This window comes from Leuciscus leuciscus (assembly GCF_965113295.1).
Source record: "Leuciscus leuciscus genome assembly, contig: HAP1_SCAFFOLD_197, whole genome shotgun sequence".
Taxonomy (NCBI): Eukaryota; Metazoa; Chordata; class Actinopteri; order Cypriniformes; family Leuciscidae; genus Leuciscus; species Leuciscus leuciscus.
The window spans coordinates 1-63,248 of record NW_028118504.1 but is presented as its reverse complement, the minus strand read 5'-3'; the positions used below and the strand labels follow the sequence as shown (position 1 = coordinate 63,248).

The window sequence follows — 63,248 nt, the reverse complement described above, 5'->3', positions numbered from 1 at the left end:
TAATAGGTGCTAGTAGACATATTGTAATGTTGACCTGACTGACACTTCTGGATGCAGGCTTATCATGGAAGTGTTTGAGAACAGCAAGAGAGCAGATGAGGACAAACAAGCTCTCATTATCATCCATGCAAGAGGCCATCATCCAAATGGCCTTGACTGAATCTGGAACCCTTCCAAAGAAGGGGGTGGAAATAGCAGAAGAAGTCCTACAGTATATAGTTTGTATATGCCTCTTATTCAGTCAAATAGACTATACAACAAGATAGACTGTAATAGTAAGAAACGTCCGCTCTGCATCCACCAGCACTGAGACCTTAGCTGGGGTCAGTTAAACCTTTTGGGAAATCCTGGTAAATATTATTACTTTATTATTTTAATGATTTATAATAAATAAATAAAATAAGAACCGTAGAACTAAAAGGACTATTATGAAGTGGGTGTTTGATATTGTAAACATAAAATGTAATAATTTTATGTCATCTATAATGCCAGTTGTGTTTATGGTTTTAACTGACTGATAAATACATGTTGATTTAAGAAAATGAAATATATTATTGTAAATGAATAAAGAATAATTTAATTGTATTATGTGAAAATGTATTATACTATAGTAACAAACAAATCTGGGGTAGGAAAAGATGATACCTTTTAGATTTAACTAAGGAGACGTTTAGGGTGAGAACTCCTGATAAAATGATTTAATTATTGGCTTAATTTTTGAGGATTTAAAATGTGTGTGGTGCCACCAAATACTGATGTAACAAAGTGTGAACCTTATTATAATGGGGATGTAAAGATAATTTATAGTAAGAACTTACTGAAAATAATGTTGTTGTTTTTGCTTTTGAAATATTCTTAAATCTTTATGAATTAAAGAATTCATTGGCTTCAGTGGACTTTGAATGTATATAATATATTAAGGAAATTAAAATATATGCTATGCTAATTGAAGAAGAAACTCTTGTGACCGTAGGGCATGTTAAAAGATGAACTTGTAAATTTAATTTAAAATATAAGAGGTTTAAAGATGGACATTATTAACTTGAGAGATTGTTTATAAACTTTACAATGGGAACCTTATGTATAACAAGGAACAAATTGATTTATTGACTTATATCATTTATGTTTGAATATATAGTGTTCTCAGATATTAAGGGAAACATTAGAAGAATTACTCTGGATACAAAGGTTTAATTACTGGATTGTTCTGATTATAGTAAATGTATGAAATGTAACCATAATTAACCAGATAAATAATTGTAGGATGTGATATGTTTATGCAACAATTACTAAAAAAGGGTATTGTTATATTTGATGGTACAATTATGATATCTGAGAATCTGTTAATGCTTAAGAAATGATTACTGGATTTAGTGTAAGATATTTGAATGAGAAAATGAGTTGCATGACAATATTTGACCCAGAGGTTTGGAACGGGACGTTTCAAGCAATAATAAAAAAAGAAACCTTGTGCACTGTTTGAACATTGAATACATTTCAAGACTGGTACAAACCAAGGGGGATGTTTAAACTAGTAGTTTGGGCAAGAAAACCCATCATACCCCAGAGATATTAACTTTGTGCCCTAAAGACCCTAGGAGATGTCAGCGGCTCACGTTTCCACGTTTCACCTGGAAGCTGGGCTAGGGGTGGAGCCGCGCCTCTAAGGGGGGACCGGGTGCTTGAAGTACTGGATTTTTGTTGAGATCCAAATTGGCCTAATACATGATAAACAAGCAGAGCACAAAGTTTTATCCCTTAATAAATAAATCATTTTAATACAATTACAAAAGAATTATAATTGATTATTTCTGTTATGGGAACCAGAAAACAAAACTGGGTGAAATACTGCATGAACTGTAACAAACCAATCTATTTAAGAATGATGGACAAATGTCCATGTTATTGGTAAAGTTTGATGAAGTGAACAAAGTCTGTGCTACAATTATAAGAATGAAGGATTAAGAGTCAGGATAATTGCATGAAGGGGGTGTTGTATAATATCAAGAAAATGCAATTACCTGCCTCCTTATTTATTATAGATGCCTTTTTGTTACACATATTTAGCCAATGTATTGGATATAATGCGTTGCATTCAATGTTGTTATTTAATTTGTTTGTAAAAGATGGCTTATATTGTTTTGGCATAGATGTACAGTAAATGGTTATGTGTGAATATGTGACTGTGCTAACCCATGTTAAGAGAAGCAGAAAAGTGCGATTATGTGTGTGCGCTAGAGGACTCCTACAACTTTAAATGAACTCAGCCATTGTAGTTGAGTTTACTGGAGTTCAAGGACATGAAGAGGTGGACCGCTTGCACCTGACTGGAGAAGGATCTGGGAAACTTTGGAGGAGTGTCAACCTAACGCTTGTTGTAAACAAGGAGTATAAAAGACTGATGAACTGACTGCCTCTTGGGATACTGATACGCCAGAGCCCCCGACGCCTAGAAGCCCAGAGCAGAAGAGAAGAAGCCCAGAGCTTACTACACCTTTGTTTCAAAACATGACTATTGTATTTTATACTTAAACGATTAAGTTGTATTCGCCTTTTATATTTTCGTTTATTATAAAAAGAAAAGTAACCAATTAAAAGAAATTTAATTGATTACAAAATCTGCCTACTGAGATTTATGATGCTGGAAGACTTTTAATGAGAACATACCACAGAGGAGTCTTCTGACCAAATTGTAAGTACCTTTTGAATGCTTACGGTTTAGGTCAGATTTGACTTTCTTTACCTTACCTGAGAATAATAAATAAATAGGTAAAAGGTGTTAAGAGTAAAGTACACACCGTAAAACAATAGGTAAAAGGTGTTAAGAGTAAAGTACACACCGTAAAACAATAACAATGTTTGTTACTTCTGAAAATAGTTTTTATAGTTAATGCAATTGTGATAGCTGTGTAAACAATTACAAAAATTGCCTTTCCAGTGATGTGTGAATTATTAGGTTCAGATTGGCCTACTAGTTTGGGGTCAACTGAAATCATGAGCAATTGAGAATATGACAAACTTACAATCTGTTTAGGACAATTAAAGTGTTCAGATCACTTTGTTAATTGTTCTGAGAGCAGTGATCTGAGTTTGTGTCAAATCGATTAAGAAAAACTTTAACACATTTTCCTCAGTGATGAAGTGAGAAGCTCATGTGTAGTTTGTCAGATGTGGGCGTGTCTATTGTATGATGTGGGCGTGTCTATTGTATGGGGTGGGCGTGTCTATTGTACGGGGTGGGCGGGTCTTTCAGTGGCTCCTCCCTCTCAGAGATCTTAAGCTTGTTCGACTTGAACCGGCGCTGCACAGACCGATCGGTTTATGACATCAAAGTACCGCTAGAGCAATTCAAAAACATAAGGAGCCGTCTGCTCTCTATTCGCTCTCGCGGTATTTAGATGTCATTCACCGATCGGTCTGGGCAGCGCCGGTTCAAGTCAAACAAGCCTCTTGACTGTCTTAAAGTTTCTCTCTCTGATCATCTCAGCATTATTCTACAGCACTGCTCATCTTTACACGTCACACGGACCAAATTTCAAGATGATCATGATATTCTGTGCTTTTACTCTTCTGACCTGTACGTTTTCCTCATTTCTGATGTCAGATTGATTCTGTTGTCATTTAGCGCTTAAAAAAATTGCGATTATCTTCGAAACCGTAAGTCCGATCGAGACAAAAACACAGCAGAACATTTGAAAACATAGGTCAATAGCTAAACAATAACGCCCAAATGTCAAAATTATGATAGGAACTGAAAAAAAAAATTAAATAATAATAATTCCAATCATTGTCACCCATGGATAATGTTTATGCTCTCATAAATAGAAGTGTCTAAACTTCAATAAAAAAAATATATATTTACAACAAATTTGACAGACATGTATGGGCACCTTTTGAGGACACCTAATAAAAGTGGTGGAGATCAGGCAAGATGTGGTGCTATAACTGTCAAAAAAAATAAAAAAAATAAAACGTATCTAAGTAAATTGCCTGTATTGGCTGTAAATGGTATTTTCCATCAATGATCTTGGTTTATTAGTTTATTTGGATCCCCATTAGCCCCTACCTAGGCAGTGGATACTCTTCCTGGGGTCCCAACAAGTAAAAAAATACAAAAATACATTTAATCAACAACAATAAAAAGTCAAGTCAATGAAACATACTAACCCAACATTCATTCCAAATATCAAAATCAACAATTTACTATATATTGTTCCATTAAATGTTCCTTTAAATATTTTTTTAACAAATTTTTCTTGTAAAAATGTGTGATATCAATGGTAAATGATTTCATATTTTCATTCCTCTATACACGTTGTTTTCCAGTGGTTTTCGAAACAGGAAATAAAAAAAACATCCCTTTTATTCATGCCTGGTGTAAAAATTATGACTAGTACTACTATACAAAAGTTGAGAGTACAGGACATTAGGAACTTTAGACACAGAGATATTTATTATAAAATAAAGCAGAGAGACAATCGGTCAGACCAGAGCATTCTTAGTATATTAGCTCTTCTTTAACAGTTTAAATCGAGTCGTGTCGCTCTGTTCTGTACAAAATCATTTTTTTCAATTAGTTAATTTTTTTTCTTTACTTGATGCACTCGACTACACCACTGGGCAATAGCACGCAATTCATCCAATCACTGATTGTGCTGTAGTGATTGACACCCCTGAGAGCCAACAGTAGCGGCATATTCATAAGGCCCGCCCACAGGTCGCGCCTGCGCCGCCGTCAGCATGAGCAGAGAGAATCAGATGAGAACAGATCAGATGAGACAGCAGAACGGAGCATTTCTCCAGAAACTCCTTGTACTAAATGATAATCATAATCTATCGGGAACTGTGATTGTGTGCACTTGGAAACTTTGGATGCTTCAGCCTGGAGTGTTGTCGTCAGAGAGAGAAAGGTGAAGTGGAAATCGGAGTAAAGATTTAGTGGATCCCAGAGTGATAATCTTTATTGAATAATATTCTTTAATTGAATATGTGATGCAATCTCGTGTGGGTGAGTGACATTTTTTATCATATGTTATCTTATGACAGATATGTCAATTTCAGAAATGATTTGATATGAGATGAGTTGAGTAGGCCGCACTCACAGCGCGAGCTGAACTAACGTTAGTTAGCCGTGGGCTAAAGCTACTACGTGTAACAATGATCATTGTGTCATGAGCATAGACTGTAAAAAAAATATGGAGGTAGTGTCCGTGACGTCACCCGTAGGTTTGAGGTTTCTGAAGAGCATTTTTGAAGCCTAAAGTGGGCGGAGTCGGCCGTCGCCATCTTGGCCTCGCGTCACCTTGCGTCACTCTCGGATAACAGAAAATGGGCAAAGAGGCGGGGCGTGGGTGAAGCTGGAAGAGCCTGGCTATGATACTAGGCTTGTTTGAGATGAGCAAAACATTTTTTTATTTTTTGAAACTTAATTTTATTAACATTTTGTCAAAGTACAATTTTAACACGTATATGAAATTGAATCAATATACAGCTTCATATATCTGATCTTAACAAGGTGAACAAAATAAGAGACCGGAAAAGATCCGAAATAAAATAGAAATAAAATAACAAAACACATAGATACATAAATGAAAAAACTTAGGGGTCTGCTTATGCATTAAAGTTAAAATAATGAAATAATTTGATTGTTTTGTTTAATTTGTTGTTCTTTTTTTTTTATGCTGTTCCAATATTTTTTAAGGTCTGTAATTTTGAAATTGTAAAGGGAGGGTTTGCTTCTTTGCCAAATCATTTTGTGCAGATAATATTTAGCTAAAATAATAATTAAAGCTGCCGTCGGCAAGTCTGGCAGATTGGGTCGATTAGCCAAAATTTTGAATGTTTACAACTCTCATGCCCCTCCCCACTACCAGCGAGCACCCTCCCATCGAGGTCTTGCTCGTCAGTGCGTCACTGTGCGTGTGTACCTGATTTTCTGTGAACGCGTCCGTCTCTTCAGGATCGATCAACACCATGGACTCGGAGGTAGGCAGCCCTGGCTAATCTATCCATATATAGCAATAACCGAGGAATTGGAAGCTTGTTAGTAGATTTTCTCTCCGCCATCACGCTTCATGCAATCTCCAGGCGAACTTCAGGCGTGGCGTGTGCATGTGATATTAACGTGCGCGAGTGAGGGGGGATCTGTGGCGTGTGCACGACCTGTGATTGACAGTCAGATATCACACCCCCCTGCGCTGATTGGACCTGATGAAGCGGGAGCGCTGGATTTTTGCAAAACAAATAACACGCTCCAGGTGGAGTTAGAAGCTCGGGTTTTTTTCTAAAACCACCTTATTTATGTTGTTCTGTCGGATTATAGTGTCGATTACACTGAATATGATCAAAAAAATGTTGCCGACGGCAGCTTTAAGTTAATTACATATTTTTCATTGGCTGATAAATATGGCTCAGTGACTATAAGAAGTATTTCACATTTGCTTAGAGAAATATTCTTTTTTATCTTTTGGGAAATAAATCTTTGTAAATGGGACCAAAAGGAAGCTACAAGGGGACAATCAACAAAAACATGCTCAATGGTTTCTCCGTCACATCCACAGAATGTACAAATGTTACACACAGTTGGAAAAAAAGTACAGATGTTTGCTTTTGAAGGGTAATACCTGTGAACAATTTTGAATAAAACTTCTTTGATTTTATTTACAATAATATACTGATGAGGTAGCAGGAAGATCATGTTCCATAATTTCTTGTCCAGTAAAGTCCATCGGTGTTTACATATAGGGGTACTGGCAGGATCAAGTATGTTTCTAATAAAAGTATTGTTACATCTCTTATTTGTAAGTGGAATGCCAGAAATAGTAGGAGAACCGACTGTTACAGATAAAGAAGTATCTGTCTGTATGCTCTGCGCTAAAGAAACAAGACTAACAGGAATAGACTCAATCACCATTTCGAATTCTTCTTGAGATGTATCAATACCATATTTTTCCATGAAGTGCTCATAAGAATAAAATTAATTTTTTGTATTTAGCAGATTGTTTACTGTATGCAGATTACTTATAAACCAATTATTCAGAAAGAGTGTTTTGTTTTTGTGTAGTATATATGCATTGTTCCAAAGAATACAGTTGTGAGGGGAGAAATTGTGTTTAAAGATAAGATTCCAACATAACAAGGATTGTTTATGAAAATTGCTTAATTTCACGGGGAGTTTTCCAACCGAAAAAGGACATATCAATAGAAAGTTTAGACCACCAATAGTTTCAAATAAGCTGTTTGGAATAATATTCCACATACTATTTGGACACTTGAGGAATCTTTTAATCCAGTTGATTTTTATAATTTGGTTATATGAAGTAAAAGTCAGTACATTCAGACCACCTTCAGCCAGAGGGTTTGAGAGAACAGACCTTTTAACCTTGTCAGGCTTATTCTTCCATATACATTTGAAGAGAATTTTATCAAATTGGGAACAAGTGGATTTTGGAACATCTAGAGATGAGAAAACATAAGCTGCTCTTGACATCCCTTCTGCCTTACTTAACAGAACTCTGCCATATATGGAAAGATCTCTGGCAGACCAACAATTACATTTGGTTTTGATGGTCTGAGTCACCGGGAGCATATTTAGGTCCAGAGTTTCTCTAGGATTTCTCGATATTTTAATACCAAGATAAGTTATAGTGTTTTTGAGCGGGATATTACATATTTCAGATTGGCTGCTGTCTTTTAGGGGCAGAATTTCACATTTTTTAACGTTTAGTTTTAATCCTGATACTTTTGAGAACTTAGATATTGTAGATAAAGCTAGGGGTACTTGTTCGATATTTTGCAAAAATAAAGTAGTATCGTCTGCAAGTTGTGAGATTTTGATTTCTTTGTCAAGTACTCCAATTCCCTTAAAAGGAGTTTGTAATATCAAGTAATTCAATATTTGGGCAACAAGCAAGAAGATATAAGGAGAGGCTGGGCATCCTTGGCGGACCCCTTTTTCTACATTAAATCTCGAGATGTTCCATACATGAGTTTAACTGAGCTATTGTAAGTGTTTTCATTGCTTTAAGGAAGAAATTGCCAAAATTTAAGAAGGATAGGGTGTCTAATATGAATTTATGACTAATTGTGTCGAATGCCTTCTGAAAATCTAGAAAAAGAATAATTGGGTCTCCAGAGAGCAGGTGACTGTAATTTACCAAGTCCAAAACTAATCTAATATTATTAGAAATGTGACGTCAAGGCATGAAGCCGCTTTGAGATTCGTGTATAATGTCGTTTATTCCATATTTTAATCGTTTGGCTAGTACCGACGCCAAGATTTTGTAATCATTGTTTAACAATGTAATACCACGCCAATTATCAATCAATAGAGTGTCTTTATTAGGTTTTGGGACTAACGTTATTAGGCCTTGCTTCATTGAGTGGGGTAATTCTTCATCACTCAAGGCTTCATTATATACTGCCAAAAGAAATTTGGATGTTTCTTCAAGAAATGCTTGGTAAAATTCACCTGTAAGGCCATCATTTCCTGGGCCCGTATTCATAAAGAATCTTAATGCAAAGAGTAGCTCCTAGTGACAAAATTCTAAGAAAATTCTTAGAAATGTGGGCGTTTACTCTTAAAATTAAAGAAAAAATCCTAGTAAAGAAAAAAGTAATTCAGAAAGCATCTTAACCCTTAAAAGAGGTCTTAAGGTCAAAATTGTTAGGAGCACGGACGAGGACTTTTAAGAGGCTTAAGAGTTTCTTTAGCAGAGGAGAAAATGTCAGAAAGACGAAGAGGGAGAAGAAATGTGTTGCAGACAATGAATAACAGTGAGTTAATAAGACGCTATAGATTAGATCGTGCAGGGATCATGTTTGTGACTGATCTTATTAGAGACACGCTAACATCTCCGAAACAGCACAGAAATGCCATAGCGCCAGAAATGAAAGTAATCACTACATTACGATATTTGGCAACTGGGAAAATTCCATGTTTGATACATTAAAACCAACATTCAAACCACCACTTAAATAGACATGCCAGCAATCAGTGTAATTGGAAAGAGAGGAACAATTATTATCATTCTAAGCCAATCGAATACCTTATTAACAGCATGGTAAAAAAAAAAAAAAAAAGGATTTATATACACATATATAATGTGTGTGTGTGTGTGTGTGTGTGTGTGTGTGTGTGTGTGTGTGTGTGTGTGAACGGTCAAATAGGAAAAATTACGCATGTAATTTCAAAGTGAAGGCTTAGAATAGACCCTATACTTAAAATCACATTTTTTTTTCCTTCTTGGACAACCAACCAATCACAGTCTTCAAAAGATTGTGTCATGCATAGCAACGGGGTCAACCCCGCCTCCTTACTAAGATGAAAGTTTTTGTCTTTTCCTTACTCAGAGTTGCTCTCAGATCGGTCCCGAATCGCTTTTAAGCTAAGACTCCTACGTAAAAGTCTTTAAGCTAAATTAAGAGTTTTCTTAGAGGATTCTTACAATCTTTATGAATACGGGCCCTGGTGATTTGTTGAGTTTAAGATGTTTTATTCCCCATTTTATTTCCTCGATAGATAACAATTCATCACATTCCTCTATGAAGGTTGTGCTTGCTTTCTTGATATCTACAAGTGAATTAAAAATAACAGATGACTCAGCACATATGTCCATCTTGTGAAGATTAGCATAATATACGGACACAGACTTGGATATAGTATTATAATCTTCTGTTATGGAACTTCTTACTTTTAGTTTAGTTAACGAACTTCTTTCCATATTTCTTTTTTCAATGCCAAAAAATATTTGCTGTTTTTCTCTCCTTCTTCAAACCATTTTAGTCTTGATCGTATGAATGCCCCTTTAGCTTTTTCCTTATAAATTTCATCCAATTCTGTTTGAAAGCAGTCTAACTGCAAAGATTGTTCATTATCTGTTGAATTTAAAATGATGTCTGAGATACCTTTGATTAAAAATTCTATTCTTGCTCTTTTTCTTTTAGTTAAGTTTTTGCTGAAACTAATGGCATATTTTCTGATTTCATATTTGAGCAATTCCCATTGTTTCCCGTATTCATCTACAGATACTGCTAGTTCCCAATGTTGTTTTATACGTTTTTTTTATAGATTCTGTAAAGTTTTTGTTATTTAACAAAGCATTGTTAAATTTCCAATAATTGAATTTATTTTATTTTGCTGTGACCAATTTAATTTGAGAAAAATTGTTCTATGATCTGTCATTATAGTAGGACAAATTTTATAGTAGGACATGTTTCTCCATGTCATTAGAGATCAGCCAAAAGTCGATTCGAGAGCAGCGTGATAGATCATTGTTGTTCCATGTATATTGCCTCTCTGTTGGATTGCGGTGTCTCCATATGTCTACTAAGTTTAATCTTGCACAAAATTTGGTAAGACTGTTTTCTCTATCTCTAGCTTTAGAAGGGTGTCTATCCAGGTCCTGAGACCATACCATATTAAAGTCCCCTCCCAAAATAACCTTGGCTGAAGGGTATTTGTAGGTGAGGGAATTAATAATATTTTCAACCTCTTCTAATAATTGATAGTTTATTAAGTCAGTGTTATATCCATAAATGTTCCCTAGTAAAACAAAATTCGTATGTATTTCCAAGACCAAAAATATATAGTGTCCTTTATCATCAATTCTTTTGTCCAAAACCTTTCCATTGAATTTGTCCTTTAGAATAGTGACTCCTGCAGACCTATTAGACCCATGAGAAAACCAACTTTCCTTCCCCCATTGCTTTTTCCAAAATGTTTCATCCTCTGAGCAAGAATGACTCTCTTGAAGAAAGACAAAATCTGCCTTTGCCTCCTTACAAAATAAGAAAAACGCTTTTCTTTTTACAATATTTCGCAGACCCCTAGGGCCCTATTTTAACGATCTGAAACGCAAGTGTCAAAGCGCAAAGCGCAAGTAACTTTGTGGGCGGGTCTCGGCGCTGTTGCTATTTTCCCGGCGGGATAAATGACTCTTGCGCCAGGCGCAAATCTAAAATGGGTTGGTCTGAAGTAGCTTCATTATTCATAGGTGTGGTTTGGGCGTAACGTGAAATAAACCAATCAGAGCGTCATCTCACATTCCCTTTAAGAGCAGATGCGCTTTTTCCATAGCGGATTGCTATTGTAACGGCGGATTTGCCAGGCGCGCGCCAGGAGCGGTTCACAGCCGAGGAGAGCAACGCTCTCGTCACGGCCGTAAAAGAGAGAAGTTACATTGAAATGGAGAAACCCACCCAAATTAACTTCGGTTAAACAGGCGTATGATAATTTGGGTAAATGTGTAAGCTAGATGTATGCTTTTATAATAAATTGTCTATCTATCTATCTATCTATCTATCTATCTATCTATCTATCTATCTATCTATCTATCTATCTATCTATCTATCTATCTATCTATCTATCTATCTATCTATCTATCTATCGTAATAATGTATGATTTGCAAAAATGAAAACTGCTGCTTCTGTGTAGATGAGAGAATCAAAGTGTATGCGCGTTGGTCACACGCTACATTGATTATGGCCAAGCATGCGCCCTTAAAATAGCATATGAATAACATGCGCAACGCGCCACTGACTTTAAACTATTTTTTCCTGGTTAGTGGCGCAATTGTTTTCTAAACCTGCAAAATAGCAAGAAGGAACGTTTGCGCCGGAACACGCCTCCTCTTTGCGCTGAACCGCCCCCGGGAGCGCAAGTGTATTTCCTAACTTACCGACGTGCTTCTGTGGAGGGAAAAGTCCGCTTTGCGCGGGTGCAAAATAGGAATGATACATGCGTCGGTGTACAAAGTCACTTGCGCTGGGTGCAAGATAGGGCCCCTAGTGTTAACAGATACCAAAATTAAATCCAGAAAAAAAACCTTATATATAAAACTATCACAATATTATCTCAAAGACGTCAACCCTATAAAATGACTCCTGTATTGAGTATGTATTTTACATTTGGACATAGCAAAATAATAACAATATAGTATATTGACAGTTTTGGAAAATTGTTCATCACATATTAACCGTATGAACAAAGTGTTAAGTAACATTTAGGACATTCATTACTAGCAAAGTGAACACAGTCTAAAATAACAATTAGAACATTGGTTTAGAACGAATTCTGCCAACTTGCATTTATATAGTTCTTTTATTCCCGAAAATCTCTTGTTAATCAGAGCGAATGAGATATGGGGTAAGAGAGCAAAAACATCATCATAAACGGCAGTTTGGGTTTAACTTTCAGACACATGGCGAATCTCCTTACCATCTATGTATCCTTTAACTCCCACAAAGTACGCCTTGCTCCCGTTCTTGCGTGCTCTTTCAATAATTGGCCACAGCGCAGCTCTCTTCTCCTTGTCTTCTTTAGTCAAGTCTTCCTCAAGACGTAGCTTTTTCTCACGTAGGAAATCGTTGTTTTTGGCGGCTCTCCAGATCTCATCTCTCACTGAGCGAAAAGTGAAGAGGATGATGACACCGCGGGTTTTGCCTTCCGCTCGTCTTCCCAGCCTGTGTGCGATGTCAATTCCCTCAGCTGCTCTGGCCCCCATTTCTGGTGTAATTTTCTGACAGATCTCTGCCACTCTCTGTTTGACGTGCTCATTATCTTACTCAGGTAATCCGTAAAGTCGCAGGCACCATCTTCGCTTGTAGCGTTCGGCATCAGTTACACGCTCTTTCAGTGACAATATCACCATCTGGTGCTTTTCACATTGCTTAAGCACAGCATTTTCTGATTTTATGTCGTTGATTTCTTCGTGTGCAAACTTGACAGAAACTTTGTGCTCTTTGATATCTGCTGCGTTGCTGCTTATCAGACGTGCCAGTTCATCGGCTCTATCGTTTACAGTCTTCAAGATAGTCATCTGTAACTCGTACATTGATGGCTCTGTTTGCCCGCTGTTAAGTTTCTTGGGTGCTGGGCTATTTAGCGGGGTATCAGGAAGAGAGACAAGTTTCACTTCTTCCTCTTCTGCACATCCCTGGTAGTTATGGTCGCCAAGCGATGTGTGGACAACTTTCTTTTCTTTTGGAGAGGACTCTTTTCTCTTTAGTTCAGGCTTTTGTAGTTGGTGACTCATTTTCTCTTTTGCAGGTTTTGTTTGAGGCATTTGCTTGCTTGCAACTCACCGAGCAGTTTTTCTCTGAAGTTCTTTCTTTCGCGGTGAATCAAATTGACACAGTTTTAAAGTATGTCGGGTCTTTAGTTGGTATTTTGCTGAGTTGGTTTAGTGTAGTTCAGGTTCTCTTAAGTGTTTGTTAAGGTTGGAGTCTGATTTTTATTAGGAGACGTCTAGTAAGTTTCCGCCATCACCGCCATCTTCCATTCGGATTCCTGAAATGAGCAAAATCTGCGCAGAACCGATCACCGGTGATCAGCGCGAGATGCATGCCGGTTAGAAATGTATGGCAGGCGGACGGGGACAAAAGTCTTTAAACGAAACGCGTGATTTTCGGCCGCGTCAACACGCACCGTTTGTCCACGTTAACACGACAACACGCACAGCAGCCAATGAAATTGCTGTATTTGAGACTATATTTGCATATGTGACGCGATGGTACGTTGGTATATACGTATACAAACATCAGACATCATGTTTATTCATGAACTATGTCGTAATGGTATACTGGTATGCACGTATGCAAACATCAGACGTTATATTTGTTCATGAGGGATAATACATTGGTACGTTGTGAGTGATGTCAGTCTTATGTCATGATTTGTCATGCCCTTTTAAGTTGTTCGTTTAACGTTCTTTCTCATGGTAGAAACGTCAACAGCTTAAACGATGGCTCTTTTATTTTAGCAAACTGCCAAAAAAAACTTTTCAGACTGTGTGCAGCTGAACTAAGAAAAGCTTAAGATTCCACAGCGCTGATAAGCTTGAATGGCAGAAGAAAAAGACTGCAATTAAAAAACAAAACAAGAGAAAATTATTTTAATGTAGGCAATAAAAAACTGCACACATCAGCTGTGGAATAAAATAATTGAAATGCACGTTTAACTAGATTAAGGCATACCCCTGTCTTAATTTAAACCCTGTCCACCACCCCCAAGTGTTTCACAAAGTTATTTTTGCCACTGTAACTTATGGCTTCCTAAAGACAGGTTTATGGGTAAATAAATGAATAATAATAAAAAAATATATATATATACCAGGGCTCAACATTAAGCCTTTTCATTTGTCCTTCGATCGGTCATTCACTTGTCTGAGTAAAAACATTTGTTTGAACAGGAAAAAAATGAGATTTTTTTTGTGTGTGTTGTAAATATAATTACGTAATATAATATTACGAATCAGTATTCTCATCACTGTTCAGTCAGCTCTAACATATATAAATAGGTACATTTATGATATTTTAATCTTTATAAAGGGCATTTTCCGTAATCGTTTTAAATATAGGCCTATGCTTCATCTTTCATTAGAATAATAAGATGATAAAGGGCTGTACCAATCAAATTAAACTGCATTAAATAATGTAATAAGATTATTTAAAATATTTTTTGAATATACAAATAAGAAATATTATTTGTACATAGAAATGATATTTATAAACCGCCAGTAGGAGGCGGCAGGCGACCGTCTTAATGAGTGAGTCATTTATTCAAACGATTCATTCAAACGGCTGATTCATTCAGGGATGAGGCAGTTGTAAATTAATAGGAATTCATTTAATCTTTGACTCAACTGATTCGTTCAAAACACTGAATCATTCGGTAATGAAACACAGTTAAGTTTTCCTTTGAGATATGCTGTGGAACTATTTTCGCTGCTGAAATAGAACATTTATTGTATCTAACATTCAACTGACTTAATATTAATTACTTGTTTATTGAACTGTAACTGTAGCCTATCATATGTTATAAATATAAAAACACATTTTGAATGTTTCATTTGTTTCCAAATTAGGCTCGCAGAAACTTGTTATCGTCAGAAGCCTATATATTATATTATTATATTATATGATAGTATTCACTACGATGATGTTTAGGCTACTGTAAAACACACAGAGACAGAACAGCACAAACAAACAAACTCATAGTCATAGCAGAACATTTCTCCATTCATATTTTGTTTCCATTTATGTTGATTTATAGAAAAGTGAACAGCACGAGTAAGATAGGATGCGCAATATATCGAGAGACATGGAAAGGTTGATTGAGACATGATTTTGACCACTTCATTAAGTTTTGTTCTGTAGAAAACCTTTCTTTAAAGTGAATTTCGTTTTGTATAAATTGTATATTAATTTTAATCAATTTTTCATCAACCAATTGCCTGGATTTAAAAAATAGGAAGCCAATATAACAGACAATATAATCATGGAGGCGCCCGCGCGGTCACTTGCATTTTACGTTAACTGGAGCGCATCTCATCCTAACTTAACGAAACTCAGTGTATGCCTCACACAGACATGAGAAATACATCAAATACACAAAGCTTGAAATGTCTTTAAACGAAATAATTCAAAACGAACAGAAAAGGGCTACTCTCTGATTATGTAATCCATTATGTGCATTTCTCTCTATAGGCGCGTTCACGAATATGGCGATCAACTTCATCTTTGCAGTCGACACTGTCAGAAAACACTCGTTTATTAATAAAAATCAATACACGCGTCACCGGATTTATGCACATGTTGCTTGTTGCACGCACACATATTATGTTGAAATAACGAGATATTATGTTGAAATAACATTATTATTAATAATACATCTTTTAGAATATTTGCTTGAATGCTGAATGTTGCGCTTGTTCAATTTAATACAATTAAAACTTTAATTGTGATCATTAAAATAATTGAAAATTAAATATTTAGTGGCCAAGTTTCTCATTTATTAATAGTAGGCTATATATATATATGTGATTGCGCAGCTCCCCCCAATGATCTCAGCACATGCGTTAAAAATTCTCTGGCTCAATTTGTGTTTAAAACAGTTACAGTTTATAGACTTTAAAAACGTTTATCACCACTTGTGATTCACAAAGTGGAAATTAATTTTAAGAAGTTTGTATATCCAGTTGGTTATTGGCTTTTACCGATAAAACAGACACTTTAGGCTACTCTTGTTCTGAGGACATAGTTTAACCTGCTGTCTTATTTTATTTTTATTTTTATTTGTTTACACAACAGCTCTGACAAAAATATGATAATAAAAGGTTTTGGGTTGAACACCAAATTACAAAAACATTATTATGTTAAAGTGAATAAAGTTCTCTCTCTCTCTCTCTCTCTCTCTCTCTGTGTGTGTGTTCAGTTATAAATATAGCCTATGCTGTGTAAGTTATATACTTTTGAAAATGATAAGCCAATAACTTAAACATTTAATAACCCATATAAATAAATTATATTGTATAATATGGAATATATAGCATTTACTTAATTTACAATGTAACATGAATTAATTTACTCTAGCAGTTAAGATATCAGTTAAAAAAAAAAGGCCACAATTAACTAAAGGATTAAAATGTGGGTAAATCTAAAAGTAAGTCTGCTTTAAAACATATTACAAGTTCGAACATGGTGCGCATCTATAATGTGCGCATTGAGAAACATGTCCAAATTGGTCATCTTAACATGGTAAAACTGTGCGTCTTTACACGTACTAAAGTAACGCGACCATAACTGACGCCTTAACACGACCAGAATGGGCGTGTCTACACGTACAAAAGAAACGCGTAAAAAATCGCGGACAAACAGTGCGTGTTGACGCGGTCAAAAATCACGCGTTTCGTTTAAAGACTTTTGGCCCCGTTCGCCTTCCATAGAAATGTGTCCGAGTGCGGTCCGCCTTGCTCTGATGTCATGCTGACGTATGTCAAAAATCTCTCGAGAGCGCAAGGCGCGCGTGTCGGATTCTGCAGTCGAGCGCAGTTGCCGACTGCGCTGATCAAAAGCACGATGGGAAACGACTTGCTGACGACACAGCTTAATGCTCATTGGTTTAAACAACTGTGATGTATTGTTCTCTTTTAAAATGTTTGATTTTAAAACTCTAATATCATGTTTTATGTGTATATGTTATGTGTGAATATTCCCAAACTATATGACAGTGCGATCTCTTTGGGTTATGCAATTTAATTTTTATAAAAAAAATAATAACATATGTCTGTATTAAAGAAAAAAAATATTGATAAACATGTATTTGGAATGGAATTAAATAACAAGTACTTTGGGTGTCTTGTTCATTTTATTTATTTGTATATAAAAGCAACAGAACTTGAATTACATCCAGTTTATTAGCAACACTGTGCACAAGCGTGAATCCCGCGGTATCCATTAGAGCCTGACCGATAAAGGATTTTTAAGGCCGATACCGATACAAATATTTGGTGATTTAAAAATCCGATATTCCGATATATCGGCCTATATATATATAAATATATATATATATATTTATATATATATATATATATATATATATTTATATATATATATATATATATATTTTATCCAGAAACGCGTAACAAAACATGAACAGATTTCCCTAACATTAGTTATTTGTCGTTATTTAAGAGTCCTCAGCCTTACTAAAATATGATAATGTAGTTTAAAAATAAACTTGTTTGTTTTATTGTCACAACAGAACAGAATATATTAAAGTTCTGATAAATATAATGTATAAAAATACAAACTTAAGATATGAAACTTAAAGTCCTTTGAACAAAAAAAAGTAAACTATTATTATTAATATAATAATGCTAATAGCACCGGGCCTGCGTTTCCACTGTCGGGCCAGAAGCTCCACAGCGCTTCACTAAAACACGCCCGTAACACGCCTCTCTGGAACAACGTCACACTAACCCATCATTTCACCAACAAATGGAAGTTTTATCAGAAAACTAATCAGAAATCACTGGAAACAGCCTTGAAAACAAACATGATAAAAGCGGCCGTTTGCTGGAATTTTTGTTGTTTACTTGAATATTTAAAACCCAAGCATCGATGTTTTACCACAGGTTTACAATAAAAAGTGATACTTTGATCATAATGAATTAATTTATGTCAAAATTGCACATTAGTCACTCAGAAATAAATTACCGTTAGGTCTAACTTTATTTCACAAAAGAAAGGACACACTTACTACTTCAGTCGCGTCTGTTACTGTTTATCTGGTAGTTACAGGACATATTTACATCACATTTAGAAAGAATGATAATTTCTACAAATATATGCCACCAAAAATACGACCTGAGGAGCTTTAGCAGCACTCTCTCGACTCCCATACAGATATTTTCCGTCAGAGAAACAGAGGAAGCTCCCGAAAAAAAAGATGCTTTATTTTATGATAGTCCGGTATAAAGAGACGAGACGTAGGCTACTGACAGATAAAATAAAAACATAACTGTTATAGCCTTTATGATTGGTCTGATTTCTTCAAGCGTTCACTATGTTTTTACACTATGCGTATCTTCAAGCGTTTACTATGTTTACTATGGTAATGGTTAGCGCGCATAGTCTTTTGCATCACAAACACAAGGCATTCAAACATGAACGCGAGTTAAATTATTTTAAAAGTCTTTAATGCTGACAGAATCATCCCGACTCAGGTGAACTCTGGACTCTGTTCGTAACCACTCCTGTAGCCCGAGCGATCTTCCTTGTATAGTGCCCTCTGGTGGACAAACTATGCAGCGCCAACACTCATAACATGGTTGAAGGGTGTTTCGTCCGCTTTTATTTTATTTTTTAAATATTCATTTATCGGCCATTATAAATGCCGATACCGATAGTTTGAAAAATGCCTAATATCGGCCCGCCGATATATCGGTCGGGCTCTAGTATCCATCTTTGATCTCGCAGGTGTCAGATCCACTACGAGAAGAGAGATCTGTCCGGCTTGCCTGCGCTTTTTTCACTCCTCCTCTCACTGCAGCCGCCTACTCTCGCATACATTTCAGGCGAGGCAAGGCGCATCTCAAACAAGCCTACTGACACGATAGTAAAAGGTCGGAAGACCAGTTTCACGTGGAGCATTTGGAATTTTTTTCTCTTGAATTACCGCGGGGTGTGAATTGTACTAAAGAAACGTTGCCTTATCTTCTCTAAAAAGCGTGCCGCCCATTCAGCTGACATAAACCACAATTTCAGTAAACGAAAAAACCTATTCAGTGATGAAACAAATCTTGTGCGATGTCCTGTCCTAAACTGCCGAGATAATCACACAATGCCTGCCATAGGCTACACGTCTGCTAATGACATGTCCGATATGCATAATGACTCATTTGAACCATTCACTTTAATGAAGGGTTAAAACAACTGATCTGTCCAACACTGAATTGGTGTATAATAAATAAATAAAAATCGGTAACACTTTACAATAATCTTCCATTTATTAAACTCTAGTTATACATTAGTTAACATACTATTAATAAAGAGGAGAGGAAGATCAAGGGAAAAGTAGAGATCTGAGAACTCTAATCATGTGTTTCTATAATGGAAAATTCTTAACTAGCGAGTTAGAGTAAGTGTTTCGTCAGCAGATCTTCACTGTGACTGAGTGTGAAGCTGCTGAAGTCTCACTGGCTTCAATCAAAGCAGCATCTGTCTAACATTTACAATTTAGGAGTTACAAACTTAGTCTATATGGAGATATCACTTATCTCTCCTTATATCTTTTATATCGATTACTCTCAATCATGTAATACTTTGCGCAGTAACTTACTAGCCTGGTAATACCAGACTCTGCTACTTCACTTTGCTTCGTAGACAGAGTCTGGAATGGCATAATAGAGAAGTGTTTTCTCTCTCGCGGGGGGGCGCTTGTCTGAAGTTTAAAATCATTGGTTACCCGTAAGCCAATCACATAATGTTTGGTTATGGCGTGTGTTATGCGCATGCTCAGCCGCATCTAACTTCCACTGTAAACGCATGTATGATGCAAAAACTAAACCATTGAGCGAAATACCGGAGTGAACATGGCTGTGAATGACTTTTGCAGATTATGTGAAGTAAATCTACGCATCCACGGTACAATCAGCGTCTACGTCACGGCTCTCAGCCCGCCCTCTGTTCGTTGATTGGCCCGGCTGTTTTCAGGCCGGTGGAAAACTGAAAGATAGGCTGCTATCTCAGACTGACTACAGGAGCGAAATGAAATTAGCGGAAGTAGGAAGTCTGACGTAGTCAGGCTAGTAACTTACATCATTAGAACTAAAAAATCTGTCACATTCGTGTTCATGAATTAGCCTATATATATATAAACATCAACAGATTCTAGTCTCTTGAGTTTGTATCACAACACTGTTAATTTTTTTTTTTATAGCCTAGGATTTTTCCAGGTTAATAATTGCATTTCTTTCACAGTATTTTCACAGTAAGACTTCTCATGTATCTGCTGCACTCTGCTGTAACATTTCACAATTACACTACATATATATATATTAGAGGTGGGCATAGATTAATTTTTTTTAATCTAGATTAATCTAGATTAATTTTGAAATTAATCTAGATTAATCTAGATTAAAATGGCTCATTTGAATTCTGCCGAAGGCATTCAGAATATGTGTGCTACCCAAATAATGACTATAAAAGTAAGTCTTTGAGAGCGGGTTTCTCAAGCCAGGTGGCGCATTAGACCAGGGGCTCATCTCCTGTTTCCAAAATGCATCACAAACTGCTTGAGAAAGCTGTTCTACTCATAGACTGTAAAAGGTTACTACTGTACTGTTACCGTCCATAGGCAACATTAGGTAAGCCTATGTTATTATCAACTACTATAGGCTATCAATTAGGGATGGGCGATATGGCCTAAAATCTATATTGTGATATACATTGCAGCCTCTTGCAATAACGATATAGTATATTATAATAAAACTATTTCAGAACAGATTACACAGACCCATGCTAAACAACTGCTAAATGTTTTTTTTTTTTTTTAAAAGGGTGTATGTAGTTTTGAGAACATATATTGTGCAAAACTGTAAGTATACAACATAATTTTGCAGATAAATAAAATTTAAGTACACTAGCTGCAGAGACTTAAGTAGGTCTAATGTTTATTATGGCTTGGAGCTTATGAAACCCCAAATTTAAAATTAGAATATTGTCTAACTGATGTCTTTTCAGTTAAAAAGAAACACAACAACGATTCTTAAAATCGAGATTATGTGCTACACACCACTATGATATATTGGAATGGGAATAATACGCGCGCGCTGGTATTCAGTGATATCATGTTTCGTTTTGAATTTGAGGTGGTCGAACGGATTAGTCGTGTGTTAACTTACCGAACTGTTACCCCACACACTCTGTATATAGTTTGCTGCTGCTCGTCTGACGGCTTAAACCCGAACCAAGTCCAAATAATGGATGTTGCACCGATCTTTTTCACCAGCTTTCACTTTCAGCCGTGTTTACTTAAGATGACGACGAATATGCGTTGCAGCCGGGTTTACCTCGCGGCCGCGGGTAGATTGCGTCATCATAGCTTGTGTAGTATAGAGACAGCTCCCAACCCAACTTGGAGAATAGATTAACGGCGATATTTTTTTTATCGCGCGATAAGAGTCTCGCGTTAACGCAGCACGTTAACGCCGATAACGGCCCACCACTAATATATATACACTACATTTAAAAAAATACAGTAAAATCAGTAATAAAGTGAAATATTATTACAATTTGAAATAAGTGTTTTCTTTTTGAATATATTGTAAAATGTAATTTGTTCCTTTGAACAAATGTAAATGATGTGTTTTCAGCATAATTACTCTCTGAAATTCAATAAATTTCTTACGAAAACACGTAAATTTGATCATGTCACACCCATCCTGCGAGCTTTACATTGGCTACCTGTCCAATATAGGATTGATTATAAAATTCTCCTACTCGTGTTCAAATGCCTGCACCATCTTGCTCCAAGTTATCTATCAGAACTTATACACTTATACAGCCCGTCCCGTGTCTTAAGATCTAGTAATCTTAATATACTTGCTGTTCCCTGCACAAGGTTGAAGCGTAGAGGAGATAGAGCCTTTTCAGTAGTGGGACCCAGATTATGGAACAACCTGCCAATACAAATTAGAACAGCTCACTCGCTATCAGTTTTTAAATCCCTACTGAAAACTCATCTATTCTCCTTAGCTTTTAATACCATCTAAGTGTCCTCTCTTCTGTAGCTTATATATTTTAATTTGATGTTGAATATATGTCTATAGTTTAAATTGTTTAATACTATACTGTAACCTCTCAGCTGTTGTGTATTTTAACCGTATGCTATGTTCTATTTAATGATTGTACAGCACTTTGGTCAGTCCTGTGACTGTTGAAATGTGCTTTATAAATAAACAAACTAAACAAACTAAACTACTCTCTTCAGTGAGTCACATGATCATTGACTCCACATGACAGTCTTCAGTGTCACATGATCCTTCAGAAATCATTCTAATATGAACATTTGATGCTCAAGAAACATTTATTATTATTATCAATGTTGGGGGGCACAACGAGGGACACAGTCGAATGCCTTCTCCAAATCCATAAAGCACATGTGGATTGGTTTGGCAAACTCCCATGAACACTCCAGGTACCCTGGAGAGCGTATAGAGCTGGTCCAGTGTTCCACGACCGGGACGAAAACCACACAGTTCCTCCTGAATCCAGGGTTCGACTATCGGCCGAATTCTCCTCTCCAGTACCCTGGAATAGACTTTCACGAGGAGGCTGAGAAGTGTGATCCCCCTGTAGTTGGAACACACCCTTCGGTTCCCTTTCTTGAAAAGAGGGACAACCACCCCGGTCTGCCAGTCCAGAGGTACTGTCCCCGACCGCCATGTGATGCTGCATGCCCACAACATCCAGAGACTTGAGGTACCCAGGGCGGATCTCATCCACCCCCGGTGCCTTGCCAACAAGGAGCTTCTTACAGTTTTTTACAATCGCGCTATGACAATTTTTTTCAATACTTTTAACAAATTTCCTAAACTCTTAACGCACCAACACACCTACAACACACAATTGGCAAAACAGTTCATTTCATGCTCAAAAGCACACATTGTAAACTAAACTCCAACACTAATTTTCAAAATACAATAATACACTAGCAACAATACACTATGTCTGCCAAAACACTGCAAACATGTCTCAAAATCAAATAATTTTTCAAAACACTAACATACGTTCTCGTCCAACAGGAAGATTTAGTCAATCATAGCACAATGTCATAAAAACACTAACATCAGATGGAATTACAGAAACTGCATTATTTTATATGTGTCAGGTATGCCCTTATATATTGTATTGATCATAGATTGTGTTTTGCACTGCAGTTTCTTTTTAAGTCTCTCTACATTTTAGTTTTGTTGGGTTTAGGTCTTTTGCTGCAGAAATTCAATAAAAAAGACCCATCTCAGAGTGCTTTACAGAATGTACGGTTACTGTAATGAAAAAACGAAGACAGAGACAGAATTGCTGCAATAAAGACTTTATTTGCAAAAGGACATTACTGCAAGATAACAAAAATATGCAATATAGATGCCATTTATTATGTGAAAATAAAAAATATACGAACAGAAAAAGCACCAGAAGAAAAAAGAAAAAAAAGAGTCACCTTCTAATCTGCCTGGTCTTCTGCATTTGGCCACATGTATTGCCACATAATTTTGCATAATTCAATCAGCTGTTTCTCAGTAGCAATGGAATAAAATACAGGGGATATATTTGTGTTTCAATTCACAATATAAGCAGCTGTTTACCTTGACTTTAGCCTGTAAGGTTAGGTTTAGAACACGGTGTTATCTGTTCTGACATACAGTGTTAAAGCATTGGTAAATTTGGCAGTAAAAATCCATTGTTTTGGTCTTGTTTGAGCCTGTGTGTAAAAGAAGTTCAAGCATTTTAAATTTGTGTTAATTGTATGCATTTTGTGTTAAAGCAACAAGAAATGTGTTAATAGTATAGCTTACACAGACGGATGTAGTGCTAACTGTGTTAAGAGTTTTGGAAAATTGTTAAAAGAATTGAAAAATCTGTCATAGCAATCGTAAAAAACTGTGACTTCAGCTTGGGTGATGGACGAGTCCCCCTCGGAGGGGTGTGTGTGGGATGTATCGGTCAGATTGAAGAGATCTTCAGAGTATTCCTTCCACCGTCCGACGATATCCCTAGATGAGGTCAACAGCTTCCCCCTCCTGAGGCGCCGGACGGTTTGCCAGAATCTCTCCGAGGCCAACCGATAGTCCTTTTCCATGGCCTCACTGAACTCCTCACAGGCCTGATTTTTTGCCTCCACGACCACCTGGGCTGCAGTCCGCTTGGCCTGCCGGTACCCGTCAGCTGCCTCAGGAGTCCCACAAGCCATCCAGGCCTGATAGGACTCCTTCTTCAGCTTGACGGCATCCCTTACTTCCGGTGTCCACCACCGGGTTCGGGGATTGCAGCCTCGGGCGACGCCTCGGTCCTTGATAGATTGTGTCTCATGGGCTTCTGAACCGCTCTTAGTCTGACCCGTCACCTGGCCCTGTTTGCCTTGGGAGACCCTACCAGGGGCATATAGGCCCCCGGACAACTTAGCTCCTAGGATCATCCGGGTACTCAAACCCCTCCACCAAGATAAGGGAGCAGTTCAAGGAGGAGTGTAAGAAAATGTTTTAAAGTTAAATTCCAACCTGGTCTCATGGGAAAGAGTGACATTTACAAAAAAAAAATTATTCCTTTTACAAAGAAGAAACAGCACTGCATTGAGTGCATTAACAAATAAAAAAATAAAAAATAAAACAATAATAATAAAACAATTAATTAAACATTTAAACAATCAATGAAAAGTTGAAATCACAGCTAAAGAGTGACATTGTTTATTCTTATAGCAGTTTGTGACGTCACGAAATATAAACTATTGATTCGTGTTCTTGAACACAAATTTCCCATTTTTTTCCTGTCACTCAGCACGACTTTCGATCTACTGTAGCTATTTCAATAAGCTATATTTTGTGTCTGCACCACGTTTTTCTTTTTGCCACTCGGGAACATTTTTTTTTTTTTTTTTTTCTCATTTGTCATTATTATTATTTTTTACTTTAAGCGCTACATTTCTCAACATTTAATCAGAGATTTTTTTGTCATTGTTTTTATTGATTTATTCTGTAGGCTTCTCATCGTCAGTGATTCATTCCAGTAAAAATATAGTTAATATATTCTACCCGTTAATTAACGAGACTGCAGAGTTATGCTACGGCTATTGCTTCTAAAAGTTGCTGTTTATTTTTTGAGAAATACCGTTTTTCTATCGGTTTGGTGTGTCAAACCTAACAGTAATCTGCAGAACCCATGAGCCTTATCGACCGTTATGACCATCAGTTTTAATTGTTTCTCCTTCGATTGTGAGAACGGGGATTTGTTTTGGATAGTAATTTAATTAAAATAAATGTAATGCATTTAATTTAATTTAATTAATTAGTGGATGCCAGCATTACCCGTGATCCTAAGCATCCGTTGCTATGGAGACGTACCCAGTCCGCTTTGGGATTGGGTGATTTCTTTAGTGATTTCATTTCTCATTGCGCTCTGCCAGGTAAGTTACGAGGTTCATAATAAGTAATGATCACGTTTTGCTTAAATATTATAATTGATGCATTTCTTTGTCATTAGACTCATGATGTGTCAATAATAACAATATAACTTGGCCTAACGTTACTGCATAAATCTGGAATGAGAAACCCCAGACAAATGTCACGCGCCTTTTAACAGTCATACAGGAAATAGGAAAAACATGACTTTACATGTGCTTGCCACTCTGCTGCTGTTGCTGTTTTATCAGTCAGTGGTTAGATCAGCGTAGCAGACAATAAACGGGACAAGGGACGTCACGTATGGGACAAATCAATTAGGCCCAATATACAGACGTCCCGGCTAATAGGTGACACGTGACAGTTGGCATTGGCAAGTGGCTAGGTTAGCCAGTAGTACTAACCCCCTTTATAGTAACAACCTAGTTTAAGGAATTCTAACGTTACAATTGTGCCTCTTGTTACTGGATCTCATGTTCCAAAAACAAGTTGTATTAAGGCTTTAATGTAATTTTTTACTTCATTTTAGAGATGCCAGGAAGTTCAAAGAAAATGTGCCCAGGGTGCAACACCCTAATAAGTGTTGCATACAAGGCTTGCCCGCTTTGCAAACAACTGCAGCCATACAAAGCAAAAGTTGCAGCGAAGAGATGCAACTTTCAAAATAAAAAAAATGAATGGAAGGAGTCAGTCAAGAAAAACAACAACAGGACAGTTGTTCTCAATAGCAGCCATGTGTTGGTAAGGTTAGGTCAAAGTTCAGGATTCTAATAGGAATTTATGAAGTTAAGTCAATTAACACAGTAAAGTTTAACAGTCAATAGCCATGTTTCCATGTAATTGTCAAGCGAACTTTTGAAATGTTTCGAAAAAGTATAAAATATCAATCAGGTATATTTCTATCAACTGGGTTGGAGGGAATTAATTAAGATCCCGCTAGGGGATCCTCCCACACTGAAGCTGTCCCTAACCCGCCCCATTTCCCACCAGCTTTGGGCTGCAAACAACCCAACCCTTAGGAGATGGGACCTCGGCACTATGGGGGCCGTTACCGGAGAAAGACTCAGGGTCCCGAGCAACACCGCCCAAGTGGTTTCCCATACACCACATTTTTGAAAAAGACAAAAACCACCTCAAGCGACCGTAAAATGTTTTTGCTAAATTGAGGACGTTTTTTCCCCAAATTTTGATGGAAACATGGCTGGTGAAACATGTAGTAGTAATGAATTCCTTGATATGAGTTGTACATTTAATATGACCAATAAACAGTTGTCATGAAATTAATATTTAAATTAAATTATTGTATTCGGTGCATGTTTTTTTTTATTTAATAATGTTTTTATTTCAGCTTGACAAACTTGCTGCCCTTGATTTATTTATTTTTTCCCCATACTACTTTTGGGGAAGAAGTGCAAAGGAAGCTTGGTGGCCGATGTCATCCTAGGAGGGGATTATATTTTGGATCCTGATTTGCTTCAGAGGGTTAAACATATTTATGAAGCTGTGCTAAAGAGTAAGTCTTTTTTTTACAAATATGAAGCTCTGGATTAATCTGAAAACACTGGTAACCCTAAGGAACCCAAAGCAATGTGAACCCACAAGTATCATTATCTTTATTTTTCTATTGATGCAAAGTATGAGCATTACTTTCAGCCATAATAGGATAAAGCAGCATGTGATCACCCAATTGTTTTCTTTAGCAGTTAAGCCAAGTCAACAAGCTAGATAAAAAGTAGGCAGAAAATCTAGAATGCTCTGATCAGACATTAAGAGACAGCATTACCTTGACTAGGAACTCGATGACTATATTTGTTGATATAGACTGTAGATAATTAATTTTACTTTTTAATCATAGCATAACACACCTGTAATGTACAAATCAATCTTATTATATATACTAGCCTGTTATCATCACTCGCCCGCAGGTCCTCTTCCTTGTGGTTCAATAATTAGTCATAGGCTATATGGAATAAAGGGGCACTGAGATTAAGGCAAACCGTAAAATTTTTCTTGTGTGTGATGTTTGTCTTGTCTGCAAGTTCATTTTCAAAGACAGAAGAAGGCCACAAGTAGCACAGAAACTACAGCACCTCCAGAAGCCACTGAGACCAACGGCACTCCAGAAGCTACTGCCACTGAGACCACAGGCTCATCAAAAGCCACAAGACCCTGGGGCCAGAAAGCAAAAAAAAGACAAAGTGAAGTATATTTCCTTATTAGTCAGTAATGTTTTATTAGAACTGTGTTAATAAGTATGTTATCACAGAACTATGTTTTTTTAATATAGTACCAGTCAAAAGTTTGAACCCACCTACCCATCCAAGAGAATGGGAAAGCGTGTCCAAACTTTTGACCGATACTGTATATTCTAAATTAGTAATTTAGACTAGTAAATTAGTAAACTTACTGTATTTAAATATTAAGCATAGCGTCAGTTCTGGCAGGTCACATTAGTCAAGCTCGAATCAGCTGATCCACGTCTACCTATAGGAATACGACGCCTATATACAGTAACGCCTATTACTGTATACATGTATAAGCTCCTTCAGTATTATCAGCAGCTATCGCGTTTCTCAGGAGCCAATTACCCTCCTCCATCCCCAGCTCCACCTCTCGTCAGTCATTATAGCATTCTGATTACCCCTGAATCAGACTTAAATTCTCTTAATTATATTGTACATTCAAATGAATTAATGATATCTGCAATACTTTTATGTCTGCTCTTATGATTCTATGCTAGGCTGCATGGATGCGCTGGGAGTTCTTGCCCAGAACAGAACCATACCACCAATCCAAACTATATGCTAACTGTCAATCATATTTGACGATAGTGGTCTTGACAGAAATAGTGTTTAATAAAATGTGGTATCTTGTATGTTTTTTATACAGATCCAGTCCAACAGAGGGTAGCCAGCAAGATGAAGCAAAAAAAAAAGTGTTAAGTACATTTTCTCTATTTAAAATGATATGATGTATCAACTACACATTGATTCTGCCGTCACAGTTAGGTATTGTCTATACTGGTATATTGGTATACTTATTTCAATGTTATATTGACTGTCTTTCAGATGAGTGTCCAGAATGCTGTAGGAGAGTGAGGCAAAACAACTTTGACTACTCCAAGGTTTTGAAAAGAAGAGTGAGAGAGGTTTGTCTTTCTAAAGCCTTTTCAACTGTCTTGCTTTATATCAATGTACTTGCATTCACTCATTATTAATATTTAAATCCTTTTTGATTCTACAATGAATAAGGCCCTGTGTCCACGAAAGCGTTTTTTCACGCGACTGGCATATTTTTCCAATAGTTTTCAGTGGGAGCGCCGCTGAGTGTCTTTTTCACGCTGATGCACTGAGCATTCGTCGTTTTTTACCGGTCGCCAAGAGTTGAAGAATGTTCAACTTTGGGTAAAATGCAGCGCTCATCACTGTCACTTTTTACCCAGCTGTCCAATCACAGTGGAGGAGGGGCGGGACTATCTTGAAAATACATTCGCCAAAGAGGGACATACCTGGAAATTCAAGCTTCGCCTTTTGCGTTTTACACTCAGTGACACTTTACCGGTCGCCAAGAGTTGAAGAATGTTCAACTTTGGGTAAAATGCAGTGCTCATCACTGTCACTTTTTACTCAGCCGTCCAATCACAGTGGAGGAGGGGCGGGACTAATAACACACAACCGCCACACTCTGCTCGTACAAAGTAAACAGATGACAACAACAAGCATAATAATTAAACAAAATAGTTTTAAACTAGAGCCAGAGCAAATACTTTATAATCTATCGACATTTTTATATAGAAACAACACAGAAACAAACAATCTGTGAAATGAGATACTAGTAACACTTTCGCGAATATTCCGTATAATAACAACAAGCAAAGCATCTCTACTGAAAACGGCTAAAAACGGTTTGGTGGACTCTGGCTAAAAACGGTTTGGTGGACACACAGCCTTAGCCTGACTACGTCAGACTTCGTACTTCCGCTCAATTTCAGTTCGCTTCTGTACTCAGTCTGAGATAGCGACCGTTTTCCCTGTTTTCCTCCGGCCTCAAAACAGCCGGCCAATCAACGAACAGAGGGCGGGCTGAGAGCCGTGACGTAGACGCTGATTGTACCGTGGATGCGTAGATTTACTTCACATAATCTGCAAAAGTCGTTCACAGCCATGTTCACTCCGGTATTTCGCTCGATGGTTTTGTTTTCGCATCATACATGTGTTTGCAACACGGTCTCACCCCTATTCGTCACATACTGCCGTTTGGTCATTTTCCCCTCACGTACCAAAGGCCGACGTTGAGGGTACCCCCTATTCGTCGCTTGACAACGGAGAGGGTCATCCGATAGATTTGAGTGCAAATCCCTCATCTTTGAATTTTGAAGAAATGGGGTTACCCATCCAGCGGTTTGCCTGCGCTGGAAAGTATGGTTTTAGGCGACTGATTTTATGCTGCAAATGTGTATTTTGCAGTAGCGTGCGGCGCATATTGTTACAATCATTCATTGGTGCGGTGAGCATACATTTTCGTGGGGCAGAAACCCTTGTCTGAATCGGTATAACGACTTTTCCTTTCTCTTTTTTATATAATTTTGGGTTACATTAAAATTACATAATTACAGGACTTTATATTTGCTGTATGCTTAACACATGCCTTAATTTAGGTGGGATATTTTATAATTGTAGATCACATAGTTTGATCATTTCCCCCTCACGTCCATAAGCCGACGTTGAGGGTAGCTACCCCCATTCGTCGCTTGACAACGGAGAGGGTCGTCCGATATTTGAATGCAAATCCCTCATCTTTGGATTTTGACGAAATGGGGGTTATCCATCCAGCTGGAAAGTATGGTTTCAGGCGATTAATTATGCTGCAAATGTGCATTTTACAGTAGCGTGCGGCGCATATACTGTTACAATCATTGGCGCGGTGACCATACATTTTCGTAGGGCAGAAACCCTTGACTAAATCGGTATCACGACTTTTTTCTCTCTCTCTCTTTTTTTTTTTTTTATATATAATTTTGGCCTACATTAAAACGACATAATTGCAGGACTGCATATTTGCTGTAGGCTTAAAACATGCCTTAATTTAGGTGGGATATTTTGCCGATGGTATTTCAATTTGCAATTGCTTATACTATAGTGAGCCTACAACTTTGCTTTTTTTTTTGCGACAAAAAAAATAAATAAACAATATTCGCCTACTTTTATAGAACTTTCATCTCAATACTGATTATGATGTTGTAATAAATTAAATAGCCTACTGCAGAAATGTTTATATTGCTTAATATGGACATATCCTTTGGCAAAGTGATGGATGCATTCTGGGAAGTGGTGTGTTTAAATGTAATGGCTACATATACCCGTGTTTCCTTCACTTAGACATTTATGCTGACCCTTTAAAATTATATTAAAAAATATTATAAAAAAATATTAAGACTGTACTTTTTAATTATGATTGATATTTTGGCGCAATTTTGTGCAACACGTCACTGTGTGCGACCATCGCAGAAACCATTGCCCAGCGCGATTCCACCACGGTAAGTCGCTTACAACAGTCTCATAAGAAAGAGAAATGAATAAGCATTTATACGTCCAAAAGTAATACAATTACGAGTTTATAAAAAAAAAAAACATGTTGTAGGCCTATATATATATATCAGGGTACCGTCGTCGGTGTATGAATGAGTGAATGAATGGGTGAATGTGAGGCAATCTGTAAAGCGCTTTGGTGGCAATGAGTCTGTTGCAAGCGCCTATATAGTCCATTTTGTGTGGAAATAAACTCATAATTTTATTTTGGACGTGTAAATGCTTATTGAGGGATTATTGGGGATATATATATATATATATATATATAGTTTAAGTCTGGCAAGGCAAAGTTTATACAAGTATCCTGATCATGTTATTCCTGTTTGTTTATCCAAACACAAGGATGTGTTCAAAATATCATGAACCCTAAAGCTCACACAAAAACTTATTTTTAAAGCCATTTATTTTTTATGATATTGTGATTGCATGAATGAACAAGAGCACCATTTACTTAACTTCTTAGCCTAGTAGTTATTCATATTGTAATATGTAGTTTGGTGATCTATTCTTTTTTGATTTGTTCTTCTCTTTCTCTGCAGGTTCCTTAATCCCTGTCCTTTAAAAAAAAACATCACCTCATTACATCGAAAAAAAGGCACTTTTAAGAGCCACATTTGTCTTGTATTTTGTTACTCTCTCTACTGTTGTATTGTGTTCTCTCTCTCAGATCATCCCGGAAACAAGCAGGTAAGATTTTTTCTACATTAATGTTTATTAAAATGTAGACTCCAGATCTAGTTTTGTATCTTGGAAAGGTATACAACATAATCACAAGTCATGGGTCTGAATTAGAATATATCTGAGGTTATTATTACGTACCTGTGCCTAGCATCAGGTAAAGTTTGTGTCATTGAGTGTAAAAAGCAACAGCTTTTTTGCTACAGCAGGTCCCAGTCACAGCCAGAGTCGAAAGACTGGTGTCTCTCATGTCAGGACTCCGGAAACCAGTGCGGAAATGACCATTGACTTTCCTTCCGTTACTGCAGGTGTGTTATTTATTTTGACTTCACTGGTTCAAAACAGTATGTTCATTTATTATAAAATCACCATTGTTCAATGCTACTGTTTTTAAATATTGTGCATTGTTTTAACAGAGTCCTTCCTTCAAGAGCTTAAACGCTCACTGGGTGAGGACATACATGAAGATGAAATGGCACTTCAAGCCTCAGCAGACTGGTCGACTCGAAAGAGCCTCATATCAGGGTGGTGGGAGAAAGAGAGACCCCGACTGGTCAACACCATGGTGGCTCGACAACATGCGGCAACTCGGATCTGCCAACATTGTGGAAATGGTCCAGCCGTTATCCGTTGTTGTGACTGCCGACCACACCCATTCCTCTGTGGCCAGTGTGATGTCAGGGTCCACCAAGGTCAAGTGTTCCACAACAGGGATTCGATGACACTTGCATTTTTTCATCCATTGCCTCCCACAACTTGTGTTGTGGAGAGGGTTCTAACCCAGTGTGGTAAGTTGTAGTTTTTAAGTCACATTCTTAGACTTGACTGAAAAACGAAATGCTGTTTTCTGATAGGTCGATGAAGCCGTCAAGTGCATCTTGTTTAAAATAGTTTCCAGTAAATAAATGTTATTGTTTAATTCTCATCCATGTGTTTTTTTGTTTGTTTTAAGAGCGTCTTGTTCCTTTGGAGATGCCAGAGACAATATGCGGTTGTCTACAAGTATCATCCAGTGTCATCGCAGGACAGTCCATAGTTGTGGTTACAATGAATGGTAAGAAGAACTTTATGGGTTTGGGTGGGGGTCACTTCTGTAGAATTTTCTTTTTGATTTTCTCTGATTTTCTTTATCATGGATGGAAATCCAGAGGTGTCAATAGGTTGTGTGTTGATTAGATTGGCTGGGCCCACCTATGTGGAGGAAAACAATTAACCTTTGTTTGAATGGGGATAGTTAATTTGCCTGTCAAAATGTTTGTAGAAGTGTCCTCCTGATCCATCCTTAGTCAAATGTTCCCATATCAGTTGTCAGAATGACACAGTTTGGTCTGTCAGAATTAACTTTGTGTATATATTTCCTTCTTTTTCCAGGGCGATATGATCTCAGATTGCCTCAGATTATATGCAAAGCATGTGAAGCCACTTGGAGTCCTGGAGTGGATGACCTGATCCGTAATGACTACTGGCCTGCCACTTCTCACTATTCAACTGTGTACGCAACAGATGTCCTTTTTTCTTTTGAAGAGCTGAAGATGGCTGCACCAGGGATGTCTAGCCAAGCATTTCTTAGAATGCTGGATCAACGCACTGTTCGCTTTGGCCGTGTAAGTATTTGTGGTAATAATTGCGTAACTCCATATATAATACTATGAGGGCATGATGATGATGATGATAGTACACATGAACAGAGCCATTAGACCCTTTATAGACAACCATAAACTCATGTTCTCAAGGCCGGACTTACCATTGGGCTTGACTGGGCTCAAGCCCATGGGCCCCGCCCAATAGGGGGCCCCGCCCGTTTACGTTTGATTTTTTCAATAATATGTCAGTCATTTAATTTTTCATTTAAAGTTTGTTGATTGGTCTAGCATTGTTACCTGGCCCTGCCCTGCCATGAAAAATGTAATTTAATTAGCTAAATTAAATGTCAGTCATCTTGAGGTTTGCTGATTGGTTATTGGCAGTTACGTAGTGCCTCGTTTACTGCCGAACCGTTGAAAAAACCTGTCCGCATTAGACAGTAGCCGCGTTTCCATTACCCTTCAAATTGCGCAAATTGAAATTGCGAATTGAAAATAAGCACAATGGAAACACGTCAATTTCGCAAAAACTCCCGTTTATCGCAAAAAAGTTTTTACACTCTCATGAGGAGGTTTTTCAGGCAATTCGAAAAAGGAATATTTCGCAAAACTGCAATGGAAACCGTTTTTGCGCATTTACAGTCACCTGACTTAGAAGACGCGGTGTGTTTGAGGTCCATGTACAGCTACGCAAATAATAATAATTTTATATTATTTTATTATAACATTTAATAGGCTATATTTAGAAGAGGCTTTTATGCAAAAAAGGAACAAAGCTGAGTGTGGAGCGCGCACTGCATGACACGGAGGCGCGAGCGCGAACACTTGCATTTTCCTATCAACAGTGGAAACAACTTAAAATAGCCTAGGCTACTCTATCATTTCTTGTCATACAGAAAATAATAATACATTATTCCCATCTACTTTTATTTGTGTAAACTCACAATAACAAGAAAATGTTGTGCTTTTGTAAAATAAAATAAAACAATCAGACGCTTTCATGATCTCCGTAAACTGGAGCGCGAGAACTGAAACAAAATATAGCTTATGTAGGCTAAAGCTTGAAATGTCCACTTTAAATCGAACAAATTCGAATCGAAAGCTAATACCTTCTGATTAATCCGTATGAAAGGTGCATTTCTCTCCAAAAGCGCATCTGCTTAACAGCGGAGATGGAGATGTGATTTTAGCCAAAACAATAGTTTATTAATAATATTAATGGCTCTTCTCATTCAGCACTGCGGGAAAAACATAAATTCCATGTTCTAATTTGGCCTTAGAAAACCAGTCAAATCGACATGTTTTCCATATTAATTTGTGAATATTTTAAATGTTTAATAAAGGGGCAAAAAGTCATAAACAAAAATCTGAAAATTCGTCGATATTTACTTTTTTGCGCAGCAGTTTGTGTAGCCAGTTCAAATTAAAATTTTGGTGTTCAACTTTGCGTTTTAAAAAGACAACAACCGTTCATTTTTCGTTTTTCAATTACGGGTTAAAAAAGGAAAAACGAATGGACACAAAAGTAGCCTACATGGATCGTTTGGACAGAATACGAGACAGAGTTCTTTATTAAATTCATAAAAGAAACAATAATTAGCCTATAGGAATACTGGATTCTAAATCTCAAAGAAATGCCACAATCAAAACATATGTTTTCCAGGTAAATAAGTGTTTTATTCTCATTCTGACCAAGACATTTGTGCATTGCAATAAACTTATGATCACTTTGAACTTTTTTAATCATCATTTATTTATTGGAAAAAACTTTTTCAAGCTTCAATCAGTGGTCATATAAATAAATTATTACGTTTTTTTAACATGTAACACTGTCTACGGTACCAGTCACCTTTTGAAAGTAGCTTTGCACTTCAAATAACGATTGGATCGATTATATTGTTACGCCACCAGATGGCGACAAATGACTTTTAAAAAAACATTTGTCATTGAATCGTTCATTCAGGAGATTCGTTAAAAAATGCTGATTCATCTATGAAGCAAGTGTATTTGATTGAGGAATTGAATCATTCATTCAAACCAAAGTTGTTTTTGTTTTTTTTTATAATTCAGATTAATTAAACATTTTTAATAGACTTCAGCAATTAACATAAATTATGTTATTTTGTTTAGTTGTTTGTTCAGAATCGTGATCTCTATTTTTATTCTCAGTTTATCCAGAATTGTGTAGCTCTAATACATAGCTTGTGTATGTATCATTTGTGTTCTATTTAAAGTAATGTATAGCCTAGAAGGTAGGGCCCGAAAGTGACTCAAGCCCAGGGGCCTCCACCAACCTAAGTCCTGCCCTGCATGTTCTCTCATCAGCAGTTTGCACTGAGACATTTATGGAAAAACAGGTCATTCTGAAGATCTCAAATTCAACTCCAATGGCTACCGACTTTGACATCTTCTCCCCAATATCATTTCCTGATCCCAGAAGTGTTCCCTTGGATTAATGGGCTAAACATTGCACAGGCTTAATTCTAAACAGTATGGAAGCCGTTGTAGCCCTCTTTGCGTATAGATTTAGACTGAATGTCAAACAATATCCTGTATGTTTAATGGCCAGGTCCCCCAAATACACCAGTGTATAGTGTATGAGTGAAGTTTACACATTGTTTATTTCCTTTGATATGTATTCTAAGGAGTGGTAACAAAGTTTGTACAAACATCCCAAAATGTATCCATTTAGAACATTTTACTTCAGTGTAGTATATTGTTTAATTTGATCCGTTTTACTGTTCTCTTTTGTTCTCTTTTACTGAACTCTTCTCACAGAGCGGAAACATCACAGCAGACAGCTTCCGGAAAAGCTTCTTGGAGTGGGAAGCTGTCCGATTCGAAGTGGACAAATTATGCCAGGAGGACCACTTTGACTGCCCAGCGTGCAACCCAGACATGCTTGCAGTATCCGTTGATGGAAACCGTAAGCACTACAGATTCAAGAGTGCAGCAAGGTACTGTGTGTGCATTGACGGTCCATTACTTTGAAAGTAACTGCTGTGAATTCAAAATCATATGAATATTTAAAGTTAAAGGTGCTGTAAGCGATGCCGGGAGTCGTAACTTCTTGTTGACATTCGAATTGTTGTCAAACAAAACGGAGGCTAGCTAGACCCTCCCTTCTCCTCATCCCGTCTCCTCCCTCCTCCCCTCCCTTCCGGCATAAAGGAAAGTCAAAGTAGTCATTTCAAACAAAGTTAAGTTTTACTGATACTTCATTCAATGTGTAATAGGGGTGGGCAAAAAAATCGATTCACATATGAATCGCGATTCAAACGTTACCGATTTAAAATCGATTCATAGAATTCCAAAAATCGATTCTTGTTTTTTTTTTTGTTTTTTTTGTTTTTTTAAATATACATTTTTGGGTATTGTCCTGAAATGAGTTTAGCTTGCCATTCCCATAGATGGCGCTGCATCGAATTCACACTTACGCCTGCACACTCTTGTCATAGCCAAAAGAAGAAGTGCAGCAGAAGCGAAGCGGAGCAGAAGGAAGGCTGGCTGGCTGGCTGGCTTTGTGGCGTGTCTGTTTTTATTTCGGCTCCCATGTTAACAGGTTAGAGCTTGCACACAGCCTGCGTGACACGCGCGTCTCCGGTGTGGCCCGAGTCGTGCGGAAAACGTGTACATGCTAGAAATAGAACCAACGCCTATTTTTCTCGCGACACGCAAGCGTGTTGGAAGCGTTTCCAGGCAAAATAGAATGTTTATATGTCATTTTGACATGAATATTCATATTAATAAATGACATTTTGATGTTTGAAAGTCTAGGTTTTGACATAAATGCAGATATAATGTAGGCTTATTGTATTTATTTATTATTTTTTTTTTTAATTGCACCTGTCAATACAGAACGAAATATTCTGTAGCCTATTTTGCCGTCAATAGCCTACTCCTTAAACTACATTTAGCAGTGTTGTTTGTTTAATCTGACTACAGCACTTTAAAGCTAAATGTAAAAAAAAAAATAAAAAAAAAAAAAAAATTTAAGTTTTAATTTAAACTTGAATTAAATGTATTCGAAAGCTGGCCAAAGCTTGGCACTTTGCACTGTTTAGTTGCAAAAGTTTTTATGAAGACAAAGTAATATCAAACTTCATTTAATTTGTTATTTATTTTCTTTTAAATTGTATGTCTACTGCAATCACACAGGAAAAAGTCAACTACATTTACATACTGTGAATCGTTTTTTGAATCGAGAATCGTTTTTGAATCGAAAATCGATTTTGAATCGAATCTTGACACTAAAAATCGGTATCGAATCGAATCGTGAAATTTTCTGAATCGTGCACCCCTAATGTGTAATGTCGCCAAGTTAGATAAAGGGTTTTATATATTGCAGAACAGAATGCAGAAAAAGAGAAACATTATTTTAAAATCGTTTTGCCACCTGAAGCTATAACTATAGCTCCCATACAAGGACGCAATAATAGCAAGATAACGTAGCTTCGCGTTTCCCAGTGAGCATAAACAACGGCGGCGGCGTAAACAAATTTAGTCAAAGTTGTCAACAGCCTATTAATGAACATTCAAATTCATAACAAACAGTGGATGAAAACAATCATTCACACAAATTGTCGCCCTACTGTGAATTTGCTTGATCATTTACAATAGAGATTGAGCTCTGCTAGAAACATATATGTTGTATTCACCAAAGTTAACGCTGACTGCATAGTTCTAGCTAATTACATCCTTGTGTTGGTTTGGCGAACATTAACGTCAATTTAGAAAGAAATATGGATTTACCTGTTCTGCAAAAACAGAGCAACTGAATGTGGATCGGAAGCCCTTCTGCCCGGCGGAGTTCTCCCACCTTTAAAAGGTTTTTCCGATGTAAATTCGGGACTTCACGTGTTCCTTATCCTTGTCCCTCTTCTTTGCAATTTGTTCATCGGAATGTCGTGTTTCGGCCATAATTCAAACTTCCCTCTTCATGCTTCTCTCTCCTCCACACACCCACTTCATGTGCACGCGCACTAACCCCCTAAACCCCACCCTCAAATACTTCTTGTCGGTGATTGGCTGGAACACTGTTTGTTGTGTTTCGTGGTGCGGGTGAGCCCAGTTTCTTTTTGTTGCCGTTTGTGGAGCCTGTGGTGTCTACAGAGACCGTGTTTTTTTACAGTGTGTTCAGGGGACAGGCAGCTAGCGGATAGTGAGGAAATGTTTGCTGTATGTGACAAAAAAATGTTTGGCCTAAAAAACGCGTGGCATCGCTTACAGCACCTTTAATATGTATCTCTTTTATTTAGATCGGAGGAAAAAGCCATCTTTGATGGCGTGTTCATCGCGAATGATGATGACGTTGCAAAATTCGTGGACTATGTCCATACCTCGACCAGTCATGTAAACTTGCACAACTTCACTATATTTACCTATAAAACACCACGTCCTACAGAGTACTTTGTTTGAACAAGTTTGGACTGTTCATCTTCCATGTTTTAGGTCTCTGGAAGAGGTGTCTGTGGAGGGCAATGGTCATCGGCGCATGAAACGTCTCAGAAGTCCTCAGGAAAAACAGACGAGGAGGGCCTGGAACTCGCTGTATGTCGTCATGGGGTTCTCCTTCGTGCCCTCAATATGTTCAGGGGGGAGATTTTTGCCTACCCCCTGTACCTACAAAAGCAAATGGCCTGTAAGCCAGTTACATTTTTTGCAATGGATGTGGCATGCAAATACTGGCCTTACCTCCAGAGAGTGACAGAGAAATGCCCTGAGCTTCAGGATCTCCTCACCATGAGGCCATTTCTTTCTGTTTTTCATGCCAAAGCTCATGATTTCAAATGTGAGGTAAGAAAAAATGATTGTCCATGACATTTTCTTTCCCTGAAATCCTGCATAAGATTGTTGCCACTTAGGTTTTCTTTTTTTGTTTTCTTTTCTAAAGGTAAAATGGAGTGGAGCATATCAGGAGGGGGCTGGTTCGACTCTTGGGGAAGAGGTGGAGCAGTGCAACGCCTTCCTCTCGAGGATTGCTGTTACGACAAAGCACATGTCAAAAGCAGGTAAGGTAACCAGTCAATTTTGATCCTGATGACAATGGTGAGCCACTTTGAGCTCATGCATATATGCTGACTCTGAAAATATAAAGCTCAGATTATTCAACATAAATGGATGGATCGATTACAATACCATCATCCTATTTTATTTGATGTGAGGATAATAAGGAAGGGCAGTGCAATATTAAAAAATACACATCGATTCTTTAGAATCGCGTGGAAAGACAGTATGTCACATTATAAAAAGGCCCTAAAAGCGGCCAGGGCTGAGCACCTCCGCAAACTAATAGAAAACAAGCAAAACAATCCAAGGTTTTTATTTAACACCGTGGCTAGACTAACAAATAAACAGACGTCACCCGAACAAAATATCCCGTTACAGTTCAGTAGTAATGATTTCATGAACTTCTTCACTGAGAAAATAGAAAGCATCAGAACCACAATTGTAAACGTTCAATCTTCAATCGCGCCTTATAATTCAGCTTCAATTATCACCCCGCAAGAACAATTACAGTGCTTTACTACTATAGAACAAAAAGAGTTAAATAAACTTATCACTTCATCTAAAACAACAACATGTTTATTAGATCCTATACCAACTAAACTACTGAAAGAAGTGTTACCTGTAGTGGAAGAGCCTCTCCTCAATATTATTAACTCGTCTTTATCTTTAGGTCATGTTCCAAGAACATTTAAACTGGCAGTTATAAAACCTCTCATTAAGAAACCACAATTAGATCATAATAATCTAGCAAATTATAGACCCATTTCAAATCTTCCATTTATGTCTAAAATATTAGAAACTGGGCTCTTTCTTGCAACAAAATGATATCTATGAAAAGTTTCAGTCTGGATTCAGACCGCATCATAGCACTGAAACTGCGCTCGTTAAAATCACAAATGATTTACTTTTAGCTTCTGACCAAGGCTGTATCTCAATACTAGTTTTACATGATCTTAGTGCTGCGTTCGATACTATAGATCACACAATACTCTTAGATCGACTACAAAATTATACTGGTGTTCAAGGACAAGCACTAAGCTGGTTCAAATCATACCTATCTGACCGCTACCATTTTGTCTATTTAAATGGAGAAAAATCGATCATAACTCCAGTAAACTATGGAGTGCCGCAGGGATCTGTATTAGGCCCTCTGTTATTTTCAATATATATGATGCCACTTGGAAATATTATAAGGAAACATGGAATTAGTTTCCATTGTTATGCTGATGACACTCAAATATATATTTCATCACGGCCAGATGAAAACGCAAAATTTTCCAAATTGACAGAGTGTGTTAAAGATATAAAAGATTGGATGACGCGTAATTTTCTTTTATTAAATCCAGACAAGACAGAGGTAATACTTATCGGTTCAAAAAACCGCCCACAAAACCTCGCACAATACAACTTTAACATCATAGGATGTCCTGTTACTTTATCCTCTACAGTAAAAGACCTGGGTGTTATACTCGATTGCAACCTGTCTTTTGAAAATCATATTTCATATGTTACAAAAACAGCCTTTTTCCACCTTAGAAACATTGCTAAGCTACGTAATATGCTATCAGTTTCTGATGCAGAAAAGTTAGTTCATGCATTCATGACCTCGAGACTGGATTACTGTAATGCTTTATTAGCTGGTTGTCCTGCATCCTCAATAAACAAGCTACAGTTAGTCCAAAATGCCGCCGCTAGAGTTCTTACGAGATCAAGAAAATATGATCATATAACACCGATTTTTATCATCACTGCATTGGTTACTTATAAAGTTCCGTATTAATTATAAGATATTGCTACTGACTTATAAAGCCCTAAACGGCTTAGCTCCAGTCTATTTAACGGATCTTCTATCACCCTATAATCCATCGCGCTCTTTAACCCTCTGAGGTCTGAGGGGTTTTTGGGGCCCTTGAGATGTTCTGACATGCCCTGACATTTGTGCTTTTTTCAGTTGCTTATAAACATATTAATGGCAAAAAAAAAATTACACACTATTTAGCACAAACAGGGCTACCATAATATGTGAGCAACAAGAATGTACATGTCTGCATTTTTGAGAGAATAATGTTTATGCGTGGTTATTGAAAAAACTAAAAACTAAAGTTTCTGAAATAAGGCCATAAAACACATACTAAATATGTGCCAATAAGACTTTTGTCTAATAGATGTCATTGCCTAGTGTTTTTTCTTCAAAATGATGTGAAAATCATCCTGCCCTTATCATTCACATAACACAATACATTGATTTGAATTTTGCAAAGCACTTTCTGTTTGGAAAGGCAATATGCGGAGTGGGCGTCAACGATCATGCATATTTAGTGGTTCACACCTTAGGAAACAATGGGGCCTGCATACTTAATGACCCTTTCATTCAGGTGAGTCACTGAGCCACAAGAATGCAAGAGCAACAGTTGGAAGCATCTCAATTATTTTTTATTTTTCCACATAGTGTGCTTGCAATTTGGCCTATAATATCCAAGGAAAACATGTCTAGTAATTGTGCAGTTAATTCTCATACTGTATTTTCAGTTTTGGAATATTTATCCTCTCCCCAAATTTGTCACTAATAAAACACAATAAAAATTATTTAAAGAAAAGGCTTATTACCTTATTACCTTTTAATAGTTTGTTTACATCTACCTTGTAAATATATTTTTTTATTAAAAAGGTTACAATTACAACAACAATTCAAGTGTAATCTTTCTTTGTAAAAACTAAAGTATACATTTTATCATACATATTTCAAAGTTAAGGATTTGATTGATTATTTGATTACTTTATTTTTGACAAAACATACTATATTTAACATGAGCAAATATTGGCAAACAAATATTGGCTTATTTGAGTTGGCAGATATTTTACAGTAAAAATGTATAATCTATCCAAAACTAATCAACGAAATGTTGTCTTTCATATGTCTGTAACATAGGTCTTTCGTTTTTATTATAAGAAATATAAATGTTAATTTGCAGTTTAATACGTTGCTTATACAAATACATTTTATTTCAACATTTCAGTCGATTTTTACTCAGTATAGCAATACAGTTTGCTAAAACCGAAACATTCATTCACAAACAGAAACGCCTGACTGTAACGTTGTTTTTATGAAATATTAGGGCATATAAATGTTAATTTTCAGTTTACTCATCTCAGTATAGCAATACAGTTTGCTAAAACATCATCATTCATTCACACAGAGACGCAATTTAAATTTAAACTGTCTTTTTGCGAGCTGTGATAAACAGCGGGCATCTCTGCGGCTGCCGTTCATTCATTCACAGAAACGCGATTAACTTGAGAAGGAAAAAAAACTTACTACATATTCGGATCCTCTCTCCTGCAATACCCGCACTCTGAGGTAGATTTTCCGTTATTATTATTCCTCACAGCGCTGCCAGATGGTGTAAACACGTAGGCTACAATGATATGATTAAACTTGTGTTTTCTCGAGCTGATATGGGGCGTTCACAGGTTTGCCTCAGTAATTTGCGTTTGAATAGCACGCGCTCTCCGTGGGCGGAGTCACATTACCTTTGAATGAGCTCTAATGAGCTCGACTGGAATCGCTCTCTTTTAACACAGATTTCACAAGATGAGAATATTTTTTTTTTATATAAATTACCTCATTTTAAAGAAGAGAATTCAAGCTTCATGCCTGTGTGACTGTATGCCTGTTTGACTCAGTATTCGTTGAGTTATTGTTCATTTTCGGACGCGTTTCAGAATGGTCTTCACTGACAGAGAGAAGGCAGAACTCGCATCACGTTTATTTTTCTTTATTTGGCAAAAAGCACAACACTTTGTTTTTATTGTGAGTATACACAAAAATAATACACATTTAACAGAATCGATTGATGTATGAAACTTGCTTGTAATATCAAAGTCAACAGAGCAAAATTAATTTCTTTTGAACTGAACTGAAAAAAATCCAGCAAAACGCGTGGGCGCGTTTGTCGACCTCAGAGGGTTAAGATCACTAAATTCAAGGCTTTTGGTCATACCTAGGATATCCAGAACCACCAAAGGAGGGAGAGCATTTTCACATTTGGCTCCAAAACTCTGGAATAGTCTTCCTGATACTGTTCGTTGCTCAGACTCGCTCTCCCAGTTTAAAACTAGATTAAAGTCGCATCTCTTCAGCCAGGCATTCATATAATCCCACAGTTCAAACTACAATCCGGCCTCTAGCTCATAAATGCCAGAGGAGAACTGGCCCCCGACTGAGCCTGGGTTCTCCCAAGGTTTTTTTTTTTCTCCATTAGGTCACCTGATGGAGTTTTAGGACACCATTAGGTCACTTGATGGAGTTTTTCGGTTCCTTGCCACTGTTGCCTTTGGCTTGCTCAGTTGGGGATATTTTGGGGATATTTAATTTAATTTTATCAATCAACAAATAAACTTGACTTGACTTGACTATTTCTTCACTATCCTGTGCTATTTACCTAACCCTTTCATGGGACAGTAATCAAATGGCACAAGACAGCAGATTAATAGTTCCATAGTACTGTAAGTTATTATCTCTGAAAAGTTTGTGATTCAAGTCTGCACAGTTTCTTCTCCTACTGCTACTGGAAAGAAAGGTGATAATCTCATATTTTTTATTTTTGCAGGACGCATAGACATGCGCTGGAACCAACAAAAGTTTGACAACTTGGCTTCTACCCTTGCCCGCCGATATCGGAAGGTAAAGACACCAGTTTTCCCTTATGCAAAAATGCATAGCGATATTGTAAAATAAAATATTAAATGTTCATACCATATATATTGATAGTCCACGTATATACGAATATACTGTATATTTAATTAGTGTTGTATGTGGTTTTCTAATAGTGAAGGTACTTCACAATCCTTATCAACAATTGTCAAAGTTGTAGGCGTTTCCCTCATTGTCATTTATGTTTGAAGGCCAAAATAGCCCTGCAATGCCAGTTGCATAACCTGGAGGCCATGAAAACGGTAATGGACATCTCAGACAGTCAACTGGAGAGGTGGATCTTTGATGTCAATGAGTGGGCAGAAGGTAGGATATACTGTTTTATACTGTTTGATATGGTGCTTGATGTATCACTTCTGACTAAGCTTGGCTGCAATTCCAAAGAGGCTCATTGTAATCGTAGTCAAAGAGCACATACTCTGATTGCTGATGACGTGTGGACAAGATTATCCCCATGGGGACAATAAAGAACCTAACTATACTCAAATTTAGCTACAAGTGTAGCCTCTCAGTTACAGAGAAATATGAAAAGATTGTTGAGGCTTTATTTTGCTCATACACCAAAAATATTTTTTCATGGAATCAAGAAGCATATTTCTTATCTCTTCATTTCTTCCTCTCAGCAACAACATCCCCAAATGATGCTGATGTTGCCGCTGTTGCCAGCCCAATAGAGGAGCTGGTGGCAAGTGTTAAGAGGAGGTCCCAGCGTCTTTATAAGGACAGTGACGGATGCAAAGGACGTGCCCGAATCCGCCGAAAGATCAGGGAGGAAAAAAAAATCTTAAATTCTGTAGTGGAGAAGTATAACACCTTGGTTCCTAATGCAGAAAAACTGACATTGGACACCATTCTATCTGACGAGATTGTTTGGCCATGGCAGCTTACACACGGTGGTATGTACACAATTCCGTTGACTTTGTGAAATAGTCACATAGTAGGACAAAATCTGTCATGCCTCGATTGTAACCCCAGAAAATATTGAAATACTAATCTTAATTACAACCGACTTATGTTTCATCTATGTATTTCAGACTCTGTAGATCTAAGGACAAAGAGGAAGGCGTTCGACATTGTGATGGCAGTAAGGAGACTTGAGGAGGAGAAGAGGATTCTTATTGCAGAGATGAACAAGCATTGGAAGTCTCTTTGCACCCGTGCAGACACCCTGAAGCAGATGTCATCCCAGCTTTCTAATGTGACATCAGGTATGTATTTGTCATACTTGGCATACATTACAATGTTTCTGAATGTTTCTGATTAATAAAGGCTCAATGTGTTTTAACATGTAAGGTGAGACGTGGGGCCTGCTTCAAGATGGTATCCGAGGTCTACAGAGCTTGACGATGAAGAACAAGGAAGCAAGCAACAGCCTGGCAAAGCATGCAAAGAAATGTTATGTTCAAGTTCTGACTGAAACCGAAATTAACTTCGATAGTGATTCTGAGGAGTACCATACCAGCAGTGACTCTGAGCAAGACTAAACATGGCCAGAGTCCTTTTTTATGCGGTTGTGTGCTGGGGAGGCAGCATTAAGAAGAGGGCCGCTGGGACAGGTTGGTAAGGAAAGCTGGCTCTGTGTTTGGCATGGAGCTGAGGTTAATCATTTAACAAACTGAGGATAATTTGCAGTAGCAGTCTTCTGTCATGCTCAAAAACGAGGAGGTCATTTGTCCCCAGGGCAAACCAGCAACTCAATGTCACAGAAAAGGTTAGGGGAGAAATGGACTTTTCAGCATGCGTCTCACCCTGCGCCAACCATCACATCACTTTGTCTATTGTCTAGTATCCACTATCCATTTCACTGTCTTACAGGCTACATTAGCCCCTCTACACATTCTGGGCTGTGGTCCCAACATTTACCCCTGTTGGCTTGTATAATCTTTTTTTTTTTTTTTTTATAAATATATTTAAGTTTCTGTTGTTCTATTTATTTGATCTTCTTTGTATTGTTTTTGTTAAGCAATACTATTACACTCTTTTTTTCCATAGTCATATTAAACATGCACAGCTTTGCACTGATTAAATCCCTGCAATGTTTACTTTTGCACTACCACCACTGCAAATCACTCCATAGCGGCCCATCATGTATCACAGGGTCAGTCCCTACCAGGCCTTTGTAATCACTCGACATGCTCTTCACTTTTTGCATTTGTGATTTTTGTTATGTGTCTGAGCTATGTGTGTTGTTTTTGTATAAGCTAATAAATGCCTAAAATGTGGTGTGTCGTCTTAAGTACAGTGTTTATACTAGGGGGAAGAAGACATTTCATCATGACAGTTTCCTCCATCTCCTAGATACATCTTACATGGATACACAGATAACATTTATTCATGAGATCATATGGTTTATATGTATTTCTTTAATGTTATTATTTCTGTCTTATTGCCAGGGAAGCTGGATTGCTTTGTTTATTGATATTTTTAGAACTATAATGCTACATCTATCAACATTTATTTAGATGTTATCATGGTATTCATTACATTATTTTAATTATGTCATTTCAGTATTATTATTGGTGAAACATTACAGTATGCAGTCAGACAGAACACTACAATGTGGGCTGAGCGGGTCACATATGAATCCCATATCCCTCAATGCAGGTCAGGGGGTCTTTAACGCCAGTATAGCTTCAATGTACATATTTAATCAGTGGTTTTGTCACCAGCAACAACACTTTGCTCAGTTTTGAACTTTTCGAGTGTAGTTGAAGCCCATTCACAGCAGACAGCAGAAAAACAGAGTCGTCGAACAAGTCCACCCACCCAGCCCGGAAGAACTACAAGTAACACTAGCTTTGTAACTGTGTTCTGTGGGTGTCTCTAGTTGAAGTTGTAGTTTCAAAATATATTGGTATATTTCTCATAAGTAGAAGTTGGCAGTGTAGAATTTTGGATATACCCTGTTTTTGGGGGGGATGGGGAACACACTGGTCTCATCAGATTTTAAAAATTGAATCGTTAAATAAGTCAAAATAGCTTATTACCACATTTGACAGTGCTTACAGTGGTTAAACATTGGAGACCATATCTGCATGACAGCTAAGGTCCAGAGCTTTCTATAAGAGCTGGTCCTATGTGTGTAGCACATTCTGTTGCTAAATGACAAGCCTGTACAAACATGTACTGGGTTCAAGGTTCAGAGCAGAGGTCAATAATTCAAACCAGGAGTAATGTATCCTCTTCAGACTGACATATGTTACTGTTGAGGTTTGAGACCTTTCCAATGATGTGCTTGCTATAGTCCTACGACAACGTTTACATTTTTACATATAATCATGAAGCCCATTTTGCAGGCGATAGCCTCCTTTATTGTCCCCAGAGGGATATTTGCCTTGAGTTCAAATACTTCACACATAAAACTTAACATATTATTTTATCATACATCCGACATATACTTACAATAAAAAACAACATAAACAAATGTTAACATAAACATAACATTTCTTTGCATGCTTTGCAAGGCTGTTGCTTGCTTCCTTGTTCTTCATCGTCAAGCTCTGTAGACCTCGGATACCATCTTGAAGCAGGCCCCACGTCTCACCTTACATGTTAAAACACATTGAGCCTTTATTAATCAGAAACATTCAGAAACATTGTAATGTATGCCAAGTATAACAAATACATACCTGATGTCACATTAGAAAGCTGGGATGACATCTGCTTCAGGGTGTCTGCACGGGTGCAAAGAGACTTCCAATGCTTGTTCATCTCTGCAATAAGAATCCTCTTCTCCTCCTCAAGTCTCCTTACTGCCATCACAATGTCGAACGCCTTCCTCTTTGTCCTTAGATCTACAGAGTCTGAAATACATAGATGAAACATAAGTCGGTTGTAATTAAGATTAGTATTTCAATATTTTCTGGGGTTACAATCGAGGCATGACAGATTTTGTCCTACTATGTGACTATTTCACAAAGTCAACGGAATTGTGTACATACCACCGTGTGTAAGCTGCCATGGCCAAACAATCTCGTCAGATAGAATGGTGTCCAATGTCAGTTTTTCTGCATTAGGAACCAAGGTGTTATACTTCTCCACTACAGAATTTAAGATTTTTTTTTCTCCCTGATCTTTCGGCGGATTTTTGCATCCGTCACTGTCCTTATAAAGACGCTGGGACCTCCTCTTAACACTTGCCACCAGCTCCTCTATTCAGCGGCAACATCAGCATCATTTGGGGATGTTGTTGCTGAGAGGAAGAAATGAAGAGATAAGAAATATGCTTCTTGATTCCATGAAAAAATATTTTTGGTGTATGAGCAAAATAAAGCCTCAACAATCTTTTCATATTTCTCTGTAACTGAGAGGCTACACTTGTAGCTAAATTTGAGTATAGTTAGGTTCTTTATTGTCCCCATGGGGATAATCTTGTCCACACGTCATCAGCAATCAGAGTATGTGCTCTTTGACTACGATTACAATGAGCCTCTTTGGAATTGCAGCCAAGCTTAGTCAGAAGTGATACATCAAGCACCATATCAAACAGTATAAAACAGTATATCCTACCTTCTGCCCACTCATTGACATCAAAGATCCACCTCTCCAGTTGACTGTCTGAGATGTCCATTACCGTTTTCATGGCCTCCAGGTTATGCAACTGGCATTGCAGGGCTATTTTGGCCTTCAAACATAAATGACAATGAGGGAAACGCCTACAACTTTGACAATTGTTGATAAGGATTGTGAAGTACCTTCACTATTAGAAAACCACATACAACACTAATTAAATATACAGTATATTCGTATATACGTGGACTATCAATATATATGGTATGAACATTTAATATTTTATTTTACAATATCGCTATGCATTTTTGCATAAGGGAAAACTGGTGTCTTTACCTTCCGATATCGGCGGGCAAGGGTAGAAGCCAAGTTGTCAAACTTTTGTTGGTTCCAGCGCATGTCTATGCGTCCTGCAAAAATAAAAAATATGAGATTATCACCTTTCTTTCCAGTAGCAGTAGGAGAAGAAACTGTGCAGACTTGAATCACAAACTTTTCAGAGATAATAACTTACAGTACTATGGAACTATTAATCTGCTGTCTTGTGCCATTTGATTACTGTCCCATGAAAGGGTTAGGTAAATAGCACAGGATAGTGAAGAAATAGTCAAGTCAAGTCAAGTTTATTTGTATAGCGCTTTTCACAATACAGATTGTATCAAAGCAGCTTCACAGTATTAAATTAAAATAATACAACAAAGTTTGTTTCAAGAGGAATTTATTGATTGATAAAATTAAATTAAATATCCCCAAAATATCCCCAACTGAGCAAGCCAAAGGCAACAGTGGCAAGGAACCGAAAAACTCCATCAAGTGACCTAATGGTGTCCTAAAACTCCATCAGGTGACCTAATGGAGAAAAAAAAAAACCTTGGGAGAACCCAGGCTCAGTCGGGGGCCAGTTCTCCTCTGGCATTTATGAGCTAGAGGCCGGATTGTAGTTTGAACTGTGGGATTATATGAATGCCTGGCTGAAGAGATGCGACTTTAATCTAGTTTTAAACTGGGAGAGCGAGTCTGAGCAACGAACAGTATCAGGAAGACTATTCCAGAGTTTTGGAGCCAAATGTGAAAATGCTCTCCCTCCTTTGGTGGTTCTGGATATCCTAGGTATGACCAAAAGCCTTGAATTTAGTGATCTTAAAGAGCGCGATGGATTATAGGGTGATAGAAGATCCGTTAAATAGACTGGAGCTAAGCCGTTTAGGGCTTTATAAGTCAGTAGCAATATCTTATAATTAATACGGAGCTTTATAGGTAACCAATGCAGTGATGATAAAATCGGTGTTATATGATCATATTTTCTTGATCTCGTAAGAACTCTAGCGGCGGCATTTTGGACTAACTGTAGCTTGTTTATAGAGGATGCAGGACAACCAGCTAATAAAGCATTACAGTAATCCAGTCTCGAGGTCATGAATGCATGAACTAACTTTTCTGCATCAGAAACTGATAGCATATTACGTAGCTTAGCAATGTTTCTAAGGTGGAAAAAGGCTGTTTTTGTAACATATGAAATATGATTTTCAAAAGACAGGTTGCAATCGAGTATAACACCCAGGTCTTTTACTGTAGAGGATAAAGTAACAGGACATCCTATGATGTTAAAGTTGTATTGTGCGAGGTTTTGAGGGCGGTTTTTTGAACCGATAAGTATTACCTCTGTCTTGTCTGGATTTAATAAAAGAAAATTATGCGTCATCCAATCTTTTATATCTTTAACACACTCTGTCAATTTGGAAAATTTAGCGTTTTCATCCGGCCGTGATGAAATATATATTTGAGTGTCATCAGCATAACAATGGAAACTAATTCCATGTTTCCTTATAATATTTCCAAGTGGCATCATATATATTGAGAATAACAGAGGGCCTAACACAGATCCCTGCGGCACTCCATAGTTTACTGGAGTTATGATCGATTTTTCTCCATTTAAATAGACAAAATGGTAGCGGTCAGATAGGTATGATTTGAACCAGCTTAGTGCTTGTCCTTGAACACCAGTATAATTTTGTAGTCGATCTAAGAGTAATGTATGATCTATAGTATCGAACGCAGCACTAAGATCAAGTAAAACTAGTATTGAGATACAGCCTTGGTCAGAAGCTAAAAGTAAATCATTTGTGATTTTAACGAGCGCAGTTTCAGTGCTATGATGCGGTCTGAATCCAGACTGAAACTTTTCATAGATATCATTTTGTTGCAAGAAAGAGCCCAGTTGAGCGGACACCACTTTTTCTAATATTTTAGACATAAATGGAAGATTTGAAATGGGTCTATAATTTGCTAGATTATTATGATCTAATTGTGGTTTCTTAATGAGAGGTTTTATAACTGCCAGTTTAAATGTTCTTGGAACATGACCTAAAGATAAAGACGAGTTAATAATATTGAGGAGAGGCTCTTCCACTACAGGTAACACTTCTTTCAGTAGTTTAGTTGGTATAGGATCTAATAAACATGTTGTTGTTTTAGATGAAGTGATAAGTTTATTTAACTCTTTTTGTTCTATAGTTGTAAAGCACTGTAATTGTTCTTGCGGGGTGATAATTGAAGCTGAATTATAAGGCGCGATTGAAGATTGAACGTTTACAATTGTGGTTCTGATGCTTTCTATTTTCTCAGTGAAGAAGTTCATGAAATCATTACTACTGAACTGTAACGGGATATTTTGTTCGGGTGACGTCTGTTTATTTGTTAGTCTAGCCACGGTGTTAAATAAAAACCTTGGATTGTTTTGCTTGTTTTCTATTAGTTTGCGGAGGTGCTCAGCCCTGGCCGCTTTTAGGGCCTTTTTATAACGTGACATACTGTCTTTCCACGCGATTCTAAAGAATCGATGTGTATTTTTTAATATTGCACTGCCCTTCCTTATTATCCTCACATCAAATAAAATAGGATGATGGTATTGTAATCGATCCATCCATTTATGTTGAATATTCTGAGCTTTATATTTTCAGAGTCAGCATATATGCATGAGCTCAAAGTGGCTCACCATTGTCATCAGGATCAAAATTTACTGGTATGCTCCACTCCATTTTACCTTTAGAAAAGAAAACAAAAAAAGAAAACCTAAGTGGCAACAATCTTATGCAGGATTTCAGGGAAAGAAAATGTCATGGACAATCATTTTTTCTTACCTCACATTTGAAATCATGAGCTTTGGCATGAAAAACAGAAAGAAATGGCCTCATTTACCCCTTTTCCACCAAGGCAGAGCTGGTGCTGGTTCGGAGCCAGAGCCTAGTTTCAAATCGGTTATTTGTTTTTCCACCGCCAAAGCACCAGCTCCGAACCAGTAAAACTGGTTCTTAAGTAGCACCAAATCATTGCAGGGTCTAGAACGGAGCCAAGAAAGAACCGCTTGCGTCAGAGGCTGGGGGCGGGGTTACCGTGGCCAACAAGACTGAAGAGAAACTTGTGACCGCCATTTTTAAATAGCAGCTAGTCGAGCTAATAGCAGCTCGATTATAATATCCGTCTATGTAAGTTACGGCGAGCTGCACGAACGCGTTGGATTCGCCGTGTTTGGATGCCGATTTATTTTCGCAAACCCATGAGCATCCATAGTAACGCAACGTCTATTATTGTTGATGCCTTGTTCGAGATGCATCGGAGCAGCGTGGACCGATCAGAGCTGCGGGAGTGTTTGGAGATCATACGACTCCTTGTGCTTTTTGATCGCTTTCGCAGTGCTTTGATTTCATGTGCTGATCGTTCTGCGAGAAGCCGATGCATCTCGAACAAGTCTGGTGTGTTTGTGTTTGGCGCTGCCGCGCTAGCGTTGCTGGGCAACATGATACGTATGCAGTGACGTAAGATATAGCTCTGTTGTGGCTCTCTGGCCGGTGGATACGCAAACCGGTTCGTCAGTCGAACCAACTCCGAACTGGCAATAGCTCTAGCTCTGAACCAGCACCCGGTTCTTGTTGGTGGAAAAGGGGTAATGGTGAGGAGATCCTGAAGCTCAGGGCATTTCTCTGTCACTCTCTGGAGGTAAGGCCAGTATTTGCATGCCACATCCATTGCAAAAAATGTAACTGGCTTACAGGCCATTTGCTTTTGTAGGTACAGGGGGTAGGCAAAAATCTCCCCCCTGAACATATTGAGGGCACGAAGGAGAACCCCATGATGACATACAGCGAGTTCCAGGCCCTCCTCGTCTGTTTTTCCTGAGGACTTCTGAGACGTTTCACGCGCCGCTGACCATTGCCCTCCACAGACACCTCTTCCAGAGACCTAAAACATGGAAGATGAACAGTCCAAACTTGTTCAAACAAAGTACTCTGTAGGACGTGGTGTTTTATAGGTAAATATAGTGAAGTTGTGCAAGTTTACATGACTGGTCGAGGTATGGACATAGTCCACGAATTTTGCAACGTCATCATCATTCGCGATGAACACGCCATCAAAGATGGCTTTTTCCTCCGATCTAAATAAAAGAGATACATATTAACTTTAAATATTCATATGATTTTGAATTCACAGCAGTTACTTTCAAAGTAATGGACCGTCAATGCACACACAGTACCTTGCTGCACTCTTGAATCTGTAGTGCTTACGGTTTCCATCAACGGATACTGCAAGCATGTCTGGGTTGCAAGCTGGGCAGTCAAAGTGGTCCTCCTGGCATAATTTGTCCACTTCGAATCGGACAGCTCCCCACTCCAAGAAGCTTTTCCGGAAGCTGTCTGCTGTGATGTTTCCGCTCTGTTTCAAAGAAGAGTTCAGTAAAAGAGAACAAAAGAGAACAGTAAAACGGATCAAATTAAACAATATACTACACTGAAGTAAAATGTTCTAAATGGATATATTTTGGGATGTTTGTACAAACTTTGTTACCACTCCTTAGAATACATATCAAAGGAAATAAACAATGGCAAGGCAAGGCAAGGCAAGTTTATTTATATAGCACATTTCATACACAATGGCAATTCAAAGTGCTTTACATAGAAGAAATTAAAATAATGAAAAGAAATAAGAATAATTAAAACAGTTTAGAAAAAATAAAATAAAATACAGTACTTTTAAAAAATAAAAAAGAATATTTATTATAGATCTTTCTTTCAAAGGATTCCCTTAAGACTTAAATCTTTCAACCTTCTTTTAACCTTCAATCTTCTTACGACTTCCATCTATCAACTTTCCTTTAACTTTCTTTTCTCCCTCATTTACTCACACGTTCTTTTCACTTTCTTTAGCACTTTAGCACTGCGTTCACATTTTTTCTCAGACGAAAACTTTAATATCGTCATTTAAATACTGTTCTACTTTCAAACCCACATTAATCACTTTCACATTATCACCTTCTGAGTGGGCATTTACAGTTTCGGGCTAAATGCCCTGCTGACATAGGAGAAATTAAAATAATTAAAAGAAATAAGAATAATTAAAACAGTTTAGAAAAATAGAGTAAAATACAGTACAGTACAAACAGTCGGACGAACAGCGGCACAGTGCTCATTCAGTAAATGCACAGCTAAACAGATGTGTTTTGAGTCTGGATTTGAATGTGACTACAGTAGGAGCACATCTGATCTCTTCTGGAAGCTGGTTCCAGCTGCGGCTGGCATAATAGCTAAAAGCAGACTCACCATGTTTAGAATGAACCCTTGGTATTTCTAGCTGATATGATCCTAATGATCTGAGTGATCTGTTGGGTTTATATTCAGTGAGCATATCTGCAATGTATTGAGGTCCTAGGCCATTGAATGATTTATATACCAGTAATAATACTTTAAAATCAATCCTAAATCTAACTGGGAGCCAGTGTAAAGACCTGAGGACTGGTGTGATATGTTCATATTTTCTGGTTCTGCTCAGAATCCTGGCGGCAGCGTTCTGTATGAGCTGCAACTGTCTTATGGTCTTTTTGGGAAGGCCAGTGAGGAGTCCATTACAATAATCCACCCTGCTGGTGATGAAAGCATGCACAAGTTTCTCTAAGTCTTGTCTGGAAACAAAGCATCTGATTCTTGCAATATTTTTCAGATGATAGTATGCTGATTTAGTTATTGCTTTGACATGACTACTGAAACTAAGGTCTGACTCTAGTGTCACACCAAGATTCCTGACTTGATGTTTAGTTGTTTTACCCCTAGAGTGAAGGTATGCGTTCACCTTGAGAACTTCATCTTTGTTTCCAAACGCAATAACTTCAGTTTTGTCTTTGTTTAATTGAAGAAAGTTTTGACACATCCAACTGTTGACTTCGTCAATGCATCGGCACAGGGAGTCAATGGGGCTGTAATCGTTAGGCGATAGGGCTAAGTACAGCTGTGTGTCGTCTGCATAGCTGTGGTAAGCAATTTGGTTATTTCTCATTATTTGGCTCATTGGGAGCATATACAGGTTGAACAGGAGTGGCGCAAGAATTGAGCCTTGAGGGACTCCGCATGTCATGGATGTCCACTCAGACTTATGGTCTCCTATACTCACATAATAACCTCTCTCATCTAAGTATGACCTGAACCATTTTAGGACTATCCCAGAAAGCCCCACCCAGTTTTCCAGCCTGTCAAGAAGTATGTTGTGATCAACAGTGTCAAATGCAGCACTGAGGTCGAGTAGTACCAGCACTGATAATTTTCCTGAATCAGTATTTAAGCGAATATCGTTTATTATCTTTATGAGCGCTGTCTCTGTGCTGTGGTGCGGTCGGAAACCAGATTGAAAATTGTCAAAGTATCCATTCGAGCTTAAGAATTTGTTCAGCTGATTGAAGACAACTTTTTCAATGATCTTGCCTATGAAAGGAAGATTTGAGATCGGTCTATAGTTGCTTAATATGGTCTTATCCAGATTGCTCTTTTTCAGGAGGGGCTTGACAACTGCAGTTTTCAGGGAGTTTGGAAAACTCCCAGAGAGAAGTGAGGCATTTACCACTTCTAGAAGATCTGCTTCTAAACTGTTTAGCACAATTTTGAAGAAAGATGTGGGAAGTGTGTCAAGAGCGCATGTTGATGTTTTAAGGTGTTGTACGGTTTCTTCCAAAATTTTGCCATCAATTTCTTTGAAGTCAGACATAGTAACTACTTTCTCAGGTGGTCTGATCTGTCTGACCCCAGTGCAACTCAAGGATGTGCTGATCACCTTTCTGATATTATTGATTTTCTCAGAGAAGAAAGAAGCAAACTCACTGCACTTGCTGTTTGAGAGCATTTCACTGGGAATCTGGCTTGGGGAGTTTGTCAGTCTCTCTACAGTAGCAAAAAGAGTGCGTGTGTTGTTTAAATTGCTGTTTATAATATTTGAGAAGAAAGTCTGTCTAGCTTTGCCTAGTTCCATATTGAAAGCATGCAGGCTGTCTTTGTAGATGTTATAATGGACTACAAGTTTTGTCTTCCGCCACATGCGCTCTGCTTTTCTGCATTGTCTTTTCATATGTTGCACTGCTGTTGAGTTTCTCCAAGGTGCTTTTTGTCTGCCACTCTTCTTCCTGACTTTAACAGGAGCAATATCATCAATTATATTTTTAACTTTTGAGTTAAAAGAATCAAGGAGAAAATCAACAGAGTCAGCAGATATGCTTGGTGTTAAGGATATAGCCTTCATAAATAGTACACTAGTGTTCTCATTTAAGCATCTCTTCTTGACAGACACAGATCCAGCTTCAGTGGCAGGAGAGATCAATATATCAAAGAAAATACAGAAATGATCAGACAGTGCCACATCCTTAATAACAATCGATGAGATGTTTAGACCCTTACTGATAAGTAAATCTAGAGTGTGTCCATGATTGTGTGTGGGTCCATGTACATGCTGAGTCAGATCAAAAGTTTTTAAAACAGTTTTGATTTCTTTTGTCATATTGTTTTCTGCATTATCTATGTGAATGTTAAAATCTCCAGCAATGGCAAAACAGTCAAACTCTGAGGTAATTGTTGATAACAGTTCTGTAAAGTCCTCAGCAAAGGCTGGAGAATATTTTGGAGGCCTGTAAATAATGATAAGTAAAATGCGAGGAGCACCTTTTAACACAGTACCCAGATATTCGAAAGACGGGTAATTCCCAAATGATATTTGCTTACATTGATAGATATCTTTAAAAAGAGCAGCTAGACCCCCACCTCTCTTTACAGCTCTGCAGACACTCATAAAAGTAAAGTTAGGAGGGGCTGTTTCATTGAGGATTGTTGCACTGCAGCTGTCTTCTAGCCAGGTTTCATTTAGAAGCATAAAATCCAGGTTGTTTGTGGTTATTAAGTCGTTGACTAGAAGTGATTTATTTTTAAGTGAGCGAATGTTTAAAAGTGCTAACTTAACAGTCTTACTTTTTGTCCCCACAGCAATCTTAGTTTGACATGTAGTAGGCACCAGATTAGTTGGGTTTGCTGTACGGCTATTGAAGGCCTTAGACTTTCTATCTTGTAATAGAACAGCAATAGAGAAAGATACAGGCACACTGGGTTCCCGCTTGTTCTGTAAACATTTGAGAAAGTTACTGTTATCATAACAGGAACCCAAAACACATCACTGAGAGCTGGTATCAGTTGTTTTTGGTTCACCTCGAGCAGATGGAGGAGGGTGTGGGCCCTGGCGTTTTGGCCGAAGAGGCCGAAGAGCTCTCACAGGAGGAGGGGGCGGGCGAGCTCGGCGCGCAGGCTTCGGTGTTTGAGGTGCCTGACGATTTTTGGTTGGTATCTGGGGGCTTGCAGCAAAAGAGTGGGACAGTCTGGTTCCAGCATGCACTAATTCTTCCATTTTCTGTGAGAAGCACAGGAGTGGAGTCGCTGGCGAGAGTGAGAAAGTATCTGGTGAAAGGGGCTGTTGCTCAGGTGTTATAGGAGGCTGTGATATGCTGTCCTGGCTTCCCTGGCTGTTTTCCAGGAAGTCGTCCTTGGGTGCTGAATCTTGGAGCAGTTCTAATATGTCTGTCTGTGGTGAGCTCTGTGGGCAGGGCTCAGCTGAGATTGTGTCCGTGAGCAGAGGTTGTTGTGGCTCAGTGGTGTTATCATTGTCCTTGTGTGATATGTCAACCGCATGTCCATCTTGTTGCTGAAGTGAAGTCCCGTGTTCATTCATACTGTTTCCAGGTGTGTGTGTGTCGTTCAGATTGACACACACTGCAGAAGGATGATTGAGGGAGAAGTCGATATTGTCCTTTAACACTCTTGAACCAAGTTTGTTTGGGTGATGGCCATCCCGATGAAATAGTTGTCTCTGACTCCAGAAAAGATTGAAGTTGTCAATGAAGTTTACTCCTTTTATATTGCAGGTTTTTTGCAGCCATGTATTAATCCCAAGCAGCCGAGAAAACCTGTTTGTTCCTCTTGCTGGGAGTGGTCCACTGATGAATGTTTGAACTTTCAGTCTTTTAAGTGTTTCAAAAAGTTCATTGAAATCCTTCTTAAGGAGTTCTGACTGCTCTTTATGAATATCATTCTTCCCCACATGAATTATGAGTCGATTTGCAGTCTTATGTTTCATCAGAATGTTCTGAAGTTCCCTGTTTATATCAGAAGTTGTTGCTTGTGAAAGGCAGCATGTAGTTGTATCCCTGCTGCTAATGTTTCTGATTATGGAGTCTCCCACTATCAGAGTCCTGGGCTCGGCTGTGCTCTGAGCTGAGTGCCGCTGTCTGCTCGACCTTGAGCGCCAGTTAGCATCAGTGTTAGCTACTGGCTGATACAGTCTGTGTTCGATCACATTCATCACGTTTGGGGATTCCTCATTTACATTCATTAGTACTTCAAATCTGTTCTCAAGATGTATAGGTGTTGGTGGGAGACCAGTGTTTGCCATCCTTGTCAGAGCTGTATCTGGGGTAGAGGATGCTACTGCGGCAATATGTGGGGCTCGTGACAATCTGATGTCTCGAGTGCCTTTGGGTCTCGCTCCCTGTTTGTGCCATCGATTTGTAAGTCGATCGGCTTGTTTCTCTACCTGTCGAGGAGCACTAGTTTCATGGGACTCACCGGCTATATGCTGAGGGTGTCCATGACGAAGCTCTATTGTGTGTTCCGTCTGGTTTGGTGGTCCCGTAAATAACTTTGTTTCAAGAACTGCAATCCTTTGTAAAAGTCTGTGGCAGTTAGTGCAGCAAGTAGATTCCAGAAGAGGCATTTTCTCTCTTATCCTTGTAGGCAGTTGTGTTTTCCTTTCCCCGGAATGTAAGCTGGTCGGGTAGAAGAATTCTGCGTTTTTGTGGTAATCCAAACTTTGTCGTTTGAGCACTGTGCTGATTTGCTGAAGTTAAAATTAGGTGATAAAAGGAGCTAAACTATAAAAATATAGAAGATAAAATATAAAAGCGATAGAGCAAAGCGCGGAGCAGTAAGCAAGAGCGTCCGAACGGTAGCTGAGTAAACTTGTGTAAACTTCACTCATACACTATACACTGGTGTATTTGGGGGACCTGGCCATTAAACATACCGGATATTGTTTGACATTCAGTCTAAATCTATACGCAAAGAGGGCTACAACGGCTTCCATACTGTTTAGAATTAAGCCTGTGCAATGTTTAGCCCATTAATCCAAGGGAACACTTCTGGGATCAGGAAATGATATTGGGGAAAAGATGTCAAAGTCGGTAGCCATTGGAGTTGAATTTGAGATCTTCAGAATGACCTGTTTTTTCATAAATGTCGCAGTGCAAACTGCTGATGAGAGAACATGCAGGGCAGGACTTAGGTTGGTGGAGGCCCCTGGGCTTGAGTCACTTTCGGGCCCTGCCTTCTAGGCTATACATTACTTTAAATAGAACACAAATGATACATACACAAGCTATGTATTAGAGCTACACAATTCTGGATAAACTGAGAATAAAAAGTAGAGATCACGATTCTGAACAAACAACTAAACAAAATAACATAATTTATGTTAATTGCTGAAGTCTATTAAAAATGTTTAATTAATCTGAATTATAAAAAAAAAAAAAAAAACTTTGGTTTGAATGAATGATTCAATTCCTCAATCAAATACACTTGCTTCATAGATGAATCAGCATTTTTTAACGAATCTCCTGAATGAACGATTCAATGACAAATGTTTTTTTAAAAGTCATTTGTCGCCATCTGGTGGCGTAACAATATAATCGATCCAATCGTTATTTGAAGTGCAAAGCTACTTTCAAAAGGTGACTGGTACCGTAGACAGTGTTACATGTTAAAAAAACGTAATAATTTATTTATATGACCACTGATTGAAGCTTGAAAAAGTTTTTTCCAATAAATACATAATGATTAAAAAAGTTCAAAGTGATCATAAGTTTATTGCAATGCACAAATGTCTTGGTCAGAATGAGAATAAAACACTTATTTACCTGGAAAACATATGTTTTGATTGTGGCATTTCTTTGAGATTTAGAATCCAGTATAGGCTAATTATTGTATAGGCTAATTATTGTTTCTTTTATGAATTTAATAAAGAACTCTGTCTCGTATTCTGTCCAAACGATCCATGTAGGCTACTTTTGTGTCCATTCGTTTTTCCTTTTTTAACCCGTAATTGAAAAACGAAAAATGAACGGTTGTTGTCTTTTTAAAACGCAAAGTTGAACACCAAAATTTTAATTTGAACTGGCTACACAAACTGCTGCGCAAAAAAGTAAATATCGACGAATTTTCAGATTTTTGCCCCTTTATTAAACATTTAAAATATTCACAAATTAATATGGAAAACATGTCGATTTGACTGGTTTTCTAAGGCCAAATTAGAACATGGAATTTATGTTTTTCCCGCAGTGCTGAATGAGAAGAGCCATTAATATTATTAATAAACTATTGTTTTGGCTAAAATCACATCTCCATCTCCGCTGTTAAGCAGATGCGCTTTTGGAGAGAAATGCACCTTTCATACGGATTAATCAGAAGGTATTAGCTTTCGATTCGAATTTGTTCGATTTAAAGTGGACATTTCAAGCTTTAGCCTACATAAGCTATATTTTGTTTCAGTTCTCGCGCTCCAGTTTACGGAGATCATGAAAGCGTCTGATTGTTTTATTTTATTTTACAAAAGCACAACATTTTCTTGTTATTGTGAGTTTACACAAATAAAAGTAGATGGGAATAATGTATTATTATTTTCTGTATGACAAGAAATGATAGAGTAGCCTAGGCTATTTTAAGTTGTTTCCACTGTTGATAGGAAAATGCAAGTGTTCGCGCTCGCGCCTCCGTGTCATGCAGTGCGCGCTCCACACTCAGCTTTGTTCCTTTTTTGCATAAAAGCCTCTTCTAAATATAGCCTATTAAATGTTATAATAAAATAATATAAAATTATTATTATTTGCGTAGCTGTACATGGACCTCAAACACACCGCGTCTTCTAAGTCAGGTGACTGTAAATGCGCAAAAACGGTTTCCATTGCAGTTTTGCGAAATATTCCTTTTTCGAATTGCCTGAAAAACCTCCTCATGAGAGTGTAAAAACTTTTTTGCGATAAACGGGAGTTTTTGCGAAATTGACGTGTTTCCATTGTGCTTATTTTCAATTCGCAATTTCAATTTGCGCAATTTGAAGGGTAATGGAAACGCGGCTACTGTCTAATGCGGACAGGTTTTTTCAACGGTTCGGCAGTAAACGAGGCACTACGTAACTGCCAATAACCAATCAGCAAACCTCAAGATGACTGACATTTAATTTAGCTAATTAAATTACATTTTTCATGGCAGGGCAGGGCCAGGTAACAATGCTAGACCAATCAACAAACTTTAAATGAAAAATTAAATGACTGACATATTATTGAAAAAATCAAACGTAAACGGGCGGGGCCCCCTATTGGGCGGGGCCCATGGGCTTGAGCCCAGTCAAGCCCAATGGTAAGTCCGGCCTTGAGAACATGAGTTTATGGTTGTCTATAAAGGGTCTAATGGCTCTGTTCATGTGTACTATCATCATCATCATCATGCCCTCATAGTATTATATATGGAGTTACGCAATTATTACCACAAATACTTACACGGCCAAAGCGAACAGTGCGTTGATCCAGCATTCTAAGAAATGCTTGGCTAGACATCCCTGGTGCAGCCATCTTCAGCTCTTCAAAAGAAAAAAGGACATCTGTTGCGTACACAGTTGAATAGTGAGAAGTGGCAGGCCAGTAGTCATTACGGATCAGGTCATCCACTCCAGGACTCCAAGTGGCTTCACATGCTTTGCATATAATCTGAGGCAATCTGAGATCATATCGCCCTGGAAAAAGAAGGAAATATATACACAAAGTTAATTCTGACAGACCAAACTGTGTCATTCTGACAACTGATATGGGAACATTTGACTAAGGATGGATCAGGAGGACACTTCTACAAACATTTTGACAGGCAAATTAACTATCCCCATTCAAACAAAGGTTAATTGTTTTCCTCCACATAGGTGGGCCCAGCCAATCTAATCAACACACAACCTATTGACACCTCTGGATTTCCATCCATGATAAAGAAAATCAGAGAAAATCAAAAAGAAAATTCTACAGAAGTGACCCCCACCCAAACCCATAAAGTTCTTCTTACCATTCATTGTAACCACAACTATGGACTGTCCTGCGATGACACTGGATGATACTTGTAGACAACCGCATATTGTCTCTGGCATCTCCAAAGGAACAAGACGCTCTTAAAAACAAACAAAAAAACACATGGATGAGAATTAAACAATAACATTTATTTACTGGAAACTATTTTAAACAAGATGCACTTGACGGCTTCATCGACCTATCAGAAAACAGCATTTCGTTTTTCAGTCAAGTCTAAGAATGTGACTTAAAAACTACAACTTACCACACTGGGTTAGAACCCTCTCCACAACACAAGTTGTGGGAGGCAATGGATGAAAAAATGCAAGTGTCATCGAATCCCTGTTGTGGAACACTTGACCTTGGTGGACCCTGACATCACAATGGCCACAGAGGAATGGGTGTGGTCGGCAGTCACAACAACGGATAACGGCTGGACCATTTCCACAATGTTGGCAGATCCGAGTTGCCGCATGTTGTCGAGCCACCATGGTGTTGACCAGTCGGGGTCTCTCTTTCTCCCACCACCCTGATATGAGGCTCTTTCGAGTCGACCAGTCTGCTGAGGCTTGAAGTGCCATTTCATCTTCATGTATGTCCTCACCCAGTGAGCGTTTAAGCTCTTGAAGGAAGGACTCTGTTAAAACAATGCACAATATTTAAAAACAGTAGCATTGAACAATGGCGATTTTATAATAAATGAACATACTGTTTTGAACCAGTGAAGTCAAAATAAATAACACACCTGCAGTAACGGAAGGAAAGTCAATGGTCATTTCCGCACTGGTTTCCGGAGCCCTGACATGAGAGACACCAGTCTTTCGACTCTGGCTGTGACTGGGACCTGCTGTAGCAAAAAAGCTGTTGCTTTTTACACTCAATGACACAAACTTTACCTGATGCTAGGCACAGGTACGTAATAATAACCTCAGATATATTCTAATTCAGACCCATGACTTGTGATTATGTTGTATACCTTTCCAAGATACAAAACTAGATCTGGAGTCTACATTTTAATAAACATTAATGTAGAAAAAATCTTACCTGCTTGTTTCCGGGATGATCTGAGAGAGAGAACACAATACAACAGTAGAGAGAGTAACAAAATACAAGACAAATGTGGCTCTTAAAAGTGCCTTTTTTTCGATGTAATGAGGTGATGTTTTTTTTTAAAAAGGACAGGGATTAAGGAACCTGCAGAGAAAGAGAAGAACAAATCAAAAAAGAATAGATCACCAAACTACATATTACAATAT

At 37.8% G+C, this 63,248-nt stretch overlaps 3 protein-coding genes and 2 long non-coding RNA genes across 5 annotated transcripts; 3 read left to right on the top strand and 2 right to left on the bottom strand.

Annotated features, from left to right (window-relative positions):
* The first annotated feature begins 26,881 nt into the window (after window positions 1–26,881).
* LOC309491389 lies at window positions 26,882–29,134 on the top strand. The gene is made up of 3 exons (XR_014203094.1): window positions 26,882–27,656; window positions 28,348–28,395; window positions 28,527–29,134. It is a non-coding gene; the product is annotated as an uncharacterized lncRNA (long non-coding RNA).
* A 2,852-nt stretch (window positions 29,135–31,986) lies between these two features.
* LOC309491388 (uncharacterized protein) lies at window positions 31,987–38,725 on the top strand (the record flags this gene model as incomplete). Its single annotated transcript, XM_082190421.1, has 6 exons — window positions 31,987–32,032; window positions 32,141–32,512; window positions 32,677–32,778; window positions 33,096–33,328; window positions 36,086–36,264; window positions 38,566–38,725. The coding sequence occupies exons 1-6, from the start codon at window positions 32,002–32,004 to the stop codon at window positions 38,723–38,725; spliced, it is 1,077 nt and encodes a 358-aa protein (XP_082046547.1). The 5' UTR covers window positions 31,987–32,001.
* Window positions 38,726–43,937: 5,212 nt separating this feature from the next.
* On the top strand, window positions 43,938–46,252 carry LOC309491383 (uncharacterized protein; the record flags this gene model as incomplete). The annotated part of the gene is made up of 5 exons (XM_082190414.1): window positions 43,938–44,000; window positions 44,222–44,336; window positions 44,654–44,926; window positions 45,065–45,238; window positions 45,324–46,252. 5 exons carry the CDS (start codon window positions 43,938–43,940, stop codon window positions 45,512–45,514), a joined length of 816 nt encoding a protein of 271 aa, XP_082046540.1. The 3' UTR covers window positions 45,515–46,252.
* A 1,077-nt stretch (window positions 46,253–47,329) lies between these two features.
* LOC309491384 lies at window positions 47,330–48,093 on the bottom strand. The gene is made up of 3 exons (XR_014203092.1): window positions 47,972–48,093; window positions 47,660–47,833; window positions 47,330–47,574 (listed from the first exon to the last, which is right to left on the bottom strand). It is a non-coding gene; the product is annotated as an uncharacterized lncRNA (long non-coding RNA).
* A 3,427-nt stretch (window positions 48,094–51,520) lies between these two features.
* LOC309491380 (uncharacterized protein) lies at window positions 51,521–63,026 on the bottom strand (the record flags this gene model as incomplete). The annotated part of the gene is made up of 8 exons (XM_082190412.1): window positions 62,738–63,026; window positions 62,258–62,629; window positions 61,991–62,092; window positions 61,441–61,673; window positions 53,071–53,249; window positions 52,878–52,971; window positions 52,589–52,778; window positions 51,521–51,582 (listed from the first exon to the last, which is right to left on the bottom strand). Exons 1-8 carry the CDS (start codon window positions 62,766–62,768, stop codon window positions 51,521–51,523), a joined length of 1,263 nt encoding a protein of 420 aa, XP_082046538.1. The 5' UTR covers window positions 62,769–63,026.
* Between the last annotated feature and the right edge of the window lie 222 nt (window positions 63,027–63,248).